Source organism: Somniosus microcephalus, chromosome 4 (genome assembly GCF_052327205.1).
Source record: "Somniosus microcephalus isolate GS21.2 chromosome 4, FLI_Smic_1.0, whole genome shotgun sequence".
NCBI classification, from domain to species: domain Eukaryota; kingdom Metazoa; phylum Chordata; class Chondrichthyes; order Squaliformes; family Somniosidae; genus Somniosus; species Somniosus microcephalus.
In genome coordinates, this window is record NC_140990.1 from 121345117 (window position 1) to 121417205 (window position 72089).

Here is a 72089-nt window from a genome sequence, read left to right on the forward strand (position 1 = left end):
TCAAACTGAACCAGACTCTCGCTCACCAGCCCCTTTTCCAGACTGAACAAGGATCTCCCTCACCAGCCCCTGTCACAGACTGAATCAGACCCCTGCTCACCAGTCCCTGTCCCACACTGAGCCAGACCCTCGCTCACCAGTCCCTTCCCCAGGAGCAACCAGACCCTCCCTCACCAGCTACTTACCCAGACTGAACTAGACCCTTCCTCATCGGTCCCAGCCAAGATTTACCAAGACACTGGCTCACCAGCCCCTGTCCCAGACTGATCCAGACCCTCCCTCACCAGTCCCTGTCCCGGACTGAACCAGGCCCTCGCTCACCACATCATATCCCAGATTGACCCAGAAACCAATCACCTGCCCCTGTCCCGGACGGAACCATTTGCGCTTTCACTGGTCCCTGTCCCAGACAGAACCATAGCCACTTACTGACTGCTGTCCAAGTCTGAACCACAGCCGCACTCACCGACTACTGTCCCAGACTGAATCAGATCCCCACTCACTAGCTCCTGTCCCAGACTGAACCAAACCCTCCCTCACCAGCTCCTGTCCCAGACTGAACCAAACCCTCCCTCACCAGTCTGTGTCCAAGTCTGAACGAGACCCGCTTTCACCAGTCCCTGTTCAAGTCTGAATCTGACACTCCCTGACCGCCCGCTGTCCCTGATGGAACTAGACCCCTCCTCACATCCCCCTGACCTGACGGAACTAGACCCCTCCTCACTCGGGCACTTTCCCAGACTGAAAAGGACCCTCCCTTACCAGCCACTGTCCGAGTCTGAACCAAACGCTCCCTTGCCAGTCCATGTCCCAATCTGAACCGGATCCTTCCTCACCAGTCCCTGTTCCAGACTGAACCAAACCCTTCCTCATTAGTCCCTGTCCCAGAATAAACAGACCCTCCCTCACCAGTCCCGGTCCCAGACAGTACCAAGCTTTCCCTCACCATTCCCCGTCCCAGACTGGACCAGACTCTCATTTAACAGTCCCTGTCCCAGAATTAACCAGAACCACCTCACCAGTCCCTTTTCCAGACTGAACCAAGCCTTCATTCACCAGTCCCTGTCTCAGACTGAAACGGACCCTCCCTCAGCAGTCCCTGTTCCAGACTGAACCAGCCCTTTTCTCAGAATGAACCAGACCAGCCCTCAACAGTCCCTGTCCCACACTGAAACAGAACCTCCCTCACCAGCCATTTCCCCAAACTGTAACATAGCCCCTCACCGACTTCTATCCTAGTCTGATCCAGACCCACCCTCACCAGCCCCTCTTCCAGACTAAAGAAGACCACTCTCTCAGAAGCCGCTGCCCCAGACTGAACAAGACTCTCCCTGAACAGACATTGATCCAGACGGAACCAGACACACCCTTACCAGCTCCTGTCCAAGACTGAACCATACGCTCCCTCACCAGCCGCTGTACCAGATTCAATCATAGCCCCACACTGACTGCTGTCCCAATCTGAACCAAACCCTCCCTCACCAGTCCCAGTCCAAGACTGTACCAGGCCCTCCCTCACGAGCCCCTCACCAGCCCCTGATTAGAGATTTCTCCCCTGCACCGAAACAGAATAACTGCATATTTCTTATAATATCTACATCATTAAAGCAATAGATCATTATATAACTTTATAAAGAGGCCACATGGAAGTGTGCGTGCATCACCCTCAGTGATACGGGTACCAGTTCCACATGGGAACCCATCACTGACAAGATTATCTACTTACAACTTCCGCAACAATTATATCCAAATCATACATTTCATTCATTATCACTGACAGTATCACCGATCGTGTTGAACTATAGCCTGGAGATTACAGTTAACTGTATATTTATGCATAATATTATATCATTCAAGAAGTTTTCATTTGAAGGACAGTGTTTCATACAGAGAATATGTGATCCTATATGGTCCACAATACCTGCAGGTGGATGCAGTGGTTTGGTAATTAGCTTTAGATTCCCAAGTGTTAGAGCAAAAGGCGCTCAGTGATGGTCCGGGTGAGCACTGCTGTGTTCAGGATTTATGGGGAGGGGTATGTGAGGGGTTGGAACAGAGTGTGGCAGTCTTTCGGATGAGCCCTGTCCGCTTGCTCAGGTGGGTGTAAACGATTCCATGGCATTATTTTGAAGAAGACCCCGATGTCCTGCTCATAATTAATCCCTGAACAAATATCACGAAAGCAGATTAACTGTTCATTTGTCTCATTGCTGTTTTTGGGACCTTGCTGTGCGTAAATTATCTGATTGTTTCCTATATCACAACATTTCAAAAAATGTACTTCAGCGGCTACAAATCGATTTGGGCCTTCAAGGAAGGCGATATATAAATGCAAGTCTTTCTTTAGTCGCTTTTTCCACATGCCTGATATCATTAATTTAATTACCAACAACATTCACACTATTCTCAAACCAATAACCGCTGCACTAATCTATCCCTTATATACCAACACAGTAGAAGCAAGAGTAGTAATCCACACCAATTAATTATAATGTCTACATCATTAAAGCAATAGATCATTACATACCATACCTAATTTATCACATTAATAGAATCATAGAATCATTCTGCACAGAAAGACGCCATTCGGACCATCGTCTCTGTGCCGGCTCTCTGAAAGAGCTGTTCAATTAGTCCCACTACCCTGCTCTTTCCCCATTGTCCTGTAAATGTTTCCTTTTAACTATATATCCAATTCCTTTTTGAAAGTTACAATTGAATCTGCTTCCACCACTCTTTCAGGCAGTACATTCCATATCACAACAACTCGCTGCGGAAAAACAAATCACCTCATCTCCCCACTGGGTTTTTGTCAAATTTCTTAAATCTGTGTCCTCCGGTTACCGACCCTCCTTCCAGTGGAAACTGTTTATTTCTATCTACCCTTTCAAAAGACCGAATAATTTTGAACAACCCTATTAAATCTCCCCTTGACCTTCATTGCTGTAAGAGGAACAATCCCAGCTTCACTATTCTCTCCACGTAAATGAATTCCCTCATCCCTGGGACCATTCTGTTAAATCTCCTCAGCATCATCTTCTAAAGCGTGATGCCCAGAAGTGAATACAATACTCCAGCTTAGATCTGACCACTGATTTGTAAAGGTTTAGCATAAATTCCTTGATTTTGTACTCTATACCGCTTTTAATAAAACCAAAGATCCCGTATGATTCATTAACCACCTTCTCAACTTATCTTGCTACTTCACAGATTAGTGTGTGTAAACCCCCAGGTCTCTTGTTCTTGCACCCCCTTTAAAATTCATCCGTTAACTTTGCCGATTTGTATCAGTGCATTCTCCAGACTGTCCCCTCAGTGTCACACAGCAGAGTTTGATCATTTGTCATGATGAACCCCATGGAACTTCTTGGAGATGTCAGTCTCGGTATCATTACATTGCACCTTTCTCTGTTTCCTGTTTGCTGTTCATCTCCACCAACCCCCTCTAAGTTTGTATGGTTCAGAATAAATTTGCAGGTGTTGAACTGCTCATCATGGCACGGGTTCGCCCCCGATTTTCATAATTACTTATGTTTTTATGTTTGCAGGAAATCAGAATTAAGAAGTCAGACACAAATGTTGCCTGAACTAAAGAATCCAATTAGAAATAAAGATTTTACACTAATCATTTCAGCTGAAGTGCGATCAGGTGATAGACAGCCAGCAAGAGTTGTTACTATCTGCTTTAACCTGTGTGCCTTTCAGTACAAACACTTATTTAGGATCTAAGTTTTAGGAGTAAAACCTTGTTCATTTGCTGCAACATAGCGCTCAGCTCGCAGAATGCAAGTTACTGAGCCTTAACTGAGCAGTGGTCCCAGACCAGCCATCTGTAGCGTGTCAGCAGATTGTGACCTACAGCCGAATAATACAAGAACTGGTGCCGAGAAACATTTGAAATGTTGGTTCCTGGCTATGCTGTGCGATATGGTTGCAATGCTTTGACCTATTTGCCATGATCACTATTCTTAAATAGTCATCAGTCTGTGCTTCCCATCAATAAAACTGTGTGATCCACTGTTAGTCGGTTTCTCAATTACGCTGTATTCCATTAAGATCCCAAATATGTTAGGTACTTTTCTCAACCATTTTCCACAAAGAAATTGCAGAGCTGAGATGTTTAACCAACGGCTCTTCTAAATTCTCTCCGAGATTATTGTACCTTAACGTCGACAAATGCTGCCTGGAAATGTTGTCAGCGGAACTGAGCCATTAGGACCTGGGCTCGGATCTTGCCGTCTCAGCCATAACTTGGAATGTGTATTTTCCAAACAACCTGAAGCTCACTTACTTTAAATCCCGTGATAAGGACAGAAAGTAGATCAGCTTTAGATATATGATATCATCTTATTGGGTCTGTCACAAGCCGATTGTATTTTACTAAGTTGAGAAGATTGTTTGGGATGGTGATTGATGTGAGGAACGGATTATCATTAAAAGCTGATGATATGGAAGCTGGAGGTCATGGCGGCCACACACAACGAATGAGTCAGTTCCTTGTTTTAGTTCCCGTATGATACGGAAACTTCAGGCTATAAGTGACATCGGGGCGAACCCCGCCTGTGAGTTGCGGTGAAAGCCGTCAACTTTGATTGGCTGAAATCAAGCCAGTATTTACTTGGTAAACACCATTAGGGTTGAAACTACTTCGACTCTATTTATGGATTAATTCGTTTTATTTGCTTTATTATAAAAATATAATCTATATTAGCACACGAGCGAATGGAGATATAAACTTCATTATATGTAAAAGAATTTAATTTGCGCATTCCACCACCTCAAGACGTCACTAAGTGTTTCACAGCCATTGAGGCTCTTTGTGATTCACCGTTGTATAAGAAACATGTTTATATTTTGTTAAAGTCCCAAAATTTGGGTTAAGAGCCGAGGTGGTGGTTCACTTGGACCTGCATTCCTTGATATTTATTTACAGAGCAACATTCAAAAATCACAGGTGTTCAGTGCAACTTGGCCACTGAATCATTATTCCTGAAATAAAGGTGTTTATTTTTAGCCATGGGACCGCGTGCTCTTTCATTAGGCTCCCTGCTTGGATCACACTCGAGAAAGGATGAGTTGGATTAGGAATCCTAAACTTGGGAGCGCCCATGGAATCTCAGTCCAGTCAGAGTTACCGCGTTGTGGAGAAGATGGGAACATTCTGCATCAGTATTGCTTTGGACTGATGCAGTTGTTGATATCAGTGTTCGGGGTGAACGCTGCCAGGGCTGGCCCAAATTGTGGTGGCCAATGCGGGTAAATTCAGTGCTGGTTCCAATATGAACATGAAACTGAGGGGATTAACAATACTGAGCATAAACCTGCGAAGTGTTGTCAGTGTTACTGTCACTGGGTTAGTGACATGGCTGATATCAGTGGGATAGAGTTCAGACATAAAAAAACAGTGAGAGAGGAATTCTATTCTTCCACCTCATCCTTCCTTAGAAATCCCAAATTCCTCTTGTATGGTTTAAGGATCTTGCTCCCACTTCCCTCCTGGAAGATCATTCCAGTGATTGGTCATTCTTTGTGTACAGAAGTCTTACCTTACGTCACTCCTGAACTTGCCTTTTACCAGTTTGTACCTGGGTCTCCTTGGCCAGCAGTCATGGTTTAACTTGAAGTAGAGCTCGACTTTTCTATCCCACTTATACATTCGCCTCTTTACAGAAAAATAATCCAGCATTTCCTGATCTTTGCTCATAAGCTGGACTCTGACAGTGGAGATACCCTCGGTGACCCTACTTTGCTCATAACCTGGCCCTCTGACAGTGGAGATAACCTCGGTGACCCAACTTTGATCATAACCCGGCCCGCTGACACTGGAGATAACCTTGGTGACCCTACTTTGCTCATAACCCGGCCCTCTGACAGTGGAGGTAACCTTGGTGATCCTACTTTGCTCATAAACCGCCCCTCTGACAGTGGAGATAGTCTCGGTGACCCTACTTTGCTCATAAACCGGACTCTGACAGTGGAGATAACCTCGGTGACCCTACTTTGCAAATAGCCTGGCCCTCTGACAGTGGAGATAGTCTCGGTGACCCTACTTTGCTCATAGCCGGGCCCCCAGACAGTGGAGATAACCTTGGTGACCCTACTTTGCTCATAGCCTGGCCCTCTGACAGTGGAGATAACCTCAGTGACCCTTCTTTGCACCGCCCCCAGTGCTTGGACCTTTCTTTGGCGCCACAATGACTCAAACTGAAATCTGTATCCAAGGCGTGGCCTGGCCAGCTCATTGTGCATCCTCAACATGACCATCTTCCAACCGCACCGTACTGAGATGGCAATCTTGCTCAGTATTCAGTTTCATTCTTAAATATGGCTCAGTTCTCTACCATATTTCAAGGTTCCATATCTCACCTTTGGCACCTGCCTGGGAAGAAATGTCTGGGCAACTTTAAATGAAATCACGCAGGGAGTATCACATGCTACTAATCTAAGTAGGAAGCACATCGAACCAGCTCCTCTACCAATTTGCAATTCTTTCCTCCTCAATTTCCTCTCTCCGCTGGCGGTACTTTAAGCCCAGACCCTGAATACACAATCCTACCTCCCACCTTTCAGCTTTTCTTTCCAGAGAGTTACATACCATCAAGTAAACATGTTCTGCATTTTACTTTCAATATTAGTTAGTTGTCTTACAATTAATGTGTCGTACAGGTGTTGAAAATCATTAAGGATTTAGATAGTGTAAATAAAGAAAAGCTGTTTTCAATTGCTGAAGGGTCGATAACCGGAGGACACAGATTGAAGTTTGCTGGGAAAAGAACCAGAAGCAACACGGGGAAAAACTTTTTTACACAACAAGTGGTTAGGATTTGGAATGCACTGCCTGATAGGGTGGTGGATACAGATTCCATAGTAGCCTTCAAAATGGAATTGGATAAGTACTCAAAGGAGAAAAAAATGCAGCGATATGAGGAAAGAGCAGGGGAGTGGGACTAACTGCATTGCTCATCGAAAGTGCTGGCACAGGCCCGATGGGCCGAATGGCCTCCTTCTGTGCGGTGCAATTCGATGATTCTATGACTCTAGTCTGGCTCACATTAAATATTAGGAAACGGTATGCATATGCTTGTGTTATGGATGTACGGGGAAGAGATAAGGCTGCAAATGCTGACTCATGGTGGAATGTCCGAGTGTAATAAAGCACCTAAGACATCAAAGGCATTCGCTGAAAATGGTAGCAGTTAACCTTACTACTAAACGAGCTTTCGTTTCAACGGCATACACACAGAATGTGATGCTCTCTGGCACACACATTTGTCTTACCTAATTAAAGATATGATAGGTATAACACACTGGAGCTGATGGGGAACTTCCATCCTAAAGATGTCCTTGGCATGTGAGTAGTGGTGCCTATATCTCAAATGCACTGCATTCAAGGGGTTATATCTTATTGACTTGAGTTATTAAAATAATATTAACCAGACGTTTCAGTGTTTCTTAGTCCTCCAAGTTGTTTCCTCTTGTGTGGAAGTCCAAAACTAGGAGCCATAAATATTAGATAGCCAGTAGTAAATCCAAGATGAATTCAGGAAAAACGTCCTTAGTGAGCGAGTGTTGCGAAGTGGAACTCGCTACCACATGGCGTAGCTGAGGCGAATAGAATAGATACATTTAAGGGGAAGCTAGAGTAAATGAGAGTCAGAGGAATCGAATGTTGATAGGGTCAGATGATGTAACGTGGTAGGAGGTTCGTGTGGAGCATAAATAGGGGCAAAGACCTATTGAGCCGAATAGCCTGTTTCTGTGCTGTACCTTTCTCTGTAATAAAGTTCAACATTCCATTAGCATTCTTGATTGATTTTTGTACCTGTTCACTAGCATTTAACACTTTGTGCACTTGGACTCTCAAGTCTCTTTCTTCTGCAATAGTTCCTACTTCCTCAGCATTTAGAAAATACTGCGATTTATTTTTCTTGGGTAGATCTCACACTTGCCCAAAGTGATCGCCAACAGCCATAGTTAATCTGTCTCTGTTTCTCTGAAACGTTCTGCCCCCATCTTCACTACTTACTCTCCCTCATAATTAGTGCCATCTGCAGACTTGGATATACAGCTGTCTACTCCTTCAGCCAAGACATTAATCAATATGGTGAGAAGTTGAGTGTCCAGAACATATGCCTGGGGAACGCCACTTGTCAATCTGAATACATAACCTTTGCCCCCATTGTTTCTATCCTACCTTTTGCTAATATTTTTATTGTGCGGAAACTTATAGAATGCCTTCAGGAATTCCATTTGGATGACATCCATAGATACATCATTCATTACATTATTAGTGACCTCCTCAAAAGTTCAACTCGATTATTGAGACCTGACTTACCCTTAACAAGGCCAGGTTGAATCTTTATGATCAGCTGATATTCGTTAGCATGCTCACTCACTCGATCCACAAATGACAGATTCTAGCAGCTGCACCACAACTGACAGGTTTGTAGTTACTTGGTATCTCTGTCCCACACTTCTTAAATAATATTAGCAATTTTCCAACCAAAGTACACACTTCGCGAAGCGAGAGAGCTTTAAAAGATTCTGACTAATGCGGTTGCAATTTCCTCACCTACTTCTTGTAATACGCTGGGGCGGAAACCATCAGGCCTTGGAGATTTATCGATCCTAAGTTTCATTATTTCCTCCATATCTGATTATTTTTGCTAATATTGAAAACAATAATTTCCTCCACTTTATATATATTAGTTTCCCTTCCATCACCTGGAATTTTATCCTCTTCCTCTATTGTGAAAACAAAACACTCGTTTAACACTGCTATGAACTCGTTATCTATTACAGTATTAGCTATGTCGGTCTTTAATAGAAACATAGAAACATAGAAGGTTGGAGCAGGAGGATGCCACTCGGCCCCTCGAGCCTGCTCCGCCATTTAATGAGGTCATGGCTGATCATGCATATTCAGCACCCTGTCCCTGTTTTCTCCCCATATCATAGAAACATAGAAGATAGGAGTAGGAGTAGGCCATTCGGCCCCTCGAGCCTGCTCCGCCATTCGACGAGATCATGGCTGATCATCCAATTTTCAGTACACTGTACCTGCCTTCTCTCCATATCCCTTGATCCGTTTAGCCTTAAGAAATATATACAACTCATTCTTGAATATATTTAATGAATTGGCCTCTACTGCTTTCCTTGGCAGATAATTCCATTAGGATCGCCACTCTCTGGGTGAAGAAATTCCTCCTCATCTCTGTCCTAAATGGCTTACCCCTTATCCTTAGATTGTGACCCCTGGTTCTGGACTCCCTGAACATCGGGACAATCCTTCCAGCATCTAGTCTGTCTAGCCTTCTTAGAATATTATATGTTTCGATGAGATCCCCTTAGATTCTTCTAAAGTCCAGCAATAACAAGCTCAATCGACCTAATCCTCATACATCATTCCTGCCATCCCAGGTATCAGCCTGGTGAATCTTCGCTGCACTCCTTCCATGGAAAGAACATCCTTCCTCAGATAAGGCGACCAAAACTGCACACAATCCTCAAGATGTGGTCTCAACAAGGCCCCGTACAACTGCAGCAAGACATCCTTGTTCCTGTACTCAAACCCTCTCGCTACGAAGGCCAACATACCATTTGCATTCTTAACCGCCTGCTGCACTAGCAAGCTTACCTTCAGCGACTGCTGCACAAGGACGCCCAGGTCTCGTTGCACTTGCCCTTCTCCCAATCTATTGCCATTCAGATAATAACCTGCCTTCCTGTTTTTGCCACCAAAGTGGATAACCTCGCATTTATCCACGTTATATTGCATCTGCCACGCTTCTGCCCAATCACCCAACCTGTCCAAATCATACTGGAGTTTCTCAGCATCCTCCTCACAGCACACACGCCCACCCAGCTTTGTGTCATCTGCAAACTTGGAGATATTACATCTAGTTCCCTCGTCCAGATCATCAATATATATTGTGAATAGCTGGGGTCCAAGGACCGATCCCTGCGCTACCCCGCTAGTCACTGCCTGCCACTCAGAAAAAGAGACGTATATTCCAACTCTTTGCTTTTTGTCTGCCAACCAGTTTTCTATCCAAGTCAATAACTTGCCCCCAATCCCATGTGCCTTAATTTTACAGGCTAAACTTTTATGTGGGACCTTATCGAAAGCCTTTTGAAAATCCAAATACACTACATCCACTGGTTCTCCCTGAACAATTTTCCAAGTTACATCCTCAAAAAATTCCAGTAGATTTGTCAAGCACGATTTACCTGTTCTAAATCCATGTTAACTTTGTCCGATCCGGTCACTTTTTTCCAAGTGCTCTGCTATTACATCCTTTATAATGGACTCTAGCATTTTCCCCACTACAGATGTCAGACTTACTGGTCTGTAATTCCCCGTTTTCTCTCTACCACCCTTTTTGAACAGTGGGGTAAAATTAGCTATCCGCCAATCCATGGGTACTGTTCCAGAGTCTATCGAATTTTGGAAGATGACCAGCAATGCATCTACTATTTCTAGGGCCACTTCCTTAAGTACCCTAGGACGTAGATTATCGGGCCCTGGGGATTTATCGGCCCTCAGCCCCATCAATTTCCCTTACACAATTTCCCTACAAATACTGATTTCTATCAGTTCCTCCCTTTCATTAGACCCTATGTTCCCCGACATCTTTTGGAGGATATTGTGTCCTCCTTTGTAAAGACAGAACCAAAGTCTGTATTTAATTGATCAGCCATTTCTTTGTTCCCCATTATAAATTCCCCTGATTCTGACTGCAAGGGACCTACACTTGACGTCACCGATCTTTTTCTCTTCACATATCTAGAAAAGCTTTGACAGTCAGTGTTTATGTTCCGTGTAAGCTTACTCTCATACTCTATTTTCCCCCTCTTATATAATCCCTTTGTCCTCCTTTGTTGGATCCTAAACTGCTCCCAATCCTCAGGTTTACTGCTTTTTCTGGCCAATTTATATGTCCTCTCCTTGTATCTTATGCTATCCCTAATTTCCCCTGTTAGCCACGGTCGAGCCACATTTTTTGTTTTATTTTTATGCCAAACTGGGATGAACAGATTCTGTAGTTCATCCATGCGATATTTGAATGTTTGCCATTGCCCATCCACTGTCAGCCCTTCGAGTGACATTCCCCAGTCAATCTTACCCAACTCGCACCTCATACCATCCTAGTCTCCTTCACTTAAATTCAAGACCCAGTCTCTGAGTGAACTGTTGCACTCTCCGTCTTAATGAAGTGTTCTATCTTATTATGATCACTCCGACCCAAGGGGCCTCGCACAACAAGATTGCTAATTAATCCTTTCACATTACATAATACCCAGTCTAAGATGCATTGATCCCTTTAGCCTTAAGAAATATATCTAACACCTTCTTGAATATATTGAATTAATTGGCCTCAACTGCCTTCTGTGGTAGAGGATTCCACAGGTTCACCACTGTCTGGGTGAAGAAATTCCTCCTCATCTCAGTCCTAAATGGTTTACTTCTTATCTTTATACTGTGGCCCCTTGTTCTGGACTCCCTCGCCATCGGGAACATTCTTCCTGCATCTAGTCTGTCTAATCCTGTTAGAATTTTATAAGTTTCAATGAGATCCCCTCTCATTCTCCCAAACTCCAGCGAATATAAGCCCAATCGAACCATACGTCATTCCTGACATCCCAGGTATCAGTCTGGCGAATCTTCGCTGCACTCCCTCCATGGCAAGAACATCCTTCCTCAGATAAGGCGACCAGAACTGCACACAATACTCAAGGTGTGGTCGCACCAAAGCCCTGTACAATTGCAGCAAGACATCCTTGCTCCTGTACTCGAATCCTCTCGCTATGAAGGCCAACATACCATTTGCCTTCTTAACTGCCTGCTGCACCTGCATGCGTACCTTCAGCAACTGGTGCACAAGGACACCCAGGTCTCGTTGCACTTCCCCTTCTCCCAATCTATTGCTGTTCAGATAATAATTTTCCTTCCTATGTGATGCGCTATCAATTACTCAAAAGACTGAGGTTAAGCGAGTAACTAACAGGCTTTTATTAACAAGAGAATGAATGTGTGCCTCGAGTGGTCGACCAGTCCAGAATACAGAGGGACTGTGGAGCAGTCACCTTTATACCTGGACTCGTGGGAGGAGTCAGCCGAGGCATGTACAGACATGTACACAGTGGAATACAAACACACACACAGGCAGGTATAACAGTGGTTTACCACATTCACCCCTTATTTAAAAATGAGACCGGCGGGGTGAAGTGTATTAAAAGTTTGTGTATTGGAGTCTCTCTGGAGGTCTTGTCTGCCGCTGTGATCGACGTGGTGATGGCAGGGGTAGTGAGGCTTCCGGTGTCGAGTCCCGCGTAGGCTGGGGCACTGGTGTGTAGTCCTCGTGGGTGTCGAGTGGGGCGCGGGGCCCAGGCGTGCCATCTGCTGGGGTTGGATATTGGATCGTGGGGGGGGGAGTTAGTGGGTAGTGGGTTACTGGGGCCCCGAGGGTGCGAGGTCTCGTATGGAGACTGTGTCCTCCCGCCCGTCCGGGTACGCAATGTAAGCATACTGGGGGTTGGCGTGGAGGAGGTCGACCCTCTCGACCAGGGGGTCCGTTTTATGGGTCCTCACGTGTCTTCTCAGTAGGACCGGCCCTGGGGACGTCAGCCATGGTGGTAGCGATGTCCCCGATGTGGACTTCCTTGGGAAGACAAACATTTTCTCATGAGGGGTGGCGTTAGTGGCAGTGCAGAGCAGTGACCGAATAGAGTGGAGCACATCGGGAAGCACATCCTGCCAGCGGGAGGCCGGAAGACCCCTAGACTTTAAGGCTAGCAGGGCGGCCTTCCAAACTGTCGCATTCTCTCTTTCCACCTGTCTGTTCCCCCGGGGGTTGTAACTGGTGGTCCTGCTTGTGGCAATACCCCTAGCGAGCAGGTACTGATGGAGTTCGTCGCTCATAAACGATGAGCCCCGGTCGCTATGGATACAGCTGGGGAAACCGAACAGGGTGAAGAGGTCGTTCAGACATTTAATGACCATGGCACTGGTCATGTCCGGGCAGGGGATGGCGAATGGGAAGCGGGAGTACTCATCAATAATGTTAAGGAAGTACACATTGCGGTCGGAGGAGGAGAGAGGCCCTTTAAACTCAGCGCTCAGGCGCTCGAAGGGGAGAGTGGCTTTTATCAGGTGAGCCCTGTCTGGTCTATAAAAGTGCGGTTTGCACTCAGCACAGACTTGGCAGTTCCTGGTCATGGTCCTGACCTCCTCCATGGAGTAAGGCAGGTTGCGGGCCTTGATGAAGTGGAAGAACCTGGTGACCCCCAGGTGGCAGAGGTCATTGTGCAGGGCCCGCAGTCTATCGATCTACGCACTGGCGCAGGTGCCATGCGATAGCGCATCCGGGGGTTCATTGAGCTTCCCGGGCCAGTACAAGATCTTGTAATTGTAGGTGGAAAGTTCGATTCTCCACCTCAAGATCTTGTCGTTTTTGGTTTTGCCCCTCTGCTTGTTGTTAAACATAAAAGCAACTGAACGCTGGCCAGTGAGCAGGGTAAATCGTTTTCCGGCCAGGTAGTGCCTCCAATGACGAACAGCCTCCACAATAGCCTGGGCCTCCTTCTGAACAGCGGAGTGTCTGGTCTCCGGGCCCTGGAGGGTTCGTGAAAAGAAGGCCATGGGTCTCCCCGCCTGATTAAGGGTAGCGGCCAGGGCAAAGTCGGACGCGTCGCTTTCCACCTGGAAGGGGATGGATTCGTCCACTGCGTGCATGGTGGCTTTGGCAATGTCTTCCTTGATACGGTGGAAGGCTAAGCGGGCCTCTGCCATCAAGTGAAAAGAGGTGGGCTTGATCAGCGGATGGGCCTTGTCCGCATAGTAGGGGACCCACTGGGTGTAATAGGAGAAAAACCCTAGGCACCTCTTCAGGGCCTTGAGGCAGTGGGGCAGTGGGAGTTCCATAAGGGGATGCATCTGGTCGGGGTCGGGACTGATGACTCCGTGTTCCACAACACAGCCAAGGATGGCGAGGTAGCTTGTGCGGAATATGCACTTCTCCTTGTTATACGTCAGGTTCAGGAGTTGGGCGGTGCAGAGGAATTTTTCGAGGTTTGCGTCATGGTCCTGCAAGTCATGGTCCTGCAAGTCATGGCCGCAGATGGTCACATTGTCCAGATATGGGAAAGTGGCCTGCAACACATTTTGATCGACCATCCGGTCCATCTCCCTTTGGAAGACGGAGACCCCGTTGGTGACGCCAAAGGGAACCCTAAGGAAGTGATAGAGGCGGCCGTTTGCCTCAAAGGCAGTATACTGGCGGTCCTCAGGGCGGATAGGGAGCTGGTGGTACGCTGATTTCAGGTCAATGGTCGGGAAGACGCGGTACTGCGTGATCTGGTTGACCATATCAGCTATGCGGGGGAGTGGGTAAGCGTCCAGCAGGGTGTAGCGGTTTATTTTCTGGCTGTAGTCGATGACCAGGCGCTGCTTCTCGCCGGTCTTAACGACCACAACCTGGGCTCGCCAGGGGCTGGTGCTGCCCTCAATAATCCCCTCCTTCAGGAGCTGCTCCCCTTCGGTTTTAATGAAAACCCTGCCCCCGGCACTGTATCGCCTGCTCTTTGTGGCGATGGGCTTACAGTCGGGGGTGAGGCTAGTGAACAGTGGGGCGGGGGTGACTCTGAGTGTGGAGAGGTTGCACCTGGTGCGCGGCGGGCAATTTGGAAGCAGCTGGCTGCGGACTGTGAGTGGGGGGAGGGGTCCACTGTACGCCATCGTAACACTTTTAAGGTGGCACTGAAAATCTAACCCCAGTAGAACGGCAGCGCAGAGGTGGGGCAGGACCAGAAGTTTAAAATTATCGTACACAGTCCCGTCTACTAAGAGTGTCACCATGCAGTAGCCGCCAATGTCTGCTGACTGGGGCTCGGAGGCCATAGAAATCCGCTGGTGCACAGGCAGGACTGGGAGAGAGCAACGCCGCACCATGTCGGGGTGGATGAAGCTCTCCGTGCTCCCAGAGTCAAAAAGGCAGGTTGTTTCGTGACCATTTACCTTAATTTCCATTGTGGACCGGGCCAGTTGGTGTGGTCTCGCTTGGTCCAGTGTAACGGAGGCCAGCGTAGGGGTCGGTGTGTCGCTGCGGGTATCAGATGAGGCGGTGTTGGGGGCCTGCTGCGTCCCGGCTGGCGTCCAAGATGGCGGCATCCATGATCCACATGTGGCTGGAGGCGTCCAAAATGGCTGCTGTTCCGGTGGTTCGCACATGGCTGGGGAGGCCCAAGATGGCAGCCCGCACGGCCCACACGCGGTGCTGCTGGGGTTCGGGGTGGCTTTGGCCCTGCAGACGCTGGCGTAGTGTCCCTTCTTCCCGCAGCCCGAGCAGATCGCATTTTTCGCCGGGCAGCGCACTCTGGGGTGTTTGGCCTGGCCACAGAAGTAGCATTTCTGGCCTTGGGAAACTGCTGCGGTAGTTGGGCCGTTGCTGGGATGTGGCTGGGGTGGCATGGCGCTATGAGACGGTCCTACCATGTCCCAGGCTGTCGTTCCCCACGGCGTCCACGGTGCAGAGGAGTAGGCATCCATGCCCCGGTAGGCTGCGTCCAATGATACTGCGAGTTCAGAGGCCTTGTTGAGGTCGCGGTCACCCTGCTCCAACAGTCGCTGTCGGGTGTAATTGGACCTGTGGCCCGCTACAAAAGCGTCCTGGATAAGTTCCTCTGTGTACGCGGCGGCCTTTACATCCTTACAACCACAGGCCCGGCCAAGCACAGACAGTGCCTGAAGGTATTCCTCGGTCGATTCCCCCGGTTGTTGATTACGACTCCCCAGGAGGTGCCTGGCGTACACCTCGTTCACTGGGCACGTGTACTGGTCCTTGAGGAGCTTGAGAGCAGCCGTGTACGATGTCGCATCCTGGATGACCGAGTACGCTCGGTAGTTCACTTTGTAGATCAGGACATCCAGTTTGTCCTCATCCGATTTGACCGTTGCAGCGGAGGCGATCAGGAATCTTTCAAAGCACTTAAGCCAGTGAGCAAACTTGGTGGATGCATCCGCCTCCCGATGGTTTAAGTCCAGGCATGCTGGTGTGAGGATCTTCTCCATTATAAAAAATGTTGTTAATAAAATTGATGCGCTATCAATTACTCAAAAGACTGAGGTTAAGTGAGTAACTAACAGGCTTTTATTAACAAGAGAATGAAGGTGTGCCTCGAGTGGTCGACCAGTCCAGAATACAGAGGGACTGTGGAGCAGTCACCTTTATACCTGGACTCGTGGGAGGAGTCAGCCGAGGCATGTACAGAAATGTACACAGTGGAATACAAACACACACACAGGCAGGTATAACAGTGGTTTACCACACTATCTTTGCCACCAAAGTGAATAACCTCGCAATTATCCACATTATACTGCATCTGCCATGCATCTGCCCAACCTGTCCAAATCATACTGGAGTTTCTCAGCATCCTCCTCACAGCACACATGCCGACCCAGCTTTGTGTCGTCTGCAAACTTCGAGATATCACAGCTAGTTCCCTCGTCTAGATCATTAATATGTTCTGTGAATAGCTGGGGTCCTAGCACCGATCCCTGCATTACCCCACTAGTCACTGCCTGCCATTTGGAGAAAGAGCCGTTTATTCCAACTCTTTGCTTCCTGTCTGCCAACCAGTTCTCTATCCAAGTCAGCACCTTACCCTCAATCCCATGGGCTTTAACTTTACATGCTAATCTCTTATCTGGGACATAATCGACAGCATTCTGAAAGTCCAAATACACCACATCCACTGGTTGTCCCTTATCTATTCTACCAGTTACATCCTCAAAAAATGCCAATAGATTAGTCAAGCACGATTTACTTTTGTAAAACCATGTTGAATTTTTTCGATCCTGTCACTGTTTTCCAAGTGCTCTGCTATTACATCTTTTATAATGGACTCTAACATATTCCCCACTACCGATGTCAGGATTACTGGTCTACAATTCCCCGTCTTCGCTCTACCACCTTTTATGAATAGTGGGGTTACTTTAGCTGCCCTTCAATCCATGGGAACAGTTCCAGAGTCTGTAGAATTTTGGAAGATGACCAGCAATACATCTGCTATTTCTAGGGCCACTTCCTTAAGTAGCCTAGGATGTAGATTATCAGGCCCTGGGGATTTATCGGCCTCCAATCCGGTCAATTTCCCTAACACCATTTCCCTACAAATACTGATTTCATTCAGTTCCTCCCTCTCATTAGACCCTATGTTCCCCGACATCTCTGGGAGGATATTTGTGTCCTCCTTTGTGAAGACAGAACCAAAGTATGTATTTAATTGGGCAGCCATTGCTTTGTTTACCATTATAAATTCCCCTGATTCTGACTGCAAAGGACCTATGCTTGACTTCACCAATCTTTTTCTCTTCACATAGCTATGGAAGATTTTAAAGTCAGTTTTTATGTTTCCTGCAAGCTTACTCCCATACACTATTTTCCCCTTCTTAATTAATCCCTTTGTCCTCCTTTACTGAATCTTATATTGCTCCCAATCCTCAGGTTTGTTGCATTTTCTGGCCAAGTTATATGTCCTCCCCTTGGATCTTAAGCTATCCCTAATTTCCCGTGTTAGTCACGGTTGAGTCACTTTTTTGTTTTATTTTTATACCAAACAGGGATGAACAAATCCTTTAGTTCATCCATGCGATCTTTAAATGTTTGCCATTGCCTATCCACCGTCAACCCTTTGAGTAACATTCCCCAATCCATCCTAGCCAACTTACTCCTCATTCCAACATAGTTTCCTTTATTTAAATTCAGGACCTTAGTCTCTGAGTCAAATACTTCACTCCCCATCTTAATGAAGAATTCTATCATATTATGATCGCACCACCCCAAGGGGCCTCGCACAACAAGGTTACTAATTAATCCTTTCCCATTACATAATACCCAGTCTAAGATGGCCTGCTCTCTTGTTGGTTCCTCCACATATTGGTCCAGGAAACCATCCCATAAACACTCCAGGAATTCCTCTTCCACAGTATTGTTACTAATTTCGTTAGCCCGATCTATGTATAGATGAAAGTCACCCATGATCACTGCTGTGCCCTTATTGCACGCATCTCCAAATTCCTGTTTAATGCCACCCCCAAACTCAGCATTACTGTTTGGGGGTCTGTATACAACTCCCACTAACTAATGGGCCTGCACCTCGCTTAGCCACTGTCTTACTGTTAATAAACTCATAACTTTTTTCACTGTTAGTTTTTCTATTACTTGGCAATATTTTTGTATTCCCTTATTACAGCAGTTAATATTGCCTGTCTGTCTCTTTGTTGATTTCTCTCAGTCTCCCATCCTTTGGATTTCTACTTTACTTGGCATTTGTGTAAGTGTAGTATCCTGCAATGTATTGAAAGTGAAACATGATTGATTATTTGCAAAGTTCAGCTCAGTGAAGCCAATAAGGAAATATTGAAGTAAACAAGAGCAAGTGAACCACCTCGGAAATGAAATGGACTTTGGAATAATCGACTTTCAAAGTCAGGAAGATGGCCCAGTCCTGACGCGGCTGAAGACAGTGTCAAGCGCACAGGCTTTAGGAGGAAGCGGAAATACCATTGCTGAAGTCTGCGCTGAGTTTAAGAAAGAAACACTTGCATTTCTACAGCGTCTTTCACGACATCAGGACGTCCCAAAGCGCTTTACAACCAATGAAGTACTTTGGAAATGTAGTTAAGTTGTAATGCTAGAAAAGGGCAGACAATTTGTGTACAGCAAGCTCCCAAATACAGCAATGTGATAATGACCAGATATTCTGTTTCAGTGATGTTGATTGAGGGATAAATATTGGCCAATGGAATTATCCTTTTCCAAATAGTACCATGGGATGTTTTATGTCTACCGGAGAGAGCAGACATCTCATCTGAGAACCCCATCAGACAGTGCAGGAGGCAACGCCTGATGTAGTCTCCAGGATAAGAAGCCCAAATTGTTTGAGAGCAACCTGGCTCACAGAAGATAAATGTATTTCTCTAATCAGAGCCTCATTTTATGCGACATTCGACGCCTCAAGCATCAATAAAAAACATTATCGAGGATAATTAATCCCACTTGACAATTTGATCCACCTCGCAGACACAATTATCATCAACTCCCCCTCTCCCATTTGAGATCATTTTAATAACTTGCCTAATATTTACCTTTTTCAGGATTAATTTGAAGCCCCACACAGTTAAGGTTTGCAGTTGTACAATCGCATCTGCAGGGGTGTGAAGTGGTTGGGGTTTGTACTCGTAGCGAAAGTGCCAGTGCAGTGATGGGGGGCAGTGTGCAGAGTGCTCAATAGATGGGAATGTCTTTGCAGCGGGTGAGATTGCCAATACAGTAAATGAGTGTTGTAAAACCAGTTCCAATCGGCAGCACCAGGCACAGTATAACTGCAGTCCAATGAAGAGAGACAGGTTAAAATGCCAAGGATGTAAATGTGGAACTCCTACCCGCATTAGCCTAACATTTCAAAGTATCTGCCCGGGGAATGGAGCTCACTCAATGTCCCTCTGACCCTGGACTTTGAGCAAGGTGCAGGTGACTGTGTCTCTCACTCAGCCACTTGGACATCACCCCACCCATGGCGATCTATTACTGCTACCTGTCCTATAATTGTACTCACTGACTCATCTCCTAGTTTTACTTCCTGAAAGTTATTTAAGAACCTCAGTCTATATGTAGCACGGGGCACACCCGATCTCCGATGTTGCGGCTTCTGCCTACACAACAGATGGTTAATAACTGAGAGTAGAACTGAAGATAGGAGCGAAGAAAACGCGTCCTTATAACATTCCTCTTTCCGTTCCAAAAATGGGTTTAACCAAGCAATATCTGTGTTAAAACAGCGAACAGAGGAAACGCTTCCCAACGCTGAAAATATTGCTTCACCACCGTCATCAACACTGATCTCCAGGTGGTGATATCCGGTGGAATGGATGTTCATCAGATACCCGGCTGAGTTACTATCAGTAATAATCAGATCGGAAATAATTGTCACGTTGTGAACCCTACCCTGGGCCATTAGCACTTGCATGTTGCCAGGTTAGATTATCGAGGTTATGAATGACAACCCCCTCCAGGTGACACCGCTTTTCAGGACATGATCGTTATTCTGGTGCGAGTTGAATTATTGGACGCACGTTCCAGCAAATATCGATCAAAAACAATTGGGATCCTGACGTCTGAGGAGATCATCGGGAGATTTTCCGCTCCGGGAGCGCGTATCAAAACATTTCCAGCCAGTAACTTACCGCCCATGGTTATTAAAAAAGCGGAAAAACACGCGGGCGGGGCGCAATTTCACGGTTTGCGCTCCAGGAGCACGTGCACAGGGCAGAGGCGGAAATGCGCCCTTTCACTCTCGCAGAGAGACCAGCATCGGTAGAATAACTGCAGCGCGTAGGCCCCGTGTGTGCCTGTAGACTCGGCTACCCTGAAGGGTTCAGAGAGAACACGTCTCTACTCTAAAGGGAAATTTACACACGAGCCTTCCAATGGGAATATGGTTTGGTGCTTTTCAGGATGTAGTGCATGTTAGAATCATACAATCGTTGAAATTTACAGCACGGAAGGAGGTCATCTTGTCTGTGCCGGTCAGAAAAGAACTATCTAGCCTAATCCCACTTTCCAGCTCTTGGTCCATACACTTGAAGGTTACTGCACTTCAATTCATATTCAAGTATTTTTTTTAATGTGATGAGGCTCTCTGCCTTTACCACCCTTTCAGGCAGTGAGTTCTAGACCCCCACTACCGTCTGGGTGAAAAACGTTATCCTCAATTGCCCTCTAATCCTTCTACTATTACTTTAAATCTAATCCCCCTGGTTATTGACCTCTCTGCTAAGGGAAATCGATCCTTCCTATCCACTCTATGTATGCCCCTCATAATTGTATACACCTCAATTAGGTTTCTCCTCAGCCTCCTATGTTCCGAAGAAAACAACCCCAACCTATCCAATCTGTCCTCATATTCTCCAGTCCTGGCAACATCCTCGTAAATCTCCTCTGTACCCTCTCTACTACAATCACATCTTTCCTGTAACGTGGTGACCAGAACTGTACGAGCTACCCTAGCTTTGGCCTAACTGGTGTTTTATACAGTTCAAGCATAACCTCCCTGCTCTTGTATTCTATGCCTCAGTTAATAAAGGAAAGTATCCCGTATGCCTTCTGAACCACCTTACCTACCTGTCCTGCTACCTTAGGGGATCTGTGGACATACACTTCAATGTCCCTCTGATCCTCTACATTCTCAGTATCCTATAATTAGTTGTGTATCACCTTGTCTTGTTAGCCCCCCCCTCTAAAAAAATGTATTATCTCACACTTCTCCGGATTAATTTCCATTTGCCACTTTTCTGCCCACTTGACCAGCCTATTGATATCTTCCTGCAGTCTACAGCTTTCTTCCTCACTGCCAACCACACGGCCAATTTAAATATCATCTGTAAACGTTTTAATCATTATCCCTACATTGAAGATTAAATCATTGATATATACCACAAAAGGCATGGTACCCAGTACAGAGACCTGCGGAACTCCACTGGAAATAACCTTCCAGTCACAAAAACACCCGTCGACCATTACCATTTGCTTCCTGCTATGAGCCAATTTTGGATCCAACTTGTCACTTTCCCTTGGGTCCCATGGACTTTTACTTTTCTGACCAGAATGCCGTGTGGAACCTTGTGAAAACTCTTGCTAAAATCCATGTAATCTAAATCAAACACACTACCATCACCAACCCTCCTTGTTACCTTCTCTAAAAATTCAACCACCTTAGTCAGACATGAACTTCTCTCAACACATCCATGCTGACTTTCTTTGATTAATCCGTGATTTTTTAAATGGCGATTAACACTGCCCCTCAGAATTTTTCCAGTAATTTTCCCAACATCGCGGATATGTAGACTGACCTGTCATTACTCGGTCTATACTTTCTCTCGTTTTAAACAATGATACAACGTTAGCAGTCCTCCAGTCCTCTGGCATCACACTTGTAGGCAGAGTGGATTTGAAAATGATGATCAGTTTCCTCCCTTGCCTGCCTTACCAGCCTGGGATACATTTCATCCGGGTCTGGGGATTCAGCTACTTTCAAATATGCTAAACACCTTAATCATTCCTCTCCCACTATGTTTATCTCATCTAATATTTCACACATCCTCCTCCTTAACTACAATTCCTGCATCGCCCCTCTCTTTTTTGAAGGCAGATGCAAAGTAATGATTTAAAACCATACCCACGTCTTCTGCCTCCACGCACAGTTTACCTTTACGATCTCTAATAGGCCCTGCTTTTCCTGCTCTTGCTCTTTAAGTATTTATAAACCATTTTTGAGCTTGCATTGATGTTACTTTCCAATATTTTTTCATGCCCTCTCCTTACGTTCCTAATTTCGTTCTTAATTTCACCCCTGCACTTTCTATATTCCTCTAGGTTTCCTGCTGTATTTATCTCTCTGAATCTAACATAAGCTTCCCTTGTTGCCTCATCTTGCCTTATGTTGTTTCAGTCAGAGCCATTGAAGCTGGGTCCTTGTGTTCTGCCACAGAGATAGGCCTACGGTGTCGCAGCTCAGCACCAGTTAAAGTCTTTTACCGGGTTCGTGCTGATGGAGGGCCTTCCGTCCACCCGCCCCATTACTTGTAAGGCACTCAGTCAGATGGCCATTCCCCTTTCACCCAGCAGGGGTCCATGTTCGCATTGGTCCTGTCGCTGGTCCACAGAGGTTAAATAATGTTATTTTTAATTTTAGGCAACTAAATTCACAGATGACATCAAGCTAGGAGAATTATGGAATTCGCTAATGCAGCCAAAATAGTAAATAGACGGCTCCCCGCGTTATGCAGCTAATACGTAGAAATATCTTGAAGTTACAACACGGAATCAGACCTTTAGACCCAACCAGTCACTTTCGCCGTTTACCCTCCACACAAGCAAGTAGTTCTAATCACATTTACCCGCCTTTATCCACATCCCTTCAACCCCTTTCCTTCATCCACCTATCCAATCTAATTGTGAATGTTGACATAATTTCTGCCCCAACCACTAACCCTGGAAGTGAATTCCACAGCCTCATAACTCTCTTTGTGAAGAGGTTTCTCCTGATTGCTGTTCTAAATCTCTTACATTTAATGTTGCATCTATGTCCCCTCGTTCTTTAGCCCTCAGCCATTAGAAACAGCCTGCTTATATCTACCATGTCCCGTCGTTCATAATTTTAAATATTTCTATTTTATTGACCTATAATCTAATTACCATAATGATAATTGAGGAATTTTCGCACCTTCCTTCATATTTATATTTCATCATACCAGGCAGTATTCCAGTGAACCTGTGTTGTACAATCTTTAAATCCTCAATATCCATATTATAGCGAGGAGCTGAATTCTGCAAACAGTACTCTAACTGAAGTATTATTCGTGGCTTATATAGGCTTACCATTACCTATTGGTTTTTATATTCTATATGTCTTATGATAAAACCTGGAATACCATCAGCTTTTTTTTACAGCCTTATCAAGCTGCGGTGCTGCCTCACTCTTCTCTTCCACAGCACCGAGCCCACTTCCATTCAGAGTATAATTACTATTCCTGTTACAAAAATCCATCAGCTCATACTTGCTGATGTTGAATTCCATCTGCCACCTTTCAGCTCATTCTTCCATTGTAACAATATCACTTTTCAGCTGCCATTGGTCTTCCCAATAATTACCTTTGCCTCTTATTTTGGTAAAATGTTCAAATTTCGAAACATTCTCTTTAGGCCTGGACCCAAGTCATTGATATACGCAGCGAATGGAAGAATCCCCAGAACTGATTCCTGTGCCATGCCTCTACCCACTCCAAACCGCTCTCAATATAATGAGCTCTCTGTTGTCTCTCTTCTAATCTCTATTAATCCAGTGTGCTCTCCTCTCCCTAATTCTGTACCCATTACCCGTTACTTAATGTTCGCTATAGTAACTTGTCCAAGGCATTCTTAAAGTCCAGTTACATTACAAACTAGGTTATTAAAGATCGAGAGACCATAGCACAATCCAAACTGTAGTTCTGTTTCTATTAACGCAGCCGGTGTCAAGCTGGTTGTTCGTGGTTACCGCGGGGCGGGCGCTCGGTCTGTCACTGTAAAGGAATTAGAGTTTCAGTAGGAATAATTTGAGAGAGCGCTTTTTGCTGCGTTCACCGTGTGAAGCTGACATATAAGCGCAGAAATTATTATTAACATAGCTTTAAAGTATCGCCAAATTATTAAATTAGGAATGTATGGAAACACAATCAGCGTGGATGCAAACAAGCCAAACACAGTTCCTGTGAAGCGTGTTCTCTAGATCTCCACTGATATGTTCATGTTAATTGGTGCAGATGCCACCAGTGTGACGATGGGTATAGGGGACACAATGCAGCCTCCACAGCCCGTGAAGTATACTGACTGCTATTGGTCCCTCACTCCACCCCATGCAAATGAGCCCAGTCTCTCGAGGCATATAAGGTCGGTGCTCAGACACACACGGTTACACAGAGCATTCGGTGTTGGGGTCTGGAGTTCGCTCTGTTTAAAGTGCTCCCTGCTGGTGAAGAAACAATGAATATTATCTGGGTTTCGGTCCTTTTAGCCTGGTTACCAAGTAAGTGCTGTATAATAAAGAGAGTAAATGTTAATTGAATAAAATTGTGCAGCAGCCTCTATATTGCAGAAATTTCCCTGCCTTTAAACTCTTGCATTGTTTCAGATACGCAATGTATTAAATATATTTTCTCCATTCAGATACCTTCGGTGCAAGAGTAGACCAAACACCAAGGGCAGCAACGAAAGAGACAGGCGAATCACTGACCATCAACTGCGTCCTAGCTGATACCAGCTATAGTTTGTACAGCACATCCTGGTTCCGGAAAAATCCGGGTACAACAGACTGGGAACGCATGTCGATTGGCGGCCGATATGTTGAGTCAGTCAACAAGGGAGCAAAGTCATTTTCTCTGCGAATCAAGGACCTCACAGTTGCAGACAGTGCCACGTATTACTGCAAAGCCCAAGCACACAGCAATAGAGGAGGCGGTCCCTGCAATACACAAACTATCAGCACACTTTGCTGTAAGAAGAAGGGTACAATTTATCTGTTGCTTAACCAGGAAGAGAAGATCCTCAGTGTTTTGGAGGGATAGCACTCTTGTTTATAAAAGAAAGCCTGAGAAGAAGTATTGAGGTAAGAATCTGGTTTGCAGTAAGTGTCTCGACCTGAGGCTCTTGTACTAATGCACATGGGACCTTTTTGCACTGGTCTCTGTGACTGTGTGCATGGTTACACACAGTAATGAATCTTGGATTCCCGTAATACATAAACTGTCCTCACACCTCTTAATACAAAGTTAATACAGATTATGATCTCGGTGGCTAATAACCTCACGGTTAAATACTCATTGTCTCTGTCACATACTGGCTGACATATTAAAGCCTTTTCTCTATTAATTTCTGGGATTTTTCTATCAATGTTATGATCATTTTTATACTGGAACATTGATATTTCTCCAGGACTTTTATGAGTGGCTGGGCATTATAAGGGTACAATTTATCTGTTGCTTAACCAGGAAGAGAAGATCCTCAGTGTTTTGGAGGGATAGCACTCTTGTTTATAAAAGAAAGCCTGAGAAGAAGTATTGAGGTAAGAATCTGCTTTGCAGTAAGTGTCTCGACCTGAGGCTCTTGTACTAATGCACATGGGACCTTTTTGCACTGGTCTCTGTGACTGTGTGTATACATGGCCCACAGTAATGAATCTTGGATTCCCGTAATACATAAACTGTCCTCACACCTCTCAATACAAAGTTAATACAGATTATGATCTCGGTGGCTAATAACCTCACGGTTAAATACTCATTGTCTCTGTCACATACTGGCTGACATATTAAAGCCTTTTCTCTATTAATTTCTGTGATTTTTCTATCAATGTTATGATCATTTTTATACTGGAACATTGATATTTCTCCAGGACTTTTATGAGCGGCTGGGAATTATAAACATCTACGGGGATCCCAATATAAAGGCAATGATTTAAATCATATTTACTGCAATTTTCAATTAGTATCTTGGAATATCCGAAGGTTTTTCTGCGATGTTTGCAACAATGGAGTTCTTGTGCTGGTGTGAAATGATGTGTAGCTACACTGACACAGTGAATCGAGCCATAGCACAAACCTCTCCAACAGTTATTTGTTTTCCTATCGTGAAGGTGGCTGCATAATGTGCTTCTTACCCAAGGATGTTACTGCATAGAGCGTGAAATCAATTCCAATTCGACCCTTGGTTGAAATCTATCCGCATTCCCTGATATTAAATTAGTGGATTGTCATCTTATTTATTACTGGACTTCGCATGCACATAAAGAATAACTGGATGGATAGAAACTGACAGAAATGAAGACTTATTAATGACGCCAGTATATCGGAAACAACCTAGGAGTGGCGTTCTTTTAGTGTATTTATTACCGGACATTTGCTTCAATGACCCTTTTTGAACTGGGCTGACTGGGAGCTGACTTACTGTGTTACTATTGGTATGACGGAGCTGGCACCGTGCTGATTGTGAACTCTGGTAAGTGACCTCTCTTGCTGCTTTATTGCTAAGATTTTAATCGTAGAAGTTATAAAGAATTAATTTTGTCGTTAAAATGGCCTGAAGCACAAAACGCAATAGCCAAAGCTCGTTTGAAGACTCGGTTAGGTTCACTGTCAATTTATTTAGCATAAACTTAAAAATGGTTTTCAAAAGAGATTTTGCTCAACAATAAAAGAAACCTGTATTTAAATATATAAATTACCTGTCATGCATTATTTAAATGGTTATTTGAATAGATTGTGATAGTTTAAATAGTTGAAACGGAACCAGCCCAGTAAAGCTACTCCTTACTGAGGTGTCCCAGTACATCCCTGATATACAGTATTTCTGATTCTTAGAATTAAAACAACTCTTGGGCGAGGAAAGTTTGCAGCAACCAAGGAATGAATACAACGCGTAATTTTATAAAATGTTGCCTGACAATTTCCTTCCCCTTCGAAAATCGCCCCTTACTATATAAAACAATAACTACTAAATTAATATCAGCGCAGATCCTGCAAATATGTTGTCCCTTCGAATCTTGTCATTTGTGGCTCTGGATTAATGGCGCACACTTCAGTGACCGAGCTGTAACCCTGTGGAAGCTGTTTACATGGAAGCCAGTCCCCTAGACACCTGCATTTGAGCTCATCGACGCACTCTGCGTGTAAGATTGAGCGAGCAGCAGAGAACTTGGAAACCACAGTGTTATAAGTGGGCTTGCTTTGAGTGTCAGCTGTGGCTCAGTTGGTAGCACTCTCGCCTCTGAGTCAGGAGATTGTTAATTGAAATCCCACTTCAGAGACTTGATCACAATAAATCTAGGCTGACACTCAGTGCAGTGCTGAGGGAGCGCTGCATTGTCGGAGGTGCCATCTTTTGGATGCGACGTTAAACCGGGGCCCCATCTTCTCTCTCAGATAGATGTGAATCGATCCCATGGCACTATTTCGAGAGAAGATCAGGGGAGTTACCCCCGCTGTCCTGCCCAATATTTATCCCTCCATCAACATCACAAAAACAGATTATCTGGTCATTTTCACATGGCTGTTTGTGAGAGCTTTCTGTGTGCAAATTGGCTGCGTTTACTACTTTACATCAGTGCCTACACTCGAAAAGTACTTAATTGGATGTAAAGCGCATTGGTACGTCCGGTGTTCGTGAAAGGCGCTTTATAAATGCAATATTTCTTTTTAATATATATGCATAGCAATAAAGTAAGCGGTATCTTCGTTATTTAATGTTTCGAGGAGTATAGTGAAGTCTCTGACTCACTATTTGTACTTTTTATGTTGGTTTACGTTTGTTAGTTGAAGAAGCAATTAGTTTAATTAGAGCCTGAGTCTGGGTCTGAGAGCCTGTAAATTCAGTCAGCTTTTCCAGGAGAGGAGAATCCCGAAGTTGATGTGCAGAGTCAGGGTTTTTTGTTAACAATCCATGGTCTGGCTATCGCGTGCCTGGAGATTGGGCCGGTTAACCTTCGGTGCAGATGATCGGAGTGGGGTACACATACATGGTTAGCAATAGGACACTGAATCCGAAAAAAAATTTATACCATCAAAATCCTAAAACGTGACAAATTTAAACCCGATCTGCAGCATCGCAACAAGTAGTTCCAGGTCAGGTGAATCTGCTCCACACTCTCTCCAGAGGAGAAGATGCACTGCGAATATCCCACCAAATAGTTCCAGGTCAGGTAAAGCTGCTCCACACACTCTCCACAGGAGAAGGTACACCGTGAATATCCCACCAAATAGTTCCAGGTCTGGTGAAGCTGCTCCACACTGTTTCTGAAGAAGAAGGTACACCACGAATATTACAGGACGACAGATCAGCTGATCAGAGTGGCCCCTGACCTGAGAACATGTCTTGTGAAAAACCCCGAAACTGTGGGAGTCAGTAATATGAGAAGAACAATGTTTATTTGAAGGGTGCGTTGGGATACAGATTGGAACAGAAACATTGCTGAGGTTCAGGGTTTCCTCGCAGAGTTAGAACACATCACTGAGCGAAAGGAAATACGTTCTAAGAAGGTGAGGATATGCGCGTTGAGAAAGGCTGATTGGTTCATTTACACGGCTCCATGGGGATAGTTCCATCATGGAATTCTCTCCCCAAACAACTGGGACTCCCCAGTTTAAACAGCGCTAAAACAAGCACCTTTCCCATGTGACATTACAGGGCCAACCGCTTTACTCTATCCGCTAAATTAGCCTAGGCCTTAACTGGTTTATTTAAAATGGGTTCACACCTCTAGTAGAACAGTGAAAGGAGGAGAGTCAAGCATTAAGTTGAGTCGAGAGTCAAGTTCCCATGGATTGGAGGATAGCTAATGTAACCCCACTATTAAAAAAAAAGGGTGGTAGAGAGAAAACGGGGAATTATAGACTGGTAAGCCTGACATCAGTAGTGGGGAAATCGCTAGAGACCATTATGAAAGATGTAATAGCAGAGCACTTGGAAAACAGTGACAGGATCGGACAAAGTCAACATGGATTTACAAAAGGTAAATCATGCTTGACTAATCTACTGGAATTTTTTGAGGAAGTAACTGGTAGAATAGATAAGGGAGAACCAGTGGATGTGGTGTATTTGGACTTTCAGAAGGCTTTCGATAAGGTTCTGCATAAGAGATCAGCGTGTAAAGTTAAGATACATGGGATTGGGGGCAAGGAACCTACTTGGATAGAGAACTGGTTGGCAGACAGGAAGCAAAGAGTTGGACTTAATGTGTCTTTTACCGAGTGGCAGGCAGTGACTAGTGGGGTACCACAGGGATCATTGCTAGGACCCCAGCTATTCACAATATATATAAATGATCTAGACGAGGGAACTAGATGTAATATCTCCAAGTTTGCACAACACAAAGCTGTGTGGGCGTGTGTGCTGTGAGGAGGATGCAGAGAAACTCCAGTATGATTTGGACAGGTTGGGAGTTTGGGCAGAAGCATGGCAGATGCAGTATAATGTGGATAAATGCGAGATTATCCACTTTGGTGGCAAAAACAGGAAGACAGATGATTATCTGAAGGGCAATAGATTGGGAAAATGGGAGGTGCAACGAAACCTGGGTGTCCTTGTGCACCAGTCACTGAAGGTAAGCAAGCAGGTGTAGCAGGTGGTTAAGAAGGCAAATGGTATGTTGGCCTTCATAGGGAGAGGATTAGTGTACAGGAGCACGGATGTCTTGCTGCAGTTGTACAGGGCCTTGGTGAGACCACACCTTGAGTATTGTGTGCAGTTTTGGTCGCCTTATCTGAGGAAGGATGTTCTTGCCATGGAGGGAATGCAGCGAAGATTCACCAGACTGATATCTGGGATGGCAGGAATGACGTATGAGGAGAGATTGGGTCGATTAGGCTTATATTCGCTAGTGTTTAGAAGAATGAGAGGGGATCGCTTTGAAACTTATAAAATTCTACCAGGACTAGACAGACTAGATGCAAAAGGATGTTCCTGATGGCGGCGGAGTCCAGTACCAGGGGTCACAGTCTAAGGATAATGGTTAAGCCATTTAGGACTGAGATGAGGAGGAATTTCTTCAGCCAGAGAGTGGTGAACCTCTGGAATTCTCTAACACACAAGGCAGTTGAGGCCAATTCATTAAATATATTCGAGAAGGAATTAGATATATTTCTTAAGGCTAAAGGGATCAAGGGATATGGGGAGAAGCAGGGACCGGGTACTGAATTTGGATGATCAGCCATGATCTCATTAATTGGCGGAACAGGCTGGAGGGGCCCAAAGCCTAACCCTGCTCCTATCATCTATGTTTCTATGTTTCTATAAGCCTGGCTCCCAGAGATGGGCAACGATGATTTTAGAGTTAATTTCCTTCATTTCCTCCTATGACTGAACACAACGAGTGAAGCAATGGTATTAATGTCTCTGTCAATGATATACACATTCACACTATCATAAGGTAGTAATTTTATATAATCTTCCAACTTAGCCAACGATTGGGAATTTAGTGCCTGTATTTATAGTCGTTGTCCAGCTTCATGACGTGTTTACTTCCACCTCGACATTTCATTACTTCCTCTGTCATTGTTTTAAAGGCCTGTGTCATTGTCTTCACTCAGCCTTTTGTAAAACTTCATCAGTTGTAATTTAAGATTCATCCCCTTTTCTCTGACAGTTCCATTTTTTCAGCTGCCATTATTTTCAAGGCTCTTGGACGGACCCAGCCCAATCCTGCCTATGTTCAGTTCCTTGCATATTTGAAGTGTATTTCCTTTGTTTGTACATTTCACTGTAACACATTCAGGACTAGAAACCCCTCTAGCCCACAGTACATATTGCAAATTCCGTCTGATGCTTCAGAACAATTGCCCATCTCTTCATTTTGCTGGTTGGCAGATTGTGAGCAGCAGAGTCCTGAATACTGGAGTGTGATTTTAATAAACTAGCCCCGGCCTTGTGAACTTCCACGAAACCATTGTGTTCTGTATTGTGTGCTTCTTTCAAACGAATGGGAGACGGCACACTCCCAGCACCTGGTTTTCAGTCCATTGACATTAATAGGGCTGGGATTGTACAAATTCCAGATATGTGACCCTCATCTGTGCTAGAAATGCAGAATGGTAAACCTTGCCCTATAATTAATTTCTTCATCACCTGTAACATCCTTAAGCAGATTCCATCTTTTCCCGTTGATCTAGCTTTGACCAAAGTTTCACCATTTATTTTCACTGTAACGCTCCCGACAGCTTCAGAATTTGTATTTTGTACAATGTATTTAGACTCGTAATGTTGTTCCTTGGCCTCACAATTGAGAGAAATCTCGAATATAACAATAATTATTCTGCAACGTTCAAGTTACAAACCAGTTCCTGAAGTCAGCAAGAACACTTGCATTTATACCGCGCGTATTTAACTTAACCTGTGGCGGGGGGTTCAGGGCTAAAGAAGGTTACAGAAGGAGAGAGGTAAAGACAAGGACACCAATTTTAAATTTAAGGCATTCGAACGCAATAAGGATCAGTGCAGACGGGACTGGTGGTCCATTGGAACTGGTGTAGATTGGATAGGGGTAGCAGTGATTTGGATAAACCGATGTTTCTGCATGGCGGGAGATGTAAAGATGGCAGGTAGAGCATTGCAGGAACCAAAGGAGAGGAAGGCATGTCTGACGGTTCCAGTTGCAGGGGATTTGAAATAGAATTGCAGGCGGGTGATGTTACGGAGGCTGATGTAGACAATCATTGCGATGGAAATATATGGGGTGAAACGATATGAGGCTCCATTATGAAGTGCATGCAGAGGCTGCAAAGAGTTTGCTTGTGCCTGAGACCGTGGCCAGGGACATGGGTAGAATTAGTGGTCCAGGAACAGAGTTTGTGACAGGGATAAATATTAATGGTAAAGCTAGCATATACGATATGCTTTGGTAGCCTGTCACATATATAGTGAGAAGAAACAATCACTGATTACCTAAATAAATATATTTGTATTTGGAGCCTTGCCTTCAAATTCTCCTTGGTGTATTCACTGAGCCCTTCGGATGTGGCATTAGATTAATAATTTGTAGCTTTCTAATGCTTTGCTCATTTGCCAGAATAGTTCTCCATGCAATTTCTTATTTGTGCTGATCAGCAATTCATAAAGTGCTTTGTTTATCACAGTCACTTCTCTCCCTATTGGTTTATTCTTAACGCTCCTGCTACAATATGCACAACTTGCATCATTGTCATGTCATTCTATGTGAGTTAAAGCACTTCTTCAATAGGACCACTACCTGCAAGCTTGCGATGGCCGAATGTTACATGTGAGGACTCCAAAAATCTAACCTTTAGTATTGCACAAAGAGATTCCTGAAATTTTGAGGAGGTTATTGGGAAGTTGTGGAAGGTTATGGAGCATATTATTGTGAAGTCCCTTGGATAAGTAGAAAAACTAAGAGGAGAGTTAAAAAGTGCCATGTGAGAAATCTAAAGCAAGGATTATATTAAAGATGAAGAATGGAATCTTCTTCAGGAAGATGAATGAATGAAGGAGATGCTAACCAACGACTTTGTCTCGGCTTTTACAAAAAATGCGTTAGTGGGATTTGAAAGGTGCAAGGGGAGGATGCGGAGCAGCTTAATATGATAACTATAGATAAGGAAGGGGTGCTGAAAAAAATGATGAAAGTCAAAAGATGGCCTGTATCCTAGAATGTTGAGAACAGACATGTAGCAAAAAGTAGATGCTCTGACCACAAACTTCCAAACATCCGAGGATATCAAACTTGTGCCAGAGGAGTACTATAATATCTTTGTTCAAGAAGGGAGAGAAGTATAACTGTGGGGTAGTCAGCCAATCGCCGGTAGTGGGTCATTTTCTATAGTCAGAAATTAACATTCACTAAAAGAGACGTCGTTTAATTAAAGACACTGATCACGGGTCTGTAAAAGGCAAGTTCTCCCTGACAGATACATAGAGTTCTTCGAAGAACTCTGTACATTTCCAGTTCAGTTCTGGGCACCACACCTCAGGGAGGATATATTAGCCTTGGAGGGGGTGCAGTGCAGATTCACCAGAATTATACCAGGGCTAAAAATGTTAAATTATGTGGATAGGTCGCAGAGACTAGGCTTCTATTCCCTTGAATATAAAAGATTAAAGGGTGATTTAACTGAGATCATTAAGATGATTAAAGGATTTGATAGTGCGGATAGAGAGAAAATATTTCCTGGGAGAGTCAAGAACCAGGGGACACAAACTTAAAATTAGAGATAGACCATTCAGGGATGAATCCGGAAGCACTTCTTCACAAATTTGCAGAGGAAATCTGGAATTCTTTCCTCCAGAAGGCTGTTGAGCTTATGTCAATTGAAAAGTGCAAAAATAACATCGATAGATTTTTGTCATGTATGGGTATTAAGGTTTACGGAACTTAGGCGCGTAGATGGAGTTAAGATACACTTTGGCCTTGATTACACTGAATGGCAGAACAGGCTCGCGGGGCTGAATATCCTATTCATGTTCCTACAGAATAATGGAGCGTGTAAATAAAGCAAATGCAGTAGATGTTGTGTATATTGATTTTCAAAAAGCGGTTGATACAATGCCACATAACGGATTCGTTGATAAAGTACAGGTGCTTATTATTGAAGAGAGTTTAGAACCTTCGGTAAGAGCTTCACTAAAGGACATAAAGCAGAGGGCAGTGGTTAATAAAGTAAAATCGGAATGCAGAATGTAAGCTCGAGTGTTCCTAAAGGGTCCGTATTCGAACTATACGTAATAGGATTCGAGTATAGGAGGCTCAATGTCATAATTTGTAAAGGAATTCAGCAGTTCCCAGACAGTTTAGTAGATTGGGCAGGTAGATGTCAGATGACATGCAATGTGCAAAATATAAAGTGATATATTTTGAGAGGAAGAATTAGGTAAAATGTTCATTAAATTGTAACGCTTTAAAAGGTGAAGACGAATAGAGAGACACGGGTGTTCAGACAGACAGATCTTTAAAAGTGGAAGGCTGTTAAATCAACGTACGGGATTCTCGACTTTCTCATCAGAGGTAGTGAATGTTAACGAGAAAGGAAAGATAAGCATACATTTAAAAATCTTTGTGTAGGCCCAAGTTAAAGATTGTGTCCCGTTTTGGTGCCTTACTTTAGGAAGGCTGTCACGGCAATGGACAGGGTGCAGAAGGGATTCACCGAGATAATAACTAAGATGAGAAGTTTTAGTTATGAGAACAACATAACAACAGCAGCAACTTGTATTTATATAATGTATTTATTGCAGTAAAACGTCCCAAGACGCTTCTCAGGAGGCTTGCTGAAGAAAATTTGACAGCGAGACACAAAAGGGGATGTTAGGACAGGTGACAAAAAGCTTGGAAATGAGGTCTGTTTTCAGGAGCATCTTAAATGAGGATAGAGAGAAGAGCGGTGTAGAGGTTTATTGAGAGAAATCCAGGGCTTAGGATCTAGGCATGGCCACCAGTGGTGAAGAAATGGAAATCAGAAATGCGCAAGAGGCCACAGTTGCAGGAGTGCAGATATCTCGGAGGGTTTTAGGACTGGAAGATCTGACAGAGATAACACAAGGATAAGATGTAAATGCAGGTCAGCGAGTACTTGATGTGACTTAAGTTACAGACAGCAAAGATTTGGATCAGCTCTAGTTTACGAAGGGTGACTGTTGGGAGACCAGCCAGGAGAGCGTTGGAATATTAAAGTCTAGAAGTGACAAAGGCATGGATGAGTTTCCAGCAGCCGATAGGCTGAAGCAGGGGCAGAATCGAGCAATGTAACGGAGGAAGAAATAGGAGCACTGACGACGGCGAGGATGTGGAGTCGAAAGCTCAGCTCAGATTGAAGTTTGACGTGGAGGTTGCAAACAGTCTGGTTGGGCCTGAGACAGTGGACATGGAGGAGAATGGAGTCGGTGGTTAAGGCATAAAGTGAAACTTGTGCTCTTTTCATGAGAACAAACTGTAAGAGGCAGTAAAATTATGAAGCCTTTTGATCAGCTAAATGGAAATAATCTACTTGCATTGGTCGGTAACTAAAGGGTATAATTTCAAAATCATCAGCCAAAGAACGAAGAGAAAGATAATGAGAGTTATTTTATTTTGGAGAGGGTTGCTAGGACACGGGACGTCCTACCAGAAACAGCAGTGGTAGCAGAATCAGCACATTCATTTAAAAAGGAGGTAGACAAATATATTAAGCTCGAAGTATGGGGAAAGGAAAGGGAAATAGGACTTAAGGATAACATTTCTGCTGCGGGAACTGCGCAATTCCAGCCCTGATTCTCCATTCACCATAGTGCATAGATATAAAATACAGGCCGGGAATGGGCAATTGCTCCATGTGCGCTCCCGACGTTCGCCACCAGGGGCGCAGCGGAGTTTCTACTCCAAAGTGGATTGCTCTTGGTCTTGCATAGAGCCGGCAGTGGCGCCCTGGGCTGAATGAATCCTTCAGTGATGTAAATGCTAGGATTCTATCGGTCCCTCAGCTAACATTACCAAAACCTCACTGCTGTCTCTGATCTCCGAGTAACGAAATCAAACTGCTCCATAAGCATGAAAATTAAAGTAGGTTATTGGTAACAATAATCGATATACATATAATATCTGACCGTCAGAGCACGCCACATCGAAAGTGCGGATGTTTTCGGCAAGGTGCATTGATCATCTTTCACTCCGAAATTAACAAGTGATCAGAACATTATTTGAATGTTCATTCATTACCAGAACATTTTTATCCCAACACACCCACTGTAATATCGCCACATTACCTCCCAGCTTCAATACACCACAGCCACACTGCAATAGTAAACTGTAGTGTGTTAAATAGAGAGTCACTGGGAACGTGGCAACGCCAATTAGCAACATCCCTTGTCAGATTGTGGCCTTGGACTTTGTCCTTTTCCGTAATAAAACAATGCAACTAGTAAAACAATAATATATTGTTGAAGGTGAATGGATTTGTAACATTTCAGATGCGGTTAATTTCAATAATAATCTCTTATATATCACCCTGTGTGTTAAGTATTGCCGAGACTGTGCCTGCGAGCCAATCGCATTGGCCCAGAAATTCGGGTCGGGGGCTTCCCGCGTGTGCAAGCCCCCGACCTGCACTTACCTTGCTCGCCGGCCGTTGATCTGTCGGGCCCCGTGGAATTGCGATCCTGGGCCTCCTCCAACTGCCAGCACGCAGTGCTTGCGTATCCCAGAGGCGCAGTTAGTTCAATGCATCCCCTGGGATCACTTGGACCATGGAGAGCCAATGGTAGCTGGGAATGCTTAATTCATAAGTTTGACAGGAAGACCTGTCCAACCTATAAATACTACAAGCTCCAAAAATCACTAAATCTTCAAATAAATTCAAAAGAAACTATCACATTTGTGAAAATAAACTATAAGTTGCATGAAATAACTATTTTAAACAATAATTTAAATTTTTGAAAAGATTAATTACATTTTCTAACGGGGCTAAAAATAAACTTACCTTTCTTTAAATATTTAAAAATAATAAACCTGTGGAAAAAATGTTTTAATTTTAATTAATTCACCACTTACCTTCTAAAAAGCAGGCCTTGCGACTGCTTTTTTCATGTCTAACTTCTGGAGACTTACACTCCCGGGAAAACCTGCAAAAAAAGTAAGTTCGATGCGCACGTGCAGCCTCTCCTGCGCTTGCGTTCGTCCTCTGAACCCCTGCTTTCAGGGGAACGGACGTGCGATTTCCCACGCATGCGCAGTGCATACAGGAAACCGGCATTTCCATTGGGCTTACGGGTGAGTACCCCGTGCCTACTCACCCGTGGAGACCCGAATTTCTGTGCCATTATCTTACTCAATAGCTGGACACTATTTTTCAAAGTACTTCAGGTGGTGTCAAATTTCACAGCGATGTTAAGGGAAATAAAAGAAACGACAAATAGCAACTGACAATAAGTTCAATACATAAACGAAGAAAGACATGAATTTCAATCGCGCCTTTTCGACCTCAGGACATCCCAAAACACCTTACAGGAAATGGCGAACTTTTTGAAATGCAGTCACTGCTGTAACGTAGGAAACACGGCAGTCAATTTGCGCACAACAAGCTCCCACAAACAGCAATGTGATAATGACCAGATCATCCGCTTTATACGTTGGTTGAGGGATACATATTGGCCAGCACATGGTAGAAATGGTCTGATCGTCATTATGGAGAGAGTAAGACCTTTTTTGTAATTTTAGCACCTCAACGTACTCCACCAATCATCAGTCTCATCTACTCTGCAACTGACGAACTGAGAGAAAAGGGTTTTGTGCAACTGGTTTGCCTCATCAACGAATACCAGCCAGAAAGCATTGGAGTGAGCTGGGAGAAGAACGGAAATGCCATACGGTCTGGCTTTACTACATCAACCCCAGTTAAAAATTCGAAAGGAGATTTTAGCTCCACGAGCCTTCTTCAAGTCCCCCTGCAGGAATGGGCCAGCGGTTCCGTGTACAGCTGCCAAGTGTCCCACTCTCCAACCAGCAGTAACCAGCGGAAAGAAATTAGATCAACATCAGGTGAGCAAATGTAACCAATTCACAAGCTTGCACAGATGAAACATTCTCACTTTCTTTATCAGTATTGGATTAATTGGGATGTTATAGTGATAATTTACCGATGAGGAATAAATTTCCCTGAACTGGTCCTGAGTGAGTTCATTGCCAGTTTCAGGGGCAGTGAAATGCTACTGTAAAGATATTTGGATTTGTTTCAGAGGCAATGGCCGAGGTAACTGAAGGCGATCGCTCAAAGAGCTGGCACAGGCAGGATGGGCCGAATGGCCCCCTTCAGTCCTGTCTCATTCTATCATTCTAAGTTTCTTCGGCATGGCTGTGGTACCTGACGGCTCTCGCTGCCTGGTGGTTGTTGCAAAAAGCAGTTCTAAGAAGCCTTGAAACATACACGAATATTGTGCTGCGGTCACCGAACACATCTAGCATAATCTTTTATGATATTATAAGCAATTTATAACGGATTGTGATACACCCTATTGAATTCATTTACCAAATCAATCCGGGCGAAACAGAACAGAAAGACAGAGCGTTGGGCATATTTTACACAATGAGGATCAAATTTTAACAGTGCGGCTCCATTACTCGTTACACTTGTGAGAAATTATTGTAGTTGCTGCTAGATATCAGCACAAAAATGAAACGGGTGAGAGAGGGATGGAGCAAAAAAGGACAGAGAGAGAGAGTGAGAGAGTAAGAGAGAGAGAGACAGAGAGAGAGAGAAAGAGCGAGATTCAGAAAGTGAGACAGAGACAGAGAGAGAGAGAGAGAGAGAGAAAGAGAGAGAGAGAGTTAGACAGCGAGATAAATCTGTCACTAGATTAAACCGACAGATACGATCACAAAACCAGGCAACCATAAACTGTTCTTTCTTTTAAAGATATTCTTTAAAAATGCATGGGTAAGGGCCAGGGGCATATGACTAAATGGAGAGCACTTTCAGGGAGCTCCCAAACACGATGGACCGAATGTCTTCTACCCTGTAGAATTCATTCATTCTCTCTGTCTTCCTCTCTATATCTATCTTTGTCTCTCTGTCAGTCTCTGTCTCTCTGTCCCCCTCTATCACACTTTCTATCTCTCAATGTCTGCCTCGGACTCACTTTCTCTGTCTCTCTCCCCTCCCTGATGTCCCTGTCTCTCCCCTCCCCTCCCCAACACCCTGCTCTCCCTATATATGTCTCTCTCTCGCTCTCTCTGCCTCTCACTCTGTCTCTGCCTGACTCTCTGACTGCCTGTCTATCTCACTCTCTGTATATATCCATCTCTGTCTGTCCCTCTTTCTCTGCATCTCTCCCTGTAACTGTCTGTCTCTCTGTCTCTCTGTTTTTCCTATGTATCTCTCTCTCTGTCTCTATTTCTCTGTCCGCCCGTCTCTCTCACTCTCTTTATATATTTGTCTCTGTCTGTCCCTCTCTCTCTGCCTCTGTCTGTCTGCTTGTCTGTCTCTCTGTCTGTCTCTCTATCTCTCTGTTTCTCCCTATGTCTCTGTCTCTTTATGTCTCTGTTTTTCTCTGTCTCTGTATCTCTCTCCTCTTTATATCTCTCTGTCGCTCTCTCAGTTTAGTTGAGTTGTACAAAGTTATGATGCGACTCCACACAAGTGGAAAAAACAAAATAATGTTTTAAATTCAATAATAATCAGTGAGAGACATGATCCCATCTTGCCATGCTATCGATTATCATTGAAATTAAAATCCTTGTTAATGGTCCGAAATCGTTAACACTAAAACATTGCCCCGGTTCTGAACCTCTGGTTTCTCACTGACAGAGCTCGCAGTATTCCTCAGAGATCCTTCCGTGCAAGACATTTGGATCAATAAAACAGCCACACTGGTGTGTGAAGTGGTCTCTACAGTTCCCACGGAGGTTGCAATCTCTTGGACAGTGGATGGAAAGATAAGGACTGAAGGAGTTCTGACCGAACCAGCTACAAAGTATGGAGACCAGTACTTGACCATCGGCCGCTTGACCAGCAGCGTAGAAGAATGGGAGAGCGGGGTTGAATACTCGTGTTCAGCACAGGAGGGCCAATCATCGACTGCGGTATCAAAACGAACAGGAAAGGCAAAAGGTGGGTAAAAATCTACAGCCTTGTTTTCGCGTGGCAGTGGATGGGAGACTAACACTGGGTGAACTTCTGTTACAGTCGAGCCAGTAGAGCCAAAGCTCCGCCTCCTGCCTCCATCGCCAGAGGAGATTCAAACTACGAGCGCCGCTACTCTCACCTGTTTGATAAGAGGATTCTACCCGGACAAAATATCCATTTCCTGGGAGAAGGGCGGAGCTGCTTTGAGCCAGAACGTCACCACTTTTCACAGTGCTCTTGAACAGGACCAGACCTTCAGCACAAGGAGCCTCCTCACTTTACCTTCAGCGGAATGGATGAGTGGATCAACATACACCTGTGCCGCCTCACATCCACCTTCGCAATCCAACGTGAAGGGGACCATCAGCAGCCCGAAAGGTAGGGACAGTTCCTCAAAATATATTCACACAATCAGCACTTTGTACTTAGATCTAAGGCCAACATTGAACAACACAAGCCCTAGTGAACAGATCACTCTAGGGTACAGGTATAACAAACCATATGGACATCAATTAATGCGCTCTTAACTCACAGGCGGCAAGTAGACAATAAAATGATCAGCGAGCAATATGTGCGCCGCCACAAGCTATGTGAGGACCAATGGTCAGAAGGGTACGGGATCAGAATTTGCTAGCTTCACTGCACGGTGCCCTGGTGATCGTGGGCTGTCTTTAAACAGCAATATGCAGTGGCTAAAAACACACCGTGCCCCACACTATGTGGGGATTAGACTTTGAATGGTGTTTGCTTCACTCTGCACTTCCTGACTTAGGTCTGTCACAACACTGAGTGGTTGCAGGCAGTGAATTAAAAGACAAAATCAGCCAGTTATCAGGGGGCGCAACCAATTGATTTGAGTAACTTTGTACGTTTCAAGCATTCAAATCTTCTGCACCGCCAGCGTTCGATGGCACAGGCGGAGACAAATAATGTCTTCGTGTTCTGAACCCAATTATGTGACCTTCAGTTTTGCTGATTACAAACTCGGCTCCTGTGCTCACCTTTTCATCTCTAACTGTTTTTACTCAATCAAATCAAAATGTTTGCACAATAATGGGCCCAGCATCCCCGTGCAAGGACGGGGAAGCATTCAAACTTCCCTAGATCTTAGGTTGGATTCCCGTTTTCTGCTGAGTTCGTTGATTTCACCTGGTGGCTTTCGGGGCCTTATAATCGGTCTCAGTGTCCCTAAATTGACGAAGTAGCAAAGCGCCGGGTTCCGCTCCTGATCTATGGTAACTGTGCCTGGGATCATTCTGGTGACGGCACGGTAGAACTTGTATGCGATGCCCTCGCGATACAACAGCCTGCTGATACTCACTGTGTACGCGGACACCCGCAGCATATTCCATTGGCTGAGGTACCGGAGGGTGACCAACAGATCTCAAACAGCAGTGAGGAAAGCAGACGATACAATAGGGCAAATAGTGCTGTTAGGCGTAGTCATAAACTCTTAATACTCGAGCTCCTCCGACTGCTAAGCACCTGTTCAGTGTAAAGACGAGCCATGTACACTAAGAAGCCCCTGTGTTCCGCCGCCGGTCTTTGCTGAGAGAACTGATCTCAACTGGTGCCTTTTTGGAAGTTGCAGTGGCCTAGGCACATCCGGGTCACTGAGGAGACACCCGTTCTTTTCTCTTCCTCCGACCTGAGGAGGCCTGGTGGAAGTCAGCATGCTTGTACCTCTGTTGAGGGCAGGACTGGACGGGGCACTGATGATTTCACTGTGGAATAGGCTGTTGATACTCAGTCTTTCTGCGGATCCACTAAGAATGGCCACTTGAGAGAGATACTCAAGGCGACCTTCCTCAGTGGAGCCTGTACCGGAGTAACAACAACAGCAGGCATTTAATTAGCACCTTTAAGGTCCTTGTGCCGCTTCACAGAGTTGTAAGTAAACCGACAGGAAATGAATGTAAAGTTGCCCATGCTCTTTATTTTAGAAGACTGGGGTGAAGATTTCAGTGTTGAAATCAGCCCATTTCCTACACGTGAAATGTCTGCTGTTGATTGCTTCAAAGTAGCTCCGTGTTGAAACTCGGTTTACTGTTTAAACTTGTGGAGATGATTCATTTTATTACAATCAGCCATCTGACATTTTCAAATCTGCTCATCCTCCTAACATTTTGTTTTACTGCCAAAGGAGAGTAATCTTTGGTAATGAAGAATGCCAAACCCTTCAAAAAGGAGTGATCTTGTAACATACACTGTGAAGTATGTCCCACTGTTTTCTAAAGGTATGCTAACTGAACGCGAATCAATCAGGGATCCCAGTAGAAAAGAACATGTGAGAGTTTGGGAGGGGAGACAATGGAAGTGATTATAATCAGTCCAGCAACAGCTTCTACTACACTCTCCTCCGGAGCATTAGTATCATTGAAACCAATGTTATTGTAAGATTACAAAACAAAGTTACAATGTTGGACTTGTGCAATGGACACGTCATTTTGGGGGTGCTGTGAATTTCAGAGTTGACGTCCTATGGAATATAATGAAGGCAGCTTCTATCACTTTCAAGTAATACATTAAGCTTTTAGTCAGAACAAAGGGGGACAATGTTCATTCTTTTAGATGTTTTTGTCATGCATAAAGAAAGGAAGGATTTCTACTTCGAGAGGGCAATTTTACTTTAAAACTGAACGCATGTTTTCCAATTTCTGGTATTAATTCCCTTTCAGTTGTCAAGGTACGGATACTAGAGAAGATCTTCCCTCTGTGACTAATGTCAATATTGAGTCCTTCCGGTCAGATATCTCATGGTAAAATTATAGACTGTCTCACTTTACACTCTTCAAAAAATGGTGTCTTCAACCTCAGCTTTCGCAACAGCGCTCCTTCCTAGTCCTGAGTGGTAGCTCCTATGTTGTTTCTAAACACATTCCACTCTCTAAGTGAGAAGCGAAATCGGTGTCAAATGATGCAGAACAGCTGCAAATTGGTGCTGATGCTGAGGGCATATTTCCCATTGGACGAGCTCATTTCAGACGCAACTTTTAGGACTGGAATAGAGAGAACTTTTAGTCACTTTTGTCGAGCTGTATTGTAACGCGTCACATACAGAGCACAGGGCAGCGTTTGGCCTCCAGCATCAGTCTGTGTGATGGGTGAAGGTTTGAATCACGGGAGCGGGGACAATTAGCCCCCATTAAATCCCAGGCAGGACAAAACTCGAGCTGTGGCATAAATGATCGGCAATATTATTGAAGACATCACCAAAGAAGCCAGAGGGACGAAAGCAATGAGTGCAGAAGGGTGCTGTGCCATCTTATTAGCTAAGCAGCAATAACCTGAGAAAACTCATAGCTCACTACAGTAAGTGGAATTATTTAACATCTCTGTGAGTGTGTTGCATTTGTTGTTACCCGTGGTTTCAACCTGACAGTTTGAAATAACCACTCCCTCTTTTTCCAGATGATTGTCATGAGGCAGACATTTCTGTCAACATACTGAACCCTCCCTTTGAAGAGATTTGGACCCAACGGACAGCGACCATTGTTTGTGAAGTTGTTTACAGTGATTTAGAGAACGTCAGCGTGTCTTGGCAAGTGGATGGGAGTCGGAGAACGGAAGGAGTCGAGACTCGGACTCCTGAGTGGAGTGGAAGTAAAACCGCCATCGTTAGCAAACTGAAAGTCACCAGGGCAGAGTGGGACAGTGGGGTTGAATATCTCTGCTTCGTAGAAGACAGTGAATTGCCAACACCATTGAAAATTTCCACCAGAAAAGTAAAGGGTAAGCACAGAAAATACTCGTTCCGAGACTGATCCGATGGTCAATGGTCGGAAAAAATCATCCGGTGTCTACATTAAATGTTCATATAGTCAGTGAAATATAGCCTGGGATCACTTGCCATTCACCACACGGGTAAAGATTAGCATGAAAAATATAAACGGTTTGAAACTGTTGCGTCCCAACAGTGTCGGTGATTCTTAAATATGTGATTGTCTCCAACTCGTTACAAACTAACATCAGCCCACAATAAAAAGCACCTAAAGAAGGAACATGAAAGACATCCCTGACCGCACAGAGAAATATGTAAACTCTCACAGATTGGAAACAATTTCAAAGGCCCAAGTGTGCAACATTATTAATAGAGGGGGATGTGAAATGAATATCGTACAAGAGACAGGCTCAGTTTAACAAATATTCCTCTCTTTGCAGTTGGTGAAATGTATCCTCCTAAAGTCTACGTCCTGCCTCCATCGGCGGACGAGATTGACACCGAGAAGACGGCTACCCTGGTGTGTCTAGTCACCGGATTTTACCCCGCCGAGATTTACATCGCTTGGATGGCCAATGACACCCTTTTGGATTCAGCTTACCCGGGCCAACCAGACACCGAGAAGACAAGCGGTTCCAGCTCCATTGGCAGCAGACTGAGACTGACCGCGGCGGAGTGGAATAGCGGCACCACTTACTCTTGTTTAGTGGGACACCCGTCCCTCAAAATGAATTTAATCAGAAGTATAAATAAATCTCACGGTAAACCTACTTTAGTGAATGTTTCACTTGTCCTAACCGACAGTTTTAAATCGTGTGCATAACCCCCCCTGGTTGAGTAGCTGTTTCCTATAGAAGTGTTACCGCTGTTCTGTTCATCACTGTTTGAGCATCTGAGTCAGCGAATCTCCCATTCATCCAACCTCACTGTCACCCTCCAGATCAGAGAGCGATTGTTAAGATTGTTCACTAATATATTAAACTAATATCAGTCAACGGGGGATAAATATGGTTAGAATCTGAAAAACACGAATAATCTTAGTACCGTTTATACAAGTTGCAACATTTTTGTAGATCCCTTGAAAGGTTCAGTGACGTTATTGGATAAATAGGAAATGGCGCTTTAGTCTGTATGTGGCTCCGCTAATTGCAATAAATGCAGAATGAAAACCTTCTGTCTTCCAGAATCTTTGTTTGTGTGCGTTTTATCCTCCTGATGATGATTTACAACTTGATCCAGATATATCTGGTGTCCCTTGTCTACTATTGCACCTGTGCAGCACCTTTCCATTCCTCATTTTTAGAGACATTACGGGTGCTTTGAATCAGGTTGCACTAATCCTCACCGTTCTTGGCAGCTTCCGGAGCTCCTGTGATTTACAATTGGCCAATGAGATATCTACTTGTAGAAAGGAGTGAATAAAGTTGGACGAACATCCGGCCCCCCTTTAGAACGCCAATTACTCATCAAGTTTTCCGATTGCCTGGTGTCACGCTTACTTATCCACTGTTAGACAGAGAATCTCCTGCAATGGCGTTTCTTCCGGCGCCCTCACCATTACCTTTGGAGTCTCCAGAGGATCTATCCTTGGTGCCCTCCTAATACTCATCTATTAGCTGCTACACGGTGATATCATCCAAAATCAGATTTCACATGTATGCTGAAGGCACCCAGCTCGAGCTCAACATCACCACTCTCAATCCTTCCACTGCCTTTGATTGTGATGGTGTTTGTCCCACATCTAGAATTGGATGAGCAGAAATTTCCTCTAATTAGATATTGGGATGTTCTTCAAACCACGCCACAAACTCCAGTTCCCAGCTACCGACACCATCCCACTCCCTGACAATTGTCTGAGGCTGAACCAGACGGTTTGCAACCTTGGCATCATAACTGACCCTGATCTGACCTTCCGACCATATATCCTCTCCGTCACCATGACCACATACTTCCACCTCAGTAATAGCACCTGTCTCTGCCCCTGTCCCAACTCATCTGCTGTTGAAACACTTTGTGACCTCCAGACTCGACTATTCAACGCACTCCTGGCTGCCCTCCCATCATTTACCCTCTATAAACTTGCGCTCGTCCAAAACTATGCTGCCCATATCCTAAATCACACCAAGTCCAATTCAGCCATCACCCATGTGCTCATTAACCTACATTGGCTCCTGGTCCGGCAACGCATCAGTTATATAATTCTTATCCTTGATTTCAAACCCCTCCATGGCCTCACCCCTCCCTACATCTGTAAGCTCCTCCAATCCTAATACCCTCAGAGATTTTGCGTTCCTCCAATTCTGCCCTTTTGTGGATCCCTGATTTCCATTACCCACCAATTAGGTTGCGCACCTTCAGCTGCCTAGCCCCTAAGCTCTGAAATTTTCTCCTTAAACATCTGCGCATCTCTACGTCTCTCATTTAAGATGCTCCTGACAGCCTACCTCTTTGACCTAGTTTTTGGTCATCTGCTATAATATCTCCTTATTTGGCATGGTGTCAAACGATGTTTGATTACACTCCTGTGAAGCGCCTTGAGACGATTTGCAACGTTAAAGATGCTATATGAATGCAACTTGATGCTGTTGTATTGGACTATCAATCTGCAGTTTCCAATGGTTTCACTTCCAAGGTATGTCTGGACTTTGGAAGTATCCTCTTATCAATTTAATGTCAGCTTGGTTCATTGGCAGCTGCCTGGCTTCTGAATCAGAAGGTTGTGAGTTCAAGCTCCTCTGCAAGACCTCGACCCATAATCGTGGCTGACAATCCAGTGCAATGATCACGGGGTTGCTGCATTGTCAAAGGTGCGCTGTTCCGGATGAGGAACTTTTGGGAGCTCTTGGGACCTCCTGAATCCCTGAAAGGTGATCTATGAAGTGGAATCTGCCTTTCTTATCATGATCAGTTAAATCACAGGTCAGGGACAAGTACAGATTCGGCCTGTTTATCCAATGGAAAGCTGAGCCACATAGACCAAGAATATTCTAAGCGGATCCCAGTCTATAGTGAGTCAGCTGATCCGATCCTTACCTCAATGGTGGCGTTGCATTTTCTTCCAAAGTGAAAATAAGCCGTTATTTAGAGTGTTCTCTTTATCTTCATATGTATAGGCCTGTCCACATCGAAGCCCCACATTCTGAAATCTTGTGGAATCAATAACACAGCGTATCATATGGTGGCTCGAATATTCTACAATATAAACACAGCATATGCATTTGCCCCATGATTTATTGCGATGGAAGTTCGCCTGCAATCTGCATTGGGTAATGACAGCGAACTGTAAGCGTTTGCTATCAGTACCCCTCTGAAACTGACCGTAGAATCAATAATTAGTGCATGCGCATCTAAACGTAAGGATGCTGCAGTTGCGATCAGTCATTCACTGTTCGGACACTGGCTGCGCTGTGGATCTCCTCATAGCTGGCAATCAGTGTAATCAGTGTAATCAGTGAAACTGACAACAACGATGGCCCTTTCCACGGTAATACCGCTGCTAATATAGCACATTAAATGTTAAACCTTGTTGGAATATGTGTAACTGGGGGTTTAATAGCTTACTGACTGCGAAACAACCGTTCTGGCCCTGAAAAAGTTTTTTTTTTACATTTTTGAACTGTCAAATTTCTCCATTATGTTCAAAATTATAAGATTAAAAAAACTTTTTTTTAAATTAGATTTCTCATGATATTTCAGCTTGTGCCTTATACCCGTGTTAGACTCCCAATCTTTATTTCGCTGTCTGTAGCATTTTTTTAAAGTCCGGATAAAAGCAGCATCTCATTTCCTGGTTTGCTGACAGTGAGAATTCTTCAATGTGATTGGCTGCTCAGACACATTGGGCCAGAAATTCGGGTCACCACGGGTGAGTACGTACGCAGTACTCACCCGTCGGCCCAATGGAAGTGCCGGTTTCCTGCATGCACTGTGTATGCACGGGAAACCGGCACTTCCGTTCCCCTGAAAGAAGGAGTTCAGAGTTCGAACACGTGCGCAGGAGAGGCTGCGTGTGCGCATCGAACTTACGTTTTTATTGCAAGTTTTCCCCGGAGGGTAAGTCTCCAGAAGTTACACATATAAAAAGCAGGCGTAAGGCCTGCTTTTTACAAGGTAAGTGGTGAATTAATTAAATTAAAACATTTTTTCCACAGCTCTAATATTTTTAAATACTTTAAAGCAAGGTAAGTTTATTTTTAACCCCCGTTAGGAAATAAAATTACTTTTTCAAAAATTTTAATTATTGTTTAAAATAGTTATTTCATGTAATTTATAGTTTATTTTAAAAATGTGATTTAAAAAAATGTATTTGAAGACTTAGTGATGTTTTGGAGCTCGTAGTATTTATAAGTTTTGAAAGGTCTTCCTGTCAAACTTATGAATGGACATTCCCTGCTCCGATTGGCTCCCCATGGCCCATGTGATCCCAGGGGATGCATCGAACTAACTGCGCCCCTGGGATAGGCAAGCACTGCACGCCGGCATTTGGAGTTGGCCCAGGATTGGAATTCCGGGGGGCCACAGCTCAACAGCCAGCAGGCAAGGTAAGTGCAGGTCGGGGGCTTACACCCGCGGGATGCCCCCGACCTGAATTTCTGGGCCATTGTTAGCGTCACTACTGCAGCACTTCACTTGTGACCCCCTGTTCACAGCACTGCAATCAAATGCGGGCGAAGAAGGCAAACTTCTCGCAGCTTTTTTCGGGGCCAACGGTGAACACCTTGGCTTTGCTGCTGACCGCAAATTACGGGCCATTAAAAACAATCGATAAAGCAGGAATTGTAGAAGTGATATGTCGCATTCGTAATCAGAAATCTAACAGTATGGGAGCGCCAGCATCGTGAGTCATAACTCACAGTGAGGCGGGTCAAGCGCACTGTGTAGATGATAATGGCCCAGCAAGTCGTGTCGGAGGCTTCCCGGGTGCAAAACTCCGACCTGCACTTACCTAGTGCGCCGGACTTTGTGCTGTGGGCCCCCGTGGGATTCCAATCCTGGGCCTTCTCCAACTGCCGGCACGCACGCAGTGCTTGCATATCCCAGGGGCGCAGTTAGTTCAAAGCATCCCCTGGGATCATGTGGGCCATGGAGAGCCAATGGTAGCAGGGAATCTGTATTCTTGATTTAACAGGTCAAATCTATGAATACATTTCAGCCCCAAAACATCACTAAAACTTCAAATAATTTTTTTTAAAACATCACATTTTAAAAATAACTATAAATGACATAAAATAACTATTTTAAACAATAATTTAAATTTTTGAAAAAAATAATTACAGTTTCTAACAGGGATATAAATATACTTACCTTTCTTTAAAGTATTTAAAAATAATAAACCAGTGGAAAAAATGTTTTAATTTTACTTAATTCACCACTTACCTTGTAAAAAACAGGCGTTGTGACTGCTTTTTGCAAGCGTAGCTCCTGGAGACTTACCCTCCCGGAGAAACCTGCAAAAACAATGGGAGTTCCAGGTCGAGGCGCTGCCTCCCCGGCACATGCATTTGACCTGTGAACCCCTTCCTTTAAGGGAACAGAAGTTCCGGTTTCCCGCGCATGCGCAGTGCATGCACGAAACCGGCACTTTCGTTGGACCTACAGGTGAGTACCCAGCCCGTACTCACCCGTGAGGACCCGAAGTTCTGGCCCAATGTAAAACAGTGCCATGTCAACCGATTGAAATCCTGTCACAGAACTTGCCTGTATCTGCGAGTCACTTTTGTTTCCAAATGTCAATGTGTTTCCATAGTCAACATAAACTGCGCTGATCAGACCGAGTTGAATCTTTAGCCCAAAATGTGACACCGTCCTCGTTTTACTGGTGATCTCTTATATAAGTTTAGCAAGTGAATCGCAAGGGATTAAATCCTATAATCAGTCCATCCTTCTGTTCAGAGTGGCGTCGTGTTTCATTATTTTAAATAGATTTTAAATATTTTTTGTTGTTATCAGCTGCCAAAAGAAAAAAATATTTTTAATCAAACGCGCTTGTCAGCGCCCTGAAGCTTTTTTTATGGTAAAAGTGTTGGATATATGTGCGGTTTTAACTCAATCCTCCGTCCTGTATACTCTGTCACACAACAACCATCTCCTCAGTCTCCTGAAAATCACTTTCATCCAAATCGAGCTGGTTAATGTATGAACTATATGTTCACGTTTCGTCAGTTCAAATTCTAATGCACCATGTCCCTCGCGTCTTCCGGTTTCATGTCATCACACTGCCTTTGTGTTTATTCTGTTTTCAACATGAACACATTTATAACAATATCCATCTACTGATTCCAGAAACTCCACCAATAAGTGAAGATCCAGATGACCACGAGGTAGAGGAAGAAGGATTAGAAAACTTAGATGAGGATGCCGGCACTGCAGCAACAGTGATCGCTCTTGTGATCCTGTTTATTCTCAGTATCCTGTACAGCACATTTGTAACCGTCCTTAAGGTAATACCGACCTTCAATAGCACAGTGACACTGTGCAAATTCATTTGAAACTTGAGTTAATACTTTAGAGAAAGGTAAGGTGCTAATGATGAACTGAATATTCCAATATCAGCATAATTCCTACCGTCCCCACAGTATCAGGTTGCACTTCATCAGTCATTCCCATGTGATTAACTGTCACATTTAATAATCCTGCTGAATATGATGACTTAACAGAGGAAGGCATGCATACGAGGATTAATGGGACATATAAGAAGCAGATATATATATTTCAACAATGGAAATTATTACTTTGCACCTAGATTGTGGGTCGTTAGAAGCACAGTGAAAAGGAAAGCGTTTTATCGAATGTTTACGAGTAATATTTAGAGATATGGGGATAAAGAAGCATCCTGGGAATAGTGAGCATAACAGGTTTGAGAGAGAGAGAGAGAAAGGTTCTGCACGTAGATCTGGATCACTGTGAAGAGACGAGGAAAGGATTGACTGCGGAAGGATGAGTGAACATTTCAGTTGGTAAATCGATGGACATATTTTGCAATGTATTCAAGAAGGTGATCAGTGCACACAAAAGTACACAATCCCAAAAATAGAAATTCTAAATGAACGAGTAAATTATGTTGAAAGAGAACAGGTAGGGCCAGGATTAAACCAAAGCAGGAAGGTTATGTCAAGGCGAAGAAAATGGCAAGTTTGACAGCCGGGAGTCCTGTAAAAAGCATAATGAAAAGACATAAGGAAATTAAAAAATACAACGTGCGGAACGAAACAATTATAGGGACATGAAGGATAACATCAAATGTTTTACAGGTACATAAAGAGAAAGAGAACGAGAACGAGCAGCTGAGGTTGTTGCATAGGAACATAGGGTCAGAGGAAGGCCATTCAGCTCCACGAGCCTGTTAAGCCGCTCAATTAGATCATGGCTGATCTGTACCTTACCTAAAGATGCTCACCTTGTTTCCACGTCTTTTAATAAAGTTACCTAACGTAAATCTATGAATCTCAGTTTTTAAATGTTCAATTGAACCCCAGCCTCAACAGCTTTGTGGGGGAGAGTTCCAGATTTCTATTACGCTTTTTGTGGAGAAGCGCTTCCTGACATCACCCTGAACGGCCCAGCTCTGATGTTATCGTTATTCCCCCTTGTACTGGTGTCGCCCGCCAGAGGAAATAGTTTCTCTCAATCTAAATTTTAACTCCTTTACTCACCAGAAACACATAAATTAACTCACCCATTAATCTTCTCTATCCTACGGAGCACAACGCTCGTCTAAGGAACATGTCCTTCTAACTGTAACCGTTTTAGCACCGGTATCATTCTGGTGAATCTGCGCCGCACCCCGTCCACGGCCAATGTATCATTCCTGAGATGCGGTGCCAGGAACTGACCGCAGAAACCGCAGCTTTAGAAAACTATAGCATAACTTGCACCCCTTTGTATTCCAGCCCCACTGAGATAAACGCCAATATTTCATTAGAGCATTTAATTATCTTCTGTGCCTGTCCACCAGCTTCCTGTGATCTCTGTACTTGGTTTCCTAAATCTGTCTGCTCCTCCACAGCTCCCAACTTCTCACCATGTACAATAAAACTCTGATCTACCTTCCTGAGCTCCAAACTGGATGACCTCACTCATTCCCAACACACGGAAATCAATCTATCACAGCTTTGCCCACTCATTTAATTTACCAAAGTCCCTTTGCAACTTTATGTTCCCATCTACACTATTTACTATGCCACCTGACTGAGTGGATATATGGCTCTCTATTCTGTCGTCTAAGTCGTTGATAAATAAAGTTAAAAACTAAGGTCATAATGCAGATCCCTGGGGGCACCACTCGTCACAATCTGCCAAATGGAGCACATTCCCAATATCCCTTCTCCCTGACTCTGACCTCCTTAGCCATTCCCCATCCAAGTCAATAGGTTTCCTCCCATTCTATGCGCTCTCATTTTCATTTAAAGCAGATTGAGGGTCGACAATAATTGAGGATAAGGACAACGGAAAACAAAAACGAAAGTATATGTTGCTACAGCCTTCAAATGAAAATGGACCCTACAGTGCCTAAAGCAACTTGGAACACGATAGATTAGAAATTGCTTTTAATGCCAAAACAACACGGCCAAAGACAAACTATTGGAATTGAAACCAGCCAAAATCTCCTGATGAAGGCGGGTTTCACCTGAACGCATTAAAATAACTAGATCTGTGAACTGGCTATGAATGAGTTACAGCCTCCCGAGGATCGCTGGTTTCAGGACTAATATCAGGGAGAAGAGAGACAGTAACCGTTACACCATGAGTCACAAATGCAACTAACTAATGGCCAGTATGTTTAACCACAGCAGTGTAAAGTGTTTGGAACTTGCAGCAAGGACATTGAGCACTGGGAAAGAATAAGGTGCTTAAGAAGAGTATCCAAGGCTTTATGTAACTAACCTTATATAGTTTTCTCTTAGAGACACTGCAGTAGCCCACAGGGCAGGTTCCGTGAATGTCAGAAACATGGATTTCCACAAGACAATAATTAATGTTTCCGACAGATATTACTGAAAAGGTTAAAGCACGTGGAACTGAAAACAACCTCGTGTGATTGATAGGGAAATGGATTTCCTTGAAGGAGTTAGAAAATTGGGATAAAAAAGGATATTGCGAACTCAGACAAAGCAAACCAATTGGAACTTGATAGAATCACGAGCGCCATCTCTGGGGAATCTGCTGGAACCCGAGCAGCAGCACTGTAGCCCGGCATAATAATGTTAATGTTTGATATGCAATATAGGAAAAATCGTACGTTTTTCTGCAGTTTCTGTATGAGCTATTTTTAAAAGTTGAATTTCGATGCCAAAATTTATAACTGAAAATATCTCTGTAAACTGGTTAGGCTGTAATGAGACCCTCTAGTCATTGGATATTCTATATGTCTCGCCTCTCAGGGATACTCAGCCTGCACAGCAGATAAACACCAACCAACCATAGATCTTTGGTCCTCAAATTGTTGTTAGTTCGTTTCAATTTAACTATGATTGGTGACATAATATCAAATTATTATAGAAACCCAAGGATAGAGTGTATGCATTAGAATGGAGACGGCAATATATTAGCGGGCTTTTGTCCAACTATACCTGTTGATTTGAATAGAGGCTTAACTCATAGATTATCTTTTAGTTTCTCTCCCTCTGTGCAATGCTACTGCAGTGTAACAACTTCATAGAGAGAGATATCAAATTATGAACAATTACATCATAAAATGAGAATAATGTCTGTCTGTCTGCATATCTGTCTGTCCACCTATCTACCTATCTAGCTATCTATCTAGCTATCTATCTATCTACCTATCTGTCTATCTATCTGTCTAATCTACCTAACTACTTGTATTTAAATTGATAATTTGTCATTTAATCTTCCCTTTATTCTTTCCTCATCTCCTCCCATTTCCTGCCCCACACTTGCTTAAAAATCAGTTACTTCTCCAATTCTTCCAGTTCTAACTAAAGCTCATCGATCTGAAACTTCAAGAATATAAGAACATAAGAAATAGGAGCAGGAACAGGCCACTTGGCCCTTCGAGCCTGCTCCGCCATTCAATAAGATCGTGGCTGATCTTGGGCTCAAAGTCACTTCCCAGCCCGATCCCCATAACCCTTCACTCCCTTATCTTGCAAAAATGTTTCTATCTCCACCTTAAATGTATTTAATGACCCAGCCTCCACAGCTCTTGGGGGCAGAGAATTCCACATATTTACGACCCTCTGAGAGAAGAAATTCTGCCTCATCTCAGTTCTAAAAGGGCGACCCTTTATTCTGAAACTATGCCCCCGAGTTCTAGATTCCCCCACGAGGAAAACATCCTCTCTGCATCGACCTTGTCGAGACCCCTCAGTATCTTATATGTTTCAATAAGATCACTTCTAATTTTTCTAAATTCCAATGAGTATAGGCCTAGCGTGCTCACCCTTTCCTCATAAGTCAACCTCCTCATCTCTGGAATTAACCTGGTGAATCGTCTCTGAACTGCCCCCAATGCAAATATATCCTTCCTTAAATAAGGATACCAAAAACTGTATGCAGTACTCAAGGTGTGGTCTCACCTTTATAGTTGGAGCAACACCTCCCTGCTTTTATACTCCAACCACCTTCAAATAAACGCCAACATGCCATTTGCCTTTTTGATTACTTGCTGTACCTGCATGCTAACTTTTTGTGCTTCATGCACAAGGACCCACAGGTCCCTCTGAACTGTAGCATTTTGTAATGTCTCTCCATTTAAATAATAGTTTGCTTTTTTAATTTTTCCTGCCAAAGTTGATAACCTCGCACTTTCCCACATTATACTCCATCTGCCAAATGTTTGCCCACTCACTTAGTCCGTCTATATCCCTTAGGAGATTATTTGAGTCCTCTGCACAGCTTGCTTTCCCACCCATCCTACTATCATCCACAAACGTGGCTACATTACACTCCGTCCCTTCATTCAAGTCATTAATGTAGATTGTAAATAGTTGAGGCCCCAGCACCGATCTCTGTGGCACCCCACTAGTTACCGTTTGCCAACTGGAAAATGAGCCATTTACCCTGACTCTCTGCTTTCTGTTAGTTAGCCAATTATCTGTCCATGTTAATATATTACCCCCAATTCCGTGAGCTCTTGTCTTATGAAGTAACATTTTTGTGGCACCTTATCGAATGCCTTCTGGAAATCCAAATACACTACATCCACTGTCTCACCTTTGTCCACCCTGTTCGTTACATCCTCAAAGAACTCCAGCAAATTTGTTAAACATAATTTCTCTTTCAAAAAACCATGCTGACTCTGCTTGACTGCATTATGATTTTCCAAATGCCCTGCTACTGCTTCCTTAATGAAAGACTCCAGCATTTCTCCAATGACAGATGTTAGGCTAACTGGTCTATAGTTTCCTGCTTTCTGTCTCCCTCCTTTCTTAAATAGGGGTGTTATGTTTGCGGTTTTCCAATCCGTGGGACCTCTCCAGAGTCCAGGGAATTTTGGTATATTGCAACCAATGCATCCACTATCTCTGCAGCCACTTATTTTATGACCCTGGGATGCAGGCCTCATGGTGCAGGGGACTTGTCGTCTTTCAGCCCCATTATTTTACCAAGTACTATTTCTTTAGTGATAGTGATTGTCTTTAGTTCCCCCCTCCCTGTGGCCCCTTGATTATCCATTATTGGGATGTTGTTAGTGACTTCTACCGTGAGGACAGAAACAAAATATTTGTTCAGAGTCTCTGCAATTTCCCCGTTCTCCATTTTAATTCCCCAGTCTCATCCTCTCAGGGACCAATGTTTACTTTAGTTGCTCTCTTCCTTTGTATATGCCTGTAGAAGCTCTTACTATCCGTTTTAATGTTTTTTGCCAGTTTACTCTCATAATTCATCTTCTCTCTCTTTATTAATTTGTTAGGCATCCTTTGCTGGTTTTTAAAACTTTCCCAATCCTCTGATCTCCCACCAAATCCTGGGAAAAGTGTATGCCTTCGTTTTCAATGTGATATCATCCTTTACCTCCTTAGTTAGCTACGTATGGTGCTCCCTTCTCTTAAGATCTGTCTTTCTCACTTGAATATATTTTTGTTGAGAGTTATGAAATATCTCCTTAAATGTCTGCCACTGCATTTCAACTGTCTTACACTTTCATTTATTTTCCAGCCCACTTTAGCGAGTTCTGCCCTCATTCCGTTGTAATTGTCTTTGTTTAAGATCAGAACACTGGTTTGAGATACAACTTTCTTACCCTCCAAATGAATTTGGACTAAACTGAAACGTTAACTCTGTTTCTCTCTCCATAATGCTGCCGAAGCTGCTGAGTATTTAAAACATTTTCTGTTATTTTTTCAGATTTCCAGCATCCGCAGTATTTTGCTATTGTCTACCTATCTAGCTATCTATCTACCTATCTCTCTACCTCATTATATCTTTCTCATGCACACACGAAGAACTCACATGACATTGTACACGGAGAGTCGAGAGCAAGTGGCGTCTTCACAGATAGACGGATGGGGATAATAAGACCAGGGTGTGAGGATGTAATTATATTCCCTTTCCAAAGTCATGCATTCTGCACTTATTGTTCTATTGCCATTACAAATTCCTAAAACCACATTTGTGCTGTAGATTGTCAACCTACACTTATCACGCTGCAATTACGCATTCCAGCCAGTAATAATGCTGTAGTTTTTCAGCATCTCCCCACCTCACCTGATTCGACTACAGGGAAAGTTTTATGCTCCAAACAAATGCACTTCCCTGCTCTCGAAATTGCTGTAGGTTTTGCTATTGAGCTATAATAATGCTGATGTAAAATCAAAGTATTATCTGAAACTTAGGACACGGGGCATGACATTAAAATGGGAAATGAATGCATTTACGCATAATGTGAGATTTATAGCTGAAAACACTTCACCGGAAGACTAAGGTGCAGGTGGGTGTATATACAAGATTACTGATAATACAATCCAAGGAAGTACAATAGACTGTGAACAGACCAGCATATTGCAGAAGAAGGTTAAGTGGTGGAATAGAAGGCACTCAATGTTTTGAAGGGGAGACTGGATAGGCACTTGAGGGAAATATATATTAAGCTTGTGGATAGATGGATGACTGATCCGGTTCACTGCAACAACGTGAGATTGTGCACTTTACATATAAGGATGGTAGATGGGAATAATATGGAAATGGCGAAGTTCTGGGGAGACATACATGAATAAGCGATGTCGTTGTCCAGGTCAATATGTCACTGAAAGCTAACGGGTGATAAAAAGGACTAATGGGTTTCCGGGTTTCAGATCTAGAGGTACAGAATAAACAGCAATTTAAACAGACAGCCAATCACAACTCTTTTGAAATATTGGCCCGGATTTTCCGTGGCCGCGGCGCGTACGATGCCGTAAGCGTCTCTCAAGTTCCGGTTTTATGCATGGGCTGCGCATGCGTGGAAACCCAGGACTTGCGATCTCTCAAGAATCTTTTTGGCAGACCATCCGCATCCCCGGGAAATTGACATTTGCTGGCGGAGATTTGAGTCATTTGCCCATCTCTTGCCCAGCGAATTTCCATGAAACTCTTACACCTGGTAAAAACAGGCATAAGGCATTCTTTTACCAGCATAAGGGTGACATTAAATAATAAAATAACATTTTAAAATTAGTTTAACATTCAAAACCTGTAAAATTATTTTGTGTTATAGAGTCATAAAGTCATAACGGCACGGAAGGAGGCCATTACTCCCATCGAGTCGGTGCCGGCTTTCTGTAGAACAATCCAGTCAGTCCCATTCCCCCGCTCTATCCCCGTAGCCCTGCAAGTATATTTCATCAAGTGCCTATCCAGTCTCCCGTTCAAAACATTTAATGCCTCCAATTCCACCACTTCAGTCGACAGCGAGTTCCAGCTCCTCAGCACTAGCTGTGTAAAATAGATTTTCCTCAAATCCCCCTGTATCTCTTGCCCAAAACCTTAAGTCTGGTTCCCCTGGTCCTTGTACCATCAACTAGTGGGAACAGCCTTTCCCCGTCTAACCTATGCAAACCCGTCATAATCTTCTCCACCTCTATCAAGTCACCCCTCAACCTCCTTTGTTCGAATGAAAACAAATCCCGCTTCTCCAAACTGTTCTTGTAGCTAAGATTCCCCATCACCGGAAACATTCTGGTAAATCTCCTCTGCACCCTCTCAAGTGCCTTCATATCCTTCGTAAAGTATGGTTACCAGAGCTGGACGCAATACTCCAGTTGTGGCCTAACCAGCACTTTATAAAGGTTCAGCATAACTTCTCGACTTTTGTACTCAACACCTCTATTTATGAAGCCCAAGATCCCATATGCTTTGTTAACCACTCTCTCAATATGTCCCGCCACCTTCAGTTCCTCTGCACATTAACTCCCAGGTCCCTCTGTCCCTGCACACTCTTTAAAACTGTGCCATTAAGTGTATATTGCCTCTCCCTGTTCCTTCTGCCAAAATGCATCACCTCACATTTCTCTGTATTAATTTCCATCTGCCACTTGTCTGCCCATTCTGCCAGGCTTTCTATGTCCTGTTGTATTCGATTGGTATCATCATCACTGTTTGCCACCCCCCACCCCCCAAGTTTGGTGTCATCGGCAAATTTAGAAATTCTACTCTGTATTCCAATATCCAGGTCAATTATATGTATGCACTGTCTACCATCCTCCAGTCTGAAAAACAGCCATTGACCACAACTCGCTGTTTTCTGTCCTTAAGCCAATTCCTTATCCAAGCTGCCACTGACCCATCTATTCCACGAGTCTCAATTTTGTTAACCATCCATCTATGTGATAATTTGTCAAATGCCTTCCTAAAATTCATGTAGACAACATCCATTGCATTCCCTTCATCAATCCTCCCTGTTACTTCCTATTTTTGGCAACTTAAAAAATGTTATCATTTATTTTTCAAAAAGCTAATTAAAAAAATGTTTAATGATGTTGTATTGTAATTCATTTTAAACATACGGCCCTCTATTTGCGGTTGGATGCTTCAAGTGTGGAAATGCCTCCGATCTGCAAATAAGATGCCCGCCTACCTGGTAGTCCGGGAGGTACGGATACGCATGGACCTGGGCATCTCTGGGTACCCGCGGGCAGAGGCCCCTGTAGTTCAGGGGCGCATGCGGATTCCAAGCGCCCCTGGGATCACGTGGGCTGGCCCAACGAATGAAATAAGGGCATCCCCATTCATGCTTATTGGGATTCTGTATGTACGGAATCTCCATACGCATGAATGGGAATACCCCAATAAGTACATGTACACATCAAATAAATAACAATAAATTACATATTTAAAATTAATTAAAATGCCATTCAATTAAATATTTAAAACAATAATTAAATTTTCTGAAAAATAAATGTAAAAGTTTTAAAGGGGCGAAAAATAACCTTACCTTATTGTGTAGATTTTTTAACGTACAAAAAAGTTGCAATTTTTTTTTTTGTTCATTTAAACTCTGAAGCTGGTAAAAAACTGTCCTTACGAGCGCAATAACCCGAAACTTGCGCGGCCCTTACAGGCAATTACGCCCATCGTAATGATTTATTTTTATTTCAACGATGTGTACATGTATTTTTGCGTGATTCCTATTACGCTTATGGAAACTCCATGCGTGAATGCAATTTCCTAAAGCATAAAGGGAAACCCCTTTCTGATTGGTTGGGCCGGGCCCACGTGATCCCGTGGTCGCTTGCGAACCGAGTTTGCTCCTGGGATACGTGGGTCATAATGCAGTTTTATGCCTAGAGGCCCAGGAGGGCGAACCTCCGTGGATACAGGACCATCAGGTAGGTGCGTGATTTGTTGCGGTTCGGAGGAATCCGCCCGCGGGAAGCCTCCGACCGCAAATTCAGCCCCTGTTCAGTATTTAAGAACCTTACAGAGACAACCCTAGGTTTGCTAGGAGTCCAGCGACAATTCACATGGATGGTCACATTTTTCTGAAAATTGTATAATTATTGCGGTATATATAATCAGGGATAACACATGATTCCCTTGTCATTGATACACTCAAGCAGACACGCGACTAGTGAGGCTGCCTGGTCTTAGAGGTGTAGCCATTTATTTCTGCAGGATAAATGTCCAAACCCAGAAACCTCCTCACATTTCAGAACAATAGTCCATCATCCTGTCTTTTATTGCACGTTTTGACTATTCAGTCTGATTGGGCATCATTTGTCTCACTCTGTTACTCACTGGGTTATCATCCTATTGTTTCCACTGCAGGTGCACTAGCGCTCGCTTGGCCAGAAGGCACTGCGGTTTATAATTAGGGTTATTACGGGAACCTCCGTCGGATGCTTACCGCAGACGGGACTGGATTGCTTCACTCCCTCACCATTATCGGCTGGTGCACGGCACCACTTCATCTCGTATTCCTCTATAGTCTCACCCAAACCGTAAAAACTGTTTTCTTTCTTTTCTTTCATGAGCAAATTTCTTATTCTTGAATAGTTAAGTGTTATTGTTGAATAGAATTTCGTGCAACTGTGGCAAAACATTGAGCCTGGCAAATCCCGCCGAATCCTTTAATATAAGCTAATAGTTCAATGTCCAGCAGAGACAGGTTGTAATTTACTGTAACTGGAGAAAATTCGATGATTCGATGTAATATTGTATTTAAATGCTGCACCTTGGACAAAGGCTCAATTTATTAAGACATTAGTGATTGGCGCCCTCTCCGAATATTCAATAGTACAGAACCAGACGATCTTCCGAATTATTAAGCATTTTGTTCAACATCTTTTTATAAATATAACTTTAATTTTGCTAAAGTTTTATGATTGATCTGCAACCAATCAACAAGAATGACTTCACCTTTATCGGTTCAATGCTCCCCTGCAAGATTGGCTGATTGGTCGCTCCCTTATTTTGAACCAATCAGGCGGTGGATTCAAGTTCTACTCCAGCACTACATCCCATAATATAGTTTGATACTCGCAAAGCAGCACTGGGGGAGTACTGCATTGTCACACATGCCCCATCAATCGGCTGAATCGATAAAACCAGGCCGTGTCTGCCGGTGCAGAGCTGCAGACGTATACAGTGATCAACATTCCCACTTTCAAGAAATAACAAATACAAACCATCATTTTGACTTGTCTTTCATCATATTTGAAGGATCTAACTGTTTATAAGTTGCCTAAATAACAACAGTGACCGAGGTTTGCTGGAGTATTCGGCTTCCCAACAAAGTAACCACATTGTCCGCTTCAAGGCCGACTCTCAGTGCATAATTCCCGAAAAGAATATATTGAGTATTGCTTCCCACTGTGTGTATCATTATTTACAGCCTGCCGTGAGCGTCTGTATTCCGCCAGCCTGTGACTGGGGGAAGTTGCTCCTAAAGCCAAGTTACTGATATTTACTCCAACAATGGTTCCGCCGCCGCACGAGCTGCAGCAGAATCGCACGCATCGTATTAAAGACCTCGGGTGACACGTCCCAGCTGAAATTTCTAGGCTCCAATTGTGAACTGGGATTTTTAAAATCGGTTACTAAGTGTTTTGATGGATTATGGAGGATTTAGTCATTGTATAATTAATTGGATCTGAAAATAATTGTGGCGCAGATTAGATGTTGGAAAGGCCTTTGACAGGGGATAAAGAGTAGATGAGATTGGCATGTGTATTTTACAGGGGCAGAGGCTGGTGAGGGCAAATATACAGCACTGAAACACCCCACTCTTGTTATATCACATGACAGAAAACTAAGATCACTGGGCTTTCAGCAGGGACTGGCGGAGAAGCTCTGTTCGTGACGCTATTTGTTAGCAGAATTTTGAAACGGCAGGAGTATTTCCTATGACGGCCATTTGTTAAAGATATAATCACGATGTGGCTGGGAATAGTAACCAGGGAAACTTTCCTACCGCTTTCATGTGGTCGTAGACACACAACCATGGTTGTAAATCTTCCCCGTGGAACTTGGATTTGTCAAGGCGGGTAGACTGTCCAGGCATTCCGTGTTAGCAAAGAGTGTATTGAAGCAATCTGAATATTACATGGTTGATCAGATTGGACACAAGATCTCCAATAAAAATTACCATTCCGCTGCTCGCTGTTTACATTGATAGCTCAATTGTGAAAATGAAGATTCCCTCTGTTCGGCATTTCTTGTGGAATCGTGAACAGGTGGTAGCTGAATGTGTTAACGATTTGGTTAGCTATTTTTAACGGAGGAAATCTTCACCAAAGTTTATCTGATATCTGAAACCCAATGGAAACAAAATACAGCCGTGAAGGCCAATTGGCGACACTTATATCCGGAAAGGTTTGCCAGGTCTGACGCTTTGTTACAATCCCTGGTTAAGAATTCCTCTGCAAGTGTGCTGCAGTGAGATCATGGCTGCCTTCCAATTAAATCCCCTGACATCCTATTTCTGGCTAAATCTTTAACATATTTTAAAAGAATCCGTTAACTATTTGTCAAGAAATACCGAGCAGAGAGGACCTACATCAGAGCCTGTGCAACGTCACTGCCCATAGCTAGTGATGGATCCTCCCCTTTATCTAATTTCAGCTGCAAACTATGGAATCTGATGTCGTCAGCAATTACATTGTAACTGGAGGGAAACTGTGATAGTAGGTTCGATGTGTTTTAATGTGACTTTGGGATATTAGGAACAGGAATAGGCCATTCAGTCCCTCGACACTGCTCCGCCATTCAATTTGATCATGGCTGATCTGTCCCTTAACTCCAGTTCCCCGCCTATGCTCCATATCCCTTGATAACCATTCCTGACATGACTGTATTTGCAGTGATTTGCCTAAATAATGAGTCAGAAACAATGGGAACTTGTGCTCGTTCCCTTATCGTGTGAAAATTAAATGCTCCCATCAATAGATTTTATGTTCAGCTTTGTTTGAATGCTGTTGCTGGTTTGTTACATTTATTAAGTTACTTTTAGACTCTGTCAACGCAATGTTTCAGAATATAATAAAAATAATCTGTTCCATGCTGTTAGTCAATGTTTTTACTGGAAGTTCTGAGTTTAAATCTAACACTTATTTTTTGTGTAGGTGATTATTCACCTTTTAGTTTGCGGCAATGATTACGTTAGTAAAACTCACCAATAAACATTATAAAAGCTTCACCTTGATCAAATAAAATAATGTACTGATGACATTCAGTCCAGAAACCGGCTCCCTGAATCCCATTCATTCAGGACCGATATTGAATGGACAGAAGCATCTGGAGAATTGGGTGTGTTACTGGAACATGGGAAATAACGCCTTCTAATCATTAAGCGGTATGATCATTAGTGCAACAAGGTTCATAAATTCTAGGGCATTTGAATATTCAGTCTTAGCATTAATGTTCTGATCATTATTTGGAGCAATTAATTAATACACTAAAAACGCAGGAATCCAATAATCAATCTACCAAAGTGACGCTTTCAATTCAATGCAGCTAAATTGAGTGAATCCGTTCTGTAGTTAACTACGGGGAACTAAAGTCTGGTTGTGATATTCAGCTACACAGGTTTAGCGGCTTTCTGTGGCTCTTCTCTGTTCCAATGATTTGAAATTTTAAGCCGTTTGGTTTAAACCTGTTGTGACTCCATTGAAAGGATATTCAAGTGATGTCACACCAAAGTATTGCTGCACTAATATCGCAATCCGCAATTTCCAGTGACACATCCTTAAAAGGACCAGAAGGACTCAAAGTCTAACCTATATTTGGTGTAATTCATGGGCTAATGCTGCATAACTTCCCACGTTGTCCCCTTTTCCCAGTTTTAAGACAGGCGGCAAAACGTTCATTTTAGATGTATGACGCATTTTACAACAACAACTAGCATTTAAATTAGTAAAACGTCCCAAGGCGCTTCACATGAGTGAAACAAATTCTGACACTGAGCCATATAAGGCGATTGTGGGATATGATGCCCAGTAGATAATGGCTAAAATTTCATTCAACAGTGCACTAATATTGGAATTTTCTCGCAGTGACTCCCGCCTTGAAGAGTAAATTCGCGGAAACTCTGAAGTTACGGCGATGGAGCCAGATGATGCTGCAAAGAAATTCCCGGCATAATGTGTCTTCACCATTTTGGAGGAACATTGCCTGTGTGCTATATTGGCGGAGGCGCTGCCCTATTAAATATAAGTAGGTTAACATGTTATCTACAATTGGAATTTCAAGCACACTGAGAAATTACCGGGATGTTGCTATCCCACAGAAAAAATCAAGGCCCGGGAAACCAATCAAGCGTGTAAAATTAATCTAATAGCCTGACGGGAATGTAACTCAATTGACGTGACGCAATTGCGTGTGTGTGACAATGTTTTGCTCCGCCTTCTTAAAAACCTGCAAAGGAGTTAACCCTTTACATTGACAGCTGTTTAAGTTCAACAAGCAACAACTTTAGTATTACTAAATGAAATTTAAAGATACAGGACGTTAATTAATTTAAGTTTCTTAAATATTAAATATTAATTTTAAGTTAATATTTCCCCACAGTGACAGACGGAAAATTAAGATTTGATAAATTAACCCCTTGGGCACTTAAGCAGTGCCACGGTTTTCTTTTGTTATATGGAAGTTACCTTGAAAACTAATTGCAGCACTTCTGTCTCTAATGTTAAAACACCGTGTAAATCACCTAGGCTGGGAATCAATTGTTTCTGAAATTGGAATTGATAAGATAAATTGATAGAAATGAAATTGAACATTAACAAATTCTGTCAGTACAACAATACACCTTTTTGGATGTTGGCATAATTCTGAAATGACAAAATGGACTCAGGCACTATAATTTTTTTATTCATTGATGGGATGTGGGCGTCGCTGGCTAGGCCTGCATTTAGTGCCCATCCCTAATTGCCCTTGAGAAGATGGTGGTGAGTCGCCTTCTTGAACCGCTGCAGTCCATATGGTGTAGGTACACCCACAATGCTGTTAGGAAGGGAGTTCCAGGATTTTGGCCCAGCGACAGTGAAGGAACGGCGATACAGGTCCAAGTCAGGATGGTGTGTGGCTTGGAGGGGAACATGTAGGTGGTGATGTTCCCAGGCGTCTGCTGCCCTTGTCCTTCTACGTGGTAGAGGTCGCGGGTTTGGAAGGTGCTGTTGAAGGAGCTTTGGTGAGTTGCTGCAGTGCATCTTGTAGATGGTACACACTGCAGCCACAGTGCGCCAGTGGTGGAGGGAGTGAATGTTGAAGGTGGTGGATGGAGTGCCAATCAAGCGGGCTGCTTTATCCTGAATGGTGTCGAGCTTCTTCAGTGTTGTTGGAGCTGCACTCATCCAGGTAAGTGGAGAGTGTTCCATCACACTCCTGACTTGTGCCTTGTAGATGGTGGAAAGGCTTTGGGGAGTCAGGAGGTGAGACACTCGCCGCAGAATTCCCAGCCTCTGGCCTGCTCTTGTAGCCACAGTATTTATATATATTGGGTTAATTTTTGGAATATAACAGACCCTCTAAAATAATGATAAATAAAAAGTGTTTATAACTTGGACCAAGTGAGGACGTTTGATCTATGTATTTAATGGACAGTAATGTTCCTCCAGGGCTAATGAATGAAATATGAATCGTAAATAATGGGATGTATAAAATGGAGAGAGGAAGTGATTGAGGGTGTGAGATAGAAACAGGAAAATTACACCACCAAATGGGAATTTTCCAAACGTTCTAGTGAAAATCAGGAAAGTGTAACTACGAAAAATAAATGAATAGCTTTCTCATGGAGACATTTGTATCCCTGCTGATAATGAATCTTATAAGAAAACTGAATTTGATAGCCTGGCCAGCACCCAAGACATCAGCCCCATGTGGTAGAAGATGAGCAAAGGTCTCCAATCATTTGATAAGATCACCTGTAAGCCCGAGAATGGACTGTATCGGATGGCACGTGCAGCTTGATATTGAGATACCGATATGAGGGTGCAAATATGATTTGTTACTTATGAAGCAATTACCATCCGGAAATGCATGGTCAATTTGCACTGAAGAACGGGTCTCATACATGCTCAGTTACTTGACAACAGTATGACATGAAATGGTTTATGTGGCTCAGGAGTGTGAGAAACTTTTAATGTATTGACACCTACTCCATCGATAAACTAACTAATTAATGAAACAATCAGAATAGAGTTAAACACACTGGTACTTGTTAGAGGGATTGATATTGAAGTTGAAGCAGAGAGTTACATGTAATTTCGATTGGGACAATTGAGGGCTAAGGGGAAATCATGTTTAGCAAGAATTATCCACAAGATGGATACGAGTAAAAGAGATCTGGAGAATCATTTAAGTCCATAACTTGTTGATTAGATGTTAAACTGTAATGTCGCTTCAAATGAGTGTAAGACTGAATTATAACTTGTAACTAATAATTGTGTTTTGTAGGTAACCGAGCGTGGGAAAAACCAGTACGAATCCAGCGTGAGGTGGTTTTGGTGGTGCCTCCTGGGTCACTACTACCGAAACTATCATGCTTTATGGGTCTAACAGGACCTGTCCAATCAACCAACACGTTTTACACAATATCAAAACCTATGCTCAAGTGAAATTGACATTAAATGAGATGCTTAAGTATGAGCTGCAAAATTATGTGGCACAATTCGGATACCACATCCGCCTCTTGTCTGAGGGCTTCAGTGAGCTCAGGATGCAGCTGAACTCCGCCCCAAAGCATTTTTATGTTTTGGAGAAAGACAACTCGAGAATAGATATTGAAATTGACAGCACAGAGGCCAACTCACAATGGTGGGATATTGGGCTTGATATATCAGCACACCCTTCAGGTCGTATTATTTCACACCCTCTGGTAGTTCTCCAGCTTTAAATGATTGTGTATTTGATACATATAACCAATGTAATAAGACTTTGATACATAAGCCAATTGTGTACTCATGCCTATGACTAACCAGCACGGACAAATTAATTGAGCACACCGAAAGAGAAGATCAGAAGAAACAGAGGAGAACACAGGCGGGGTAAGATCAGGCCATTATTGCCAGATCGTATGATTCAGCAATAGGATCAACGGGCGGAGGAGAAATGATAGACTGGGACACACTGGAAGGAAAGGCATATCAGCACAGCCCTCGTGATAGTTGAGGACACCCCGGAGTGCCCATCAGCCATGACAATAGTAAAGGATTGCCCCTGTAAGTGGCATAGTTAGAACGCGGGCCTATAACGAAAAGGGGGATAACACCTCCTTTGAGAGGCGCTCCCTTCCCCTCAATTAGGGGACTCCGATTTGCAGCAATTCTTGTCAGAGAATAGATTGAAATAGTCGAGTAATCAATGTGTCGAACATTTCATCCTCGAGGTGGGAACTGTACGAAAGATTGTAATTTAGAGACCACAGAGTTGATGAGAATGATATATGTATAAATCCAAGTGCAGCCACTGACCAACTAATCTTACCCGTGATTCCCTGTGGGTATGAACATGTTAAAGACTGTTCGAGTATAGCCATCAGGACTGTCAAAAGCAGCTTTAACTAAGCTCTAATAACAACCAGCCATAGGCTACGAGTGAAGGTTAAATTGTTAAATAACATATTATAATGCTAAGCTTAATTAGATTTTGCTTAACAATGCTTGTACGAGGGAAGCTAGAAATGAAAGAGATAAGGTAATATCCAATGAGGTGAAGAACTATTAAGAAGGTAACACTGAATAGGGTAGAGTTATGGGAAAATTACTGAGCCAGGAGGGGCCAAGATGCTACCCTTAGCCTGAGTGACAATGTCATTTTGACCATTAGAACCAATTAAAATAGGTGATTTTGTTAAAGTCCATATATGGACACCGGCCAAACGAACTTTAGATAAGAAATGGGTTAAAACTTTGATACTCGGAAAACAACTTACTGCGAGAACAAAGGAACAGACTGAAGGTGACATCATCTGTGTCCGAGAGGATCCAGAGACCAAGGGCTGAGAGCTACTCGTTAAAACTATCGCCTGTTCCTAAGTATATTACGTTGTAAACTTAATAAACTCTTGATCTATTGCTCAAACATACAGGCTGCTGCCTATTGGTGGCTTGTCCAAGAACTCAGAGTTCATTAAGATCTTACAGAAGTGTGCAGAGGGGTCCCCAAGCGTTGTTATTAGGACCTCTGCTGTTCTTGTTATATATAAGTGGACTGGATTTGGATATAGTGAATACAATTTGGAAACTTGCCAACGATACACAACTTGGCAACGTAGTAAATAGTGAGCATGATAGGAGCAGACATCAGGAGGACATAGACAGACTGGTGAAATGAGCAGACACATGACAGATGCAATTTAATGCTGATAAGTGTGAAGCGGTGCACTTTAGGAGAAACAACATAGAGAGTCAGTATGAACTAAATTATATTATTTTGACGGATTGCAGGAATAGAGGGACAAATCTTTGAAGGTGGCAGGGTAAGTTGACAAGGCGGTAAAGAAAGTGTAAGGGATAATTGGCTTTATAAATAGGGGCTTTGAATTAAATTAAATAAGTCATGCTAAACCTTTAGAAACCTCTGGGTAGTCCTCAGCGGGCGTATTGTGTACAGCTCTGGATCCCCCACTATAGGAAGGATGCCAAGGCCCTGCAGAGGTTACACAGGAGATTTAATAGGATGATGCCATGGATGAGGAAGTTCAATTATGTGGACAGATTGCAGAATCTGGGATTGTTCTCCTTAAACCAGTGGAGGCTAAGAGGAGATATAAAAGAGATATCCAAAATTATGAGGGTTTTTGATAGAGCAAGAAGGGAGAAAGTATTTCCTTTGGCTAGTGGGTCGGGAATCGAAGGTCATAGATTTAAAATAATTGGCAAAATAACTGAGCAGACATTTCCTCACACAGAGGGATGTTAAGATCCGGAACGCACTGCCTGAAACGGTGATGGAATCAGATTCCATGGGAACTTCTAAAAGACAATTGGACCTGTACTTGGAGAGGACTGATTTGCAAGTTTATGGGTAAAAAGCTGGGAAGTGGGATTAATTTTGACAGATCTTTCACTGAGCCAGCACAGGCATGATGCTGCGCACGGCCTTCATTGTGCTGTAAGATTCTATGCTCCTATGATTCTATTCTACCCTGACCATCCCTTTATCTTCTAATATAATTGTAAAACCTTTCTGTGCTCATCTTGCTAACCCTCGCAAGGTTGTTTCCCAATTCCCTTTTTGCAGCTCTTAGCATCTGTTATGTCTCCCTTTGTTGTTCTTTATAACGATCCCAGTCCCCTTAATTTACACTATTCTCTGCATTTTATGGGCTCTCTACAGGATTGATTCGGGGCTCTGCGAAAATAACGGGTCAGTGGGATGAGTTTGGGTTTGATACGGGAATATGAGTAGAAGTGGGGCCGTGCAATTAATGTGGGAGTGATACAGGCCTGCTAGAAGAAACCGGGTCAGTGGGAGAAGTTTGGGATTGATATAGATTTATAGTGAGAGAGTGAGACAATGGAATTTATTTGGGATTAGTTCATGACTATGGAGAGAGCGGAAAGTGGGGTTATTTTGGGATCTTTACAGGGCTATGGGGAGCACGACATAGTTGGATTCGTTTAAGAATCGAGCAGGGCTTTGGAGGAGATAGCGGGTAGTAGATTTCGTTCTAGATTTAGACAAGACCATGGGGAAGAGCGTGGCAGTGGTATTAGTATGGGATTACAGCTATGGGAGAGAATGGGGCAATGGGCTTAGTTTTGGATTGAAAGAGGGCTATGAGGATAGAGTGCGACTTTGTTATCAGTTTGGGATTGAAGCAGGGCTATGGAAAAGGCATAGAAGTGGGATTGGTTTTACATTGATAAAGACTATTGGGCAAGAGCTGGTCAGTGGTATTAATTTAGGGTTGATACCGTGATACAGGGAGAGCCTGGGCAGTGCGATTCATGTTGACTTGATACAGGGCTATGGCGAGAGAGTAATGCAGTGGGGTTAGTTTTGAAAATCTTACTGGGCTATGGGGAGAGAGAGAGCTGGGTGGTGGGATTAGGCTGTGATATTTGCAGCGCTCTCGCGAAAACAGGGTAGTGGAATTCGTTTAGGAATGGAGCAGGGCTAGTAGGAGAGAGTGCGGCAGTGGAATTAGGTTTTCAGCGATACTTACCTATGGGGATAACGCGTTGATTTGACATTTGTTTTGTATTGTCACAGGACGATTGAGAAAGAGTGGCAGTGGTATTAGTTTGTGATTGATACAGGGCCATGGGAGAGAGATGGGCAATGTGTTTAGTTTAGATTGATACAGAGCTATGGAGAGAGAGCTTGGCCGTTGCGATTTGTTTCGGATTGATACAGGACTATGAAAAGAGATTGGGCAGTGGGATTATTTTAATTGCAGCAGGATTGGTACAGGGCAGTGGACTTATAATGGGATTCATACCCCACTATATGGTAAAAGCGTGGCAGTGGGATACTTTATGATTGATACGGAACTGTGGGAGAGAGCGGGCTTGAGGGAATCTCTCTGAGTTAATACATAGGAGCAGAAAATAGGAGTAGGACATTCAACCCGGCGAGGATTTTCCGCCAATCAGTGAGATCATGGCTGATCTGTATCTTTACTGCATCCACCCAACTTGGATCCATATCCTTTTATACCATCTCTAGAAATAAACAACCCATCTCAGATTGAAACTTATTCATTGAGCGAGCATCTACTGCTGCTTGTGGGAGAGAGTTCCACACTTCTACTGCCCTTTGCACCATGAGGTGTCTCCTAAAATCTCCCCGGAACGGCCTGGCTCAAATTTTAAGGTTCTGTCCCCTTGGTCCTAGACTCCGCCACCAGCGGAAAATGTTCATCTCTATCTACCTATCAATTACATTCAAAATCTTAAAAACATCAATCAAATCACCCCGGAACCTTGTACCGTCCAGGGAAGACAACTTTAGTTTATATAATCTGTATTTATAATCTAACCATTGGTCACATTCCGATGATTCTGCGCTGCAATCCTTCCAAGGCTAATACATGATTTCTAAGGAGCTCTGCCGAGAAATGTATATAGTACTCCACATGTGGTCTAACCAGAGCTTTGTTAAGTTGTAGAGAGATTGGGGAAGAGCAACAGTGCATGGCTGTGGTATTGGTTTGGGATTGAAGCTGGAGTCTGGGGAAAGAGCGTAGCAGTGGGGTTAGTATGGGATTGATAACGAAATAGGGGAATGGAGCGAGGCAGTGGCATTCGTTTGTGATTGATACCGATCTATGACCGAGAACGGGGCAATGTTTCTACTTTTGGCTTGATACATGGCTATGAGGAATTGCGGGGCAGTGGTATTTGTTTGGTATTGTTACAGAACTATTGGCAGAGAGCCGGGCAGTGAGATTAGTTTGTGATTGGTACAGGCAATGGTGATGGCGTGGGGTAGTGGTATTAGTCTGCGAATGGTACAGGGGCTGGGAACGAGCGGCACAGTGGGATACAGTTAGAAGTGATACAGGGCAATGCGGAGCGTCTGGTGTTGTGGGATTAGTTATGGATTGATAGAAGAATATGGGATAAGAGTAGGGCAGTTGCATTAGTTGGGTTTTCAGTACGGGCTATGGGGAGACAGTGGAACTTTGCAATTAGTTTGGGATTGAGGCTGGGTTGATGTGGGATTATTGCATGTCTATGGGGAGAGCGGTGTAGTGGGATTAACAGGGCGATGGGGAGGGAGTGGAGCTGCAGCTTTAGTTTGTAGTCACACAGGGCTGTGGAGTGAGAGAAAGTGGAGCAGTGGATATATTTTGGTATTGATACTGAGCCAGGGTATGAGAATGGGACAGTGATTTGCGCTTTTTAATGAAATATGGCTATGGGGTGAGCGCGGGCAGTCGGACTAGTTTCCAGTTGAAACAGGGGAATGGGGAGAGGGCAGGGCAGTGGGATTAATTTAGAATTGACACAGGGCTATGGAGAGAGAGTGAGGCAGTGGGTTTATTTTAGAATTGATGCAGGACTTTGCAGAGAGATCGAGGCAGTGGGTTTAGTTTAGAATTGATACAAGACTATGGAGGGAGAGCGAAGCAGTGGGCTAAATTTAGAATTAAATAAGGGCTATGGAGAGAGGTCATGTCATTGGTTTTAATTAGAATAGATCCAGGGCTATGGAGAGAAAGCGAGGCAATGGATTTAGTTTAGATTCATACGTGTCTATGGAGAGAGAGCGAAGCAGTAGTTTTAGTTCAGCATTGATGCAGTGCTATGGAGAGAGCGGGGCATTGAGTTTAGTTTAGAATTGATGCAGGGCTATGGAGAGACAGCGAAGCAGTAGGCTGAGTTTAAACAGATGATGTCGGGGAACATAGGGTCTGATGAAAGGGAGGAAATGAAATAAATCAGTGTTTGTAGGGAAATGGTGTTAGGGAAATTGATGGGATAGAAGGGAAATAAATCCCCAGGGCCTGATAATCTACATCCTAGGGTACTTAAGGAAGTGGCCCTAGAAATAGTAGATGCATTGCTGATCATCTTCCAAAATTCTATAGACTCTGGAACAGTTCCCATGGATTGGAGGGTAGCTAATGTTACCCCACTATTCAAAAAAGGTGGTAGAGAGAAAATAGGGAATTACAGACCGGTAAGCCTGACATCAGTTGTGGGAAAAATGCTAGAGTCCATTATAAAAGAGTAATAGCAGAGCACTTGGAAAACAGTGACAGGATCGGACAAAGTCAACATGGATTTACAAAAGGTAAATCGTGCTTGACTAATCTACTGGAATTTTTTGAGGATGTAACTGGTAAAATAGATAAGG

General features: G+C 43.6%; 1 gene segment (V, D, J or C); it reads left to right on the forward strand.

Annotated features, from left to right (window-relative positions):
* Window positions 1-24519: 24519 nt before the first annotated feature.
* On the forward strand, window positions 24520-44575 carry LOC147119711 (Ig heavy chain C region-like). The segment is given in 8 exon segments: window positions 24520-24624; window positions 24765-25055; window positions 26529-26588; window positions 37282-37602; window positions 39368-39670; window positions 39746-40063; window positions 43097-43417; window positions 43847-44575. Coding segments are annotated over 8 exon segments (2040 nt in total).
* The last annotated feature ends 27514 nt before the right edge of the window (window positions 44576-72089 follow it).